The sequence below is a fragment of the Gopherus evgoodei genome, chromosome 1, assembly GCF_007399415.2.
Source record: "Gopherus evgoodei ecotype Sinaloan lineage chromosome 1, rGopEvg1_v1.p, whole genome shotgun sequence".
NCBI lineage: Eukaryota > Metazoa > Chordata > Testudines > Testudinidae > Gopherus > Gopherus evgoodei.
In genome coordinates, this window is record NC_044322.1 from 136,398,731 (window position 1) to 136,470,819 (window position 72,089).

Sequence of the window (72,089 nt, forward strand, 5' to 3'; positions counted from 1 at the left end):
AAACCTTGCCGCCAAAGAGAGAAGCACCTGCTGACGAAATACCGCTGAAGACCATTCGCGACTGAAGGATTCTCTGCCAAATTGCCACCAAAGACCAGGAAACAAAATATTGGGACAAATGGCGTCCTGACCATACTCTGGTTGGGACGCGGGACAAACTCCTCAAAATCGGGACAGTCCGGGATGTCTGGTCACCCTAGAAGGGAGAGATCTGTACATGGATCTGGAAGGAAAGATGCCCTTCCCTCAAAAAGCACAGCAGCCCTCTTCACCCACTTTGCACCTTACCAGATAGGCCGTGAGAGGGCCAAGGGTTCCTGTGAAGCCCTCATATAAACCCATATGCACTTTTCACAACATATCTAAATTAAAGCTGCACCAGGGTAAGGTGCAGCCTTCCCTAGCAAACAGAGAAAGCAAGGGAAGGTTTACCACCCTTGGGCATTGAATAAGTGTTGTACAGCTGGGGAAGGATGTAAAAAAAAAAGATTTTTATCACAGAGTTTATATGAGAAGATAAAAGTTTATTCTGTCAACCAAGAGAGATCCTAGCAAAAACACTAATTCCCAACATTTCATAGTCGATCGCTAACATACATACCATGACAAAATTAAAGTACACGAAATGCGGGATTACATTTCACAACCCCAGCTTATTTTTTTCCCTGTGTACAAGCTTGTTAGTTCAATTACATCGGTAATGAGTCTTGGAGTCTAGAAGCTTTTAATTTTAAGGAGTTCAATCTTACCACTTCATGTTATGCATGTTATATTCAGTTAGAATGAAAAATAAAATACTTTTGAAGCTGTAACACTAAGTGATAAGAACAAGGAAATTCAAAGTTAAATCTGAAATTTGCTCTGGTCTACCAGGATATAGCAAAGGGCAGAGAGATTAATGTGGTTTATTATATATCACACATGCTACAACGGCTAGACCAGTGGTCCCCAACCTTTTTGGCTGGCGGGTGGCAGCCGAAGGACCACTGAGGTGGTGGAGCACTCGCGAAAATGCTGCCGAATTTCGGCGGCATTTCGGCGGCGACACCTCTCGATGACGCCGCTTGCCATCGACAAGTGACGTCATCGAGAGGCGCCCCCGCCGAAATTCGGGGGCGACGCCTCTCGATGACATCACTTGTCGGCAACAAGTGTCGTCATCAAGAGGCGTCCCCGCCGAAATGCCGCTGAAATTTGGCAGCATTTCGGAGGGTGCCCGCCCAGGGGCCAGGGCACAGGTGCATTAAGATGCCCCTGCGGGTGCCATGGCACCCGCAGGCACCGCATTGCGGACCACTGGGCTAGACCATATAGGCAAGTACAGGACATAGCTAGAGCAAATTAAACGGTTGGAACTTCAGCCTCAGCCTTCTCTACCCCAAAAACGGGTCACCCATGTTTATGACAGTTAAGTCACTAATATGTTTCTTTGGAACCACTTATAATGTAGCATGGAAATACTGCATATTACAGAGAGGCCATTTAATCATCATATTCGTCACACAACTCTTTCTACAGAAAAATGTCTGAAGTCAGTATTACTTTGATTGGGTGAAGATTTGTTTTGGTGCAAACTAAGTATACGACAGTGACACACAGCTGCTTTACTGAAGGATTTTCACGATTACATATCCAGAGTACTCACTTTTCAACATTAAGGGCACAATTCTGTCTCCTTTATTCATAGTGAGTATTGCTTACTCATTGAGTTCACAAATCAATGAAATTATTAGTTGAGTAAGACACTACTCAGTGTGAGTGAAGGGTGACAGAACTGCAACCTAACCCTCTCCGCTGGTTTAATATTCCTTTTTTTAATGTATCAAATCAATTAGACATTTTTGCTACCATGCTAAACAACTGTATAATAAAAATGGCCAAAATTTCTTTTTTAATGTTTTCATATAAGTTTGCTTCTGGATTGAAATTCTGCCTGCCAAGTTTCAGAGTGGAATAAAAAATTCCTGCCTTATTATAAAGCTTTCAAAGAGCTTTCAAATGGCTGTGCTATAGTAATTTAGTATTTTGTAACTTTGCCAATTGACTGCAGGATCCCCAAATCAAGGATGAGGGTTCAGAATTCACAACACTTCAAGTTGTACTGTGTTAAAATGGATCTCAAGGCTACTACATTAAAAATAATAAATAAGTGGATCATCTGTAGAGATTTTTGTGTTGCTGAACAGTCTTCTGAGCTCACTAAGTGCAAACAAACGCTATTTCATTTCCTGCAAGCATGGTCAAGGCAGACCAACATTAAATTAATGAAAATATACATTTTAAAAAGAAGTAAAATTTCATTATCCCTACAGTACAAATCAATACTTCAGCACTTCCCTGTGGAGATGCTATAGATTCTGAAAACTCTGGTAGACAGATTAAAAAGAAGAGGGGGAGTGTGCTTGGCAGGAGGGGAAAGGAGAACAAATGATGACCCTTGATTCATTCATTGAGCTGTGTAGCCTGATTGGGCACCCACAGCTACAGCGCTCGACTGCTAGTACAGAAGATGATACAGCTCACAGTTTCAGGGGGATAACAGGCCAGTACTTGGGCTGCTTTTTATCACAGTTCCTATCAAAGGCAAGTTGCATGGCAGTCTCCATGGCTTGGATTTTGGCAGCACCCACACCATAGAGTTTCTTCATTTCAGCCACACGTCTCTCCCCGGGTCTTTCTGCAGGGGGTTGTACCGAACGTCGTGTTGTTAGGTGCAGGTCATGATCAGCTTCAACATACATGTCCTGGTGCTCGGCTTCTAGCTGCTGCTGCTTTCCTAGGCATAAAAGAACCGCGGGAGACTTAATATTTTATTAGGATACCACCAGTCATGCTTTAGCTCTGCTGAAATCTCATCAGTTTGTTATTTTGTAAGTGAATACAAAGTCAAATGCACGCAGGGCCCACGGTTAGACCTGAAGCACACGGTCACTCAAAGTGTGGCTTATTGTTATATTCACAAAGCAAATTTCACATTACATATCATGCTGCATAATGTAAGATCACCACCAAATAGCATAACTAAAAATTAAAAAGAGAACAAAGTAGTTGACTTGAATCTTGAAGTTGTTGAGAATCTTGCATTTATAAAAAACAAAACTGAATCAGCTTTGTCTCATCTCTCCCTTACACATTCACCGTCCTATCAAGGTGGAAAACCCAATGCTGGAAGTAATTACTTTGCTGCTGTGATGAGATGATACACAAAACAGTGTAACTTTAGTTGAACCATAGCCAATTGTATCCAGCTACATTTTCTACATGAAAGAAGGGACAAGCCAGTATGTCATGCAAGTGCCAGCCATCAAGTGTATTGTGGGAAATACAGCTGTCAGAGCCATGTTTACACTCTTGCACCAAGTTAATTCCTTACTTGAGTTTTACAAAGCACACACAGACAATATTCTCATTATTTTCTGTTTTAAAAATCCAGTAGCATATCAAAGTATTGAAGTGAAGTTACAGTAATTCAGACAGGTAAAACAGTTCTATTTGTCCTTGGAAATAAATTAAAACTCATCTGGCAGTAATATCTGGATGATTCCCCATCCCCAGCTCAGCTCCATACAGTTAACTATAGGCTAATTGAAAAACCATCACTGCAGCAAGAAGATTAATTATGTTGTTAAAACAACAGGTCCAACATTGTGGCACGACTCCTAGAAGATATACTCTGCTAGGTGCTGCATATTTCCAACAACCATTGCAAACAACACCACACAGGGGTGCTGGAACAATTTGTATAGTGGGGGTGCCGAGAGCCATTGAACCAAACTGTAAACTCTGTATATAATGGAAACCACTTCATGCCAGAGGGTGCTGCAGCACTCCCAGCACCATTAGTTCCAACACCTAAGATGTGAAAGATGTTGAGTACTCATCTCTCAACAGGGCTCCTAGTTAATAACTTATTTTGGTTTACTCATTATGGGAAGAAAAGACAAGAAATGTTTTTGTGTTTTGGTATTTAAAACAGCAAAAGTGCTTACAGGTCAAAATGTATTAAACACACACAAGACTCAGTCTGTGGAGTTATGGAGAATGCATTTTTATCAACACTAACCCTGAGATTTCTCTCTAGTGAAACACAGAACATCTGCAAACCTGAAACCAAAGCTAAGTATCTTGATATATCTGTCTTGGAACATCTGCAGTTTATTTTTATGCTGGAAAGTAGTGTGTATAGCAGCCAACTGACAGTCTGTCAGCCTCACTAAACACATCATTCCTCATACCCAGAAAACAGATATTTTAAACAGTATAATATGAAACTTCAACTCTGGCGTCTGTTTCTTTGCTGGAGAGACAGAAAGCTTTGCCTTGCCATTTTAAAGGTTACTGTATTTGTCCATATTTCTGTGGCAGATGTAAGGGGGAATTTGTGGGACTATGAGCACACCCGTTCTATCTAGATGCTCCCTTTACTATTATTTTGTTTTAAAAGGCATGTCTCCAAAGGGAAGAACATTCTTCTGCCAATACCCCTGAGGAAACACACAGATGAGGGTCTATATGGAAACCTATAAGGCAGGGGTCAGCAACCTTCGGCACGCGGCCCATCAGGGTAATTCGCTGGTGGGCCACGAGACATTTTGTTCATGTTGTGTCAAGTATCAGGAGGTAGCTGTGTTAGTCTGTATCCACAAAAACAACAAGGAGTCTGGTGGCACCTTAAAGACTAACAGATTTATTTGGGCATAAGCTTTTGTGGGTAAAAAAACTCACTTCTTCAGAAAGCTTATGCCCAAATTAATCTGTTAGTTTTTAAGGTGCCACCGTACTCCTTGTTGTTTTTGTTTACATTGACTGTCCACAGGCTGTTGCCTGCAGCCCACGCTGCTTTCCACAACTTCCACTGGCCGGGAACGGCAAACTGCGGTCACTGGGAGCTGTGGGGGGGGACATGCCTCTGGACAGTCAACATAAGCAAAATGTCTTGCAGCCACCAGCTGATTCCCTGATGGGCTCCGTGCTGAAGGTTGTTGACCCCTGCTATAAGGAATAATCTTTGATCCTAATCCCCAAATAAATCAATGCACTGCTACAGTATATGTTTTATTTTGTATTTATAAACGTACACTGCTACCTCGATACAACACGAATTTGGATAGAATGTGGTAAAACTGTGCTCCAGGGGGGTGGGGCTGTGCACTCTGGTTCATCAAAGCAAGTTCAATATAACATGGTTTCACCTATAATGCGGTAAGATTTTTTGGCTCCCAAGGACAGCGTTATATCGAGGTAGAGGTGTATGTCCCTTGATTTTTGAACGGAGGTTTACCAACCTATTTATCATCCCATAGCTCTGGTGAAGAGATTCCCAAAATCACTACATCATATAGTTTCAGATATTTAAAGCCCAGAGCCAATGCTGTTTAATACTCTGCAGAAGGAGGTCGGACTCAGAGGACATGCTAAGGGACACACAGCTTTTCACTTCTATGACACTTGTTCAACTTCAACCCAGGACACTAGTGCTAAAAGGTATTACTAGCAGAGGTGTTTTGGGGCCTATGTGAAGTGTGTTTGTGGTCTGAAACCAGTTATTTGTGGTCACAAAAGCTACCATCATAATGGCCACTAACTACTACAGTTGTTGGAAATCTTGGGAAAAAGGCCAAGGAAGGAATGGGTATATAAACTGAAACATCTATAGCAGTAGTCTCTCCAGCAGAGTGGGGAAGTCTGACCTGCATTGCTCAGACTGCACTTGCTCTGTGGAAAAATGGCAGACTTTGTTCTCAGTAGGTATCAGTCTGACTCTTTTCACAGGCACAAAAATAAAAAGAACCTGTGCAAGAAATGTGCAATTATCCTTAGATCAAAAGATTTGAAAATAAATAACTAGTAATGTACTGAATTTAAGAAAATGTTATAAACTGCATGCTCTTATAATGTATATAGGGCAAAGCAAAGAATCCAGCGCTCATCTGAAGCAAACACCAAAGTTAATCTATATATAAACTAGCACAGGGTTTCTCAAACAGGGGTTGCTGCTTGTGCAGGGAAAACCTTGGAGGGCCAGGCCGGTGTGTTTACCTGCCCCATCTGCAGGTCCGGCTGATCACGGCTCCCACTGGCCGCGGATCGCTGCTCTGGGTTAATGGGAGCTGCTAGAAGCAGCGCAGACCGAGGGATTTACTGGCCGCAGCTTCCAGCAGCTCCGATTGGCCCGGAGCAGCAATCTGCTGCCAGTGGGAGCCGTGATCGGTCGAACCCGTGGACGGAGCAGGTAAACACACTGGCCTGGCCCGCCAGGGGCTTTCCCTACACAAGTAGCGACCCCTGTTTGAAAAACCCTGAACTGGCAGGACTCAGTACGAAAGTTATCCTCAACCTAGAGTACTAGAATCCCCCCGCACTCCCAAATCAGAGCCTCATGGCTAAAGGAACTGGAGCAAGGAATTCCTTTGAAAAAACTATTTACACAATTCTGAGGGGACCCTCTTTCCACTCCCCATAGACTAAAATAAATATATCAAAGCTTCCTTTTAAAGCATGCAATTACTGGCAAGATTTTACTTTCTAATATAATTGTGGAACAATATTTTGCAAATGTTATAAGCCAGGCAACCACCTGTAGTGTAATCTGGTTACACTACAAAGAATAAACACTGCTGACATTTTTATAATGCAGTTTCCTGGAATTCCCCCTCCCCCACCCCTAGAGTTACTTTTGTCTTAAAACCCATCTCTAGAATCAATATATCACAACTGAATACATTTCTGCTGTGAGATGATCCTCATCTGGAAAACAAACAAACAAACAAACCTGTCAGACCATTTTCCAGACATAGTGAAGAGGAGATTCCTTTCCAACTTCCAGGGTCCCAAATACATTTATTTAACTCACTTTCATCTGTACTGGGATACTACCAAGGTTTTCAGGCCTTCATTAATGTTCCAATAAAGCTTGATTTTGATTAGAAACACGGAGTGCAAAAATAATAATTAAAAAAAACCCTATAATGATGTCACCCTGGTAATCAGGCACCAAAGCAATCTCTTTTTGCCTACACTGCCTGCTACAAATAATCATCTTTAATTTGGTAATGCATTAGATGAGACAAAATCTGCACAAATAAAGACAATTGCAATTCTACTGACTGTCACTGGCAGGATCAGAATAAGCTGCTGTTAGTTCAATAAGGATTAAGCCCTCCCCTACCCCCCCCACCAGGCCTGCAATTGGGGCTCCATGTGGACACAACAACCCTTCATGTGCTGGCCCTCCTCAAGACTTAAGCAATTTCCCCAGAGGCCCTTAGTAGCCCAGATGACTCTATTTATCCTCATTTTAAAAGAATAAATACTGTAATTTTGATCCATTTCACCCTTCATTATTTTGTAATATCTTCTAAGAAGCTTAAAGAGTAATCATCACAGAAGTTTACACTTTTTCCTCTTTTTAAAAAAAGATACACTTTTATTTGGAGAAAGCTCTGTAAGGAGAGACTTGTATCTTCTGAGCCTATGCAAAATGGCAACTCTTCTTATAAAGACTTCTCCATAACTCTTTGGGTGGAAACATTTTGCATTCTGCCATGTTTCTGGGTTATGAGCCATTCAAATGATATTCTGGTAACAGACCACGGTCCTGCTCTTCAAAAGTGGCAAATGGTTCTTCCTTTACTGTCTTCCATTTTCCATCTTAGATAGCAGATTATTCTTTACAAAAACATTTCACTTTCCTCAGTGTTTTTCTTATGTGATGTCTGACTAGTATTCCTGTTCAGTGTATTTGTCTGTTTATTACAAAGATAAATAATAGTCTCATTTCTGAGCTTCCTGATCCAATTCTAAATATAACCTAGACATGAGCAGCATGTCACAAATCTATCTGAAGAATTTAGGCATTCTCTTTTTCCACTAAGGTTTTTAGTTCCTAGTTCTGTTTCTGAAGGCTGTGCTAGAAGCAGTCCTCTGGTGTGCTAATCTTTTACCATATGCTGCTCCTCAGTTTGAGAGGCTGATTCTTCCACAGGTTTTGCTAGGGAGCAAAACTACAGCAAAGGTCCATGTGATCTTTCCTGAGCTGGCAGAAACAGGTTATTTTATCATAAAAAATATTAATCACTAACACCAGCTAAACCTTTGAGTAAAATAAATAAATACATTTGTATAAAAACACAAAATAAACTTTAAAAACTGAGGGTTCTGTAACTGGGATGTCCAAGGTATTTAGCTTTAGCTCTTTAGAAATCCCAAGGAGCTTAAGAGTTGCACACAAGGCTGAAGCCTCAAGCTCTGCTCCTGCAGCAATGCAGAGCTTTGCAGGAATGGCGCATCAGTCAGTGGGAGCCTAGGTAATGCAACCAATTTTTGGGTAAACCCAAACACAAACAAATTGGGATTATGCAAAGATACAGTCTTATTTACGGGATATGGTTTCTTTGACACAGGTGAGCACAAAACAACGAAAAGTCCTGCTGCACCTATGTACTAAATGAGAAAATATGATGCAGCGTGAGAAAGCCAGTTCTAGCTGTGAATTACCTTCAGTAGGCTGAATCCATACTTAAAATTGCCATTAAATTCAAACTGGCTTTTGCTTGCAGAATGACAATATTAGGGCTACAACTGAAAACGTAATGAAACCCCTCCCACTGAACCATGATCTCCGAGGGAGATCACATCACTCTTCAAACAGAAGAATTAGGACTTGTCTACACAGGGAAATTGACTGGCATAGCTATAGCAGAGTAACTATTCTGCTACAGCTCTCCTGGTATAACTCCCAGGTGTGGACACTATTTTGGAATAAAAATTACTTTTTTCTGGAATAATTCCCCGTGTAGGCAAGCGCTCAGTCACTGCCATGGCAGCCAACCACAAAATGGAACTAACAAAAAGATTATAAACCAGGCACCTTCATGCAGAATAGTTCTAACTCACCTTCATCCCTACTAACCATTAGAATAAATATCCAACATTTTACCATGAGCTCATCTTAAATCTATGAACAACACAACTCTTACGAAAAAAAGTTTCACTGGATTTCAACATAAGAAATAGGAGCAGATGTATTTCATTGTCAGTCTTGCTGTCATCTGAAATCTCACTGGAGAAACAAGTAGGAAAGAGTCCAAAGAGTGCACTCCTCAGAACAGACACGGTTATAAAAGGCAATTTATTCCAGCAGACACAAAACAGATTTCCCAAATGAAATGTATTCAATTCAGCTCATTTCCTTTTGTTATAACAGACACTTTCTCCGCTTTTCTAGAGCTTTAGGAGAGGGAAACTGACAATTGCAGAAATAAGATGAAATCGCTACCAAGACACTGAGCAAATGTAAACTTAAAAATTTAAATATATAACAGAAACAAGGAACTGAAGTCAGAACTCTTGGGTTCCATTTCCAGATTTGCTGTAGAATAGTTATAATGTTGGCAAGTTAGTTATCCACTCTGTGCCTCAGTCCATTGATCTATAAAATTAGTAGAATGTTTTCCTGCTTCACAGGGAATTTTAGAAGGATTAATGGTTACAAATTATTTTGAAATTTTTGGATTAAATGACTTGTAGAAGTGCAGAGTAACAGAAGATTAAAGAAATGAATTTCTCTTTTTACAAATGCCATTAGCAAGTAAGGACTCGGTTCTGATCTCACATACCTGCCCAAGGATCCAAGATCAGAAATGACTCAAGATTTATTGTTTAGATTGTTATCAATCAAACGTTCACACTAGCAACACTTTACATTTCTGCTGTCCAGGATCCGCAACTGAACTGCCAGTCAGCTGGATTATGTTTCCCCCTATTACCTTCTAGAGTTAACCATTCTTAAAGAATCTCACCTATAACATGAACTCAAACAAGCATTACTACATTAGAAATCAGCTTGGCTGGCAGTACTTTGAGTGAAAGTCTGTTCTAGAAATTACAGACAGCTCTAACAGAATCCATGATCATCTCTCTGCCACACATGGACCAGTCCATACTGCATACATACTGGACTAAAGCATCCAGAGTCACTGAGGCATAGCCCATTTTAAAATGTTAAAGTGACCAGATCCAGGTCACATTATGCTGCACTATTCACCCAGTAAGACACACACGCTATTGGAAGGGATAGCCAGAGTCTGTACGCTTAAGTCATGTGACAGAATTACAAAGTCAATGGGCTACTGGCCATTACTTTGAAATTAGCGCAGGATCAGGCTCTGGCAGCTGCTTCTAGTAAGGATCAAGTCTACAGCAATAAGATTAGATTCAGACCAGCTGATTGTGCACTCCTTCCCCTCCCCCAAAAACAATTCCAATCTGTCGCTGATGGCAACAATGCTGACAACAGACAAAGACACCAGGGCTACAATAAACAGAGAGATTACTTAAATCTATATATAAACTATACCTACATATATGCCCACATAACTTTACACACAACAGGAGAGAGAATGTACTTTATTATATGCTCCATTATAAAAACAACTTGTATCAGCCTTCTAAAGAAATTCAGAATGCCCAAATCCAAAGGTGTTTTATTTTTAAATCTGTTTTGCCATTGTCAAAGATTACCATCTATGTTCTGAGTAGAGTTGTGAATAGAGATTAAGTACATGTGCTATGAAATAAATGTTTCATACCTGTACAAAACACCACAGACAACTGAATAGTACTGAAATGTGAATTGTGAGTATAATCCAAACAGTATTTTGCCTGCATTACTTTCTAAAAAATTAATTCTCACAATAGCATATTAAATTGTTGAGCTATATTTCCCAACTCCAGCTACAGACAGGGATGCTGAAGTGAAGCTAGAATTATTGTATATTATATGAATGCAAATAAAATAATAAACAATGGAAAAATGGTTACTCTTTGCTTCAGCAAAAACTCTCTTTTTCAAGTGTTTTCGGATAACATTTTGTAGCTGTCATGTTTAAAAAAAAAAAGTTAAGAAACAGAGGAACTATGCACTGATCTTTCAGTTAACTAGCAGTGATCCAAGTAACTGTTACTGCAGACACACAGAATAAAACAAATTACACTGATCAGGATTAAGCTGGCCTCAGAAAGTTTATATTAAAAAAAAAAAAAAAAGTCCACGTCTCTAGGCAACCAGGGCAAGTTTCCTAACCTGGCTTGTCCATCATCTCATAAGAAGCCTTTTGAAAGAGGGGTCATCACACTTTCCAGAGTGGCTCAGTTGATCAGAACTTTGGTAGCAAGGGATTTGGGATTTTTCCTTAGACTGTCTTCTGAATGTTCTTCCTATTTCCCTCTGCTGTTATATTATGCTAGCTGACCACCCAGCAACTTCACTTGTAATTGGTCAACAAGTTTGGCACTCTAAGCTACTATAAAACCAAGAGAAAACACCTGCATGCCAGGAAGCGAAAGTCCAGACCAGAGCATAAACTAAAACATGGTCTCCTAGTTCTGAAACTGTCTTTCACCTATCAGGGCATCTTAGTAAATGAAACTAAGATTTACAATGTCTACTAAACGAAGGTCACTTCCCTCCCTTGTAATTCTGTACTGAAAGCAAAATTATCAGCTCACTCAATCCATGTGTACCTCAACTGAGCAATGAGAGGGAATAGAAGCAGCACATTCTTTGATGAAGAGGCAGGGTGACAAGGTTGAACACCATGCAGTTGAGAGTCCTTGGGGAGGAGGAAAAATTATCGAAGACACCTTATGGAATCTTTCTTAAAAAAAGAGGAAAGCTCAACTATTTCAGTTTCCACCCCCACGTCCCCATATCAAATTCCAGCAGTGCTCCTCGAACAAGGGATAAAACCTCATGGCCTCTGGTACAGAGTGCGGCTGACAGATGTATAAAATCAGCATGGATACCTTTCTGGCATACTTACTATAAATAGATCATGAATCAAAGGTATCAATACTGAGGGAAAAAAACCAACTGACAAGAATCGAGAAAATTTATGGATTCCAGATGTGACTGGAGCTGCCTCCATCATCATCTGCTCTGATACCAGGCAATCATTCAGAGCCTGTTTCTGGACAGAGAGCCCAACTATTGCCTGTTTTAACAGGGCAGCTGGCATCCTGCCCAGTGTTAAATTATTAACATTTCCTGCCAGGTGTGAGCTCAGTAGTGAGCTCAATACCACCCTGAACTGACTTCAAAGGGGCTACTCTATTAAGGGCCCAAAAGCAAGCTATTCCGATGGGTAGGAAAGATAGAAAATGTGGCAAAAGACCAACTTGGCTTAACCACGAGAACTTGCGTGACCTACAAAATAAAAAGGCGCCATATAAAAAATGGAAACTAAGTCAGATTACAAAGGACGAATATAGGCAAATAACACAGGAATGTAGGGGCAAGATTAGAAAGGCAAAGGCATAAAATGAGCTCAAACTAGCTATGGGACTAAAGGGAAACAAGAAGACTTTTTATCAATACATTAGAAGCAAGAGGATGACCAAGGACAGGGTAGGCCCACTGCTCAGTGAGGAGGGAGAAACAGTAACAGGAACCTTGGAAATGGCAGAGATGCTTAATGACGTCTTTGTTTCTGTCTTCACTGAGAAGTCTGAAGGAATGTCTAACATAGTGAATGCTTATGGAAAGGGGGTAGGTTTAGAAGATAAAATAAAAAAAGAGCAAGTTAAAAATCACTTAGAAAAGCTAGATGCCTGCAAGTCACCAGGGCCTGATGAAATGCATCCTAGAATACTCAAGGAGCTAATAGAGGAGGTATCTGAGCCTCTAGCTATTATCTTTGGAAAGTCATGGGAGACGAGAGAGATTCCAGAAGACTGGAAAAGGGCAGATATAGTGCCCATCTATAAAAAGGGAAACAAAAACAACCCAGGAAACTACAGACCAGTTAGTTTAACTTCTGTGCCAGGGAAGACAACAGAGCAAGTAATTAAAGAAATCATCTGCAAACACTTGGAAGTTGGTAAGGTGATAGGGAATAGCCGGCATTGATTTGTAAAGAACAAATCGTGTCAAACCAATCTGATAGCTTTCTTTGATAGGATAACAAGCCTTGTGGATAAGGGAGAAGTGGTGGATGTGGTATACCTAGACTTAAGCAAGGCATTTGATACGGTCTCGCTTGATATCCTTATCGATAAACTAGGCAAATACAATTTAGATAGGGCTACTATAAGGTGGGTGCATAACTGGCTGTATAACCATACTCAGAGAGTAGTTATTAATGGCTCCCAATCCTGCTGGAAAGGTATAACAAGTCGGGTTCCGCAGGGGTCTGTTTTGGGACCGGCTCTGTTCAGTATCTTCATCAACGACTTAGATGTTGGCATAGAAAGCACGCTTATTAAGTTTGCGGACGATACCAAACTAGGAGGGATTGCAACTGCTCTGGAGGACAGGGTCAAAATTCAAAATGAGCTGGACAAATTGGAGAAATGGTCTGAGGTAAACTGGATGAAGTTCAATAAAGACAAATGCAAAGTGCTCCACTTAGGAAGGAACAATCAGTTTCACACATACAGAATGGGAAGAGACTGTCTAGAAAGGAGTATGGCAGAAAGATCTAGGGGTCATAGTGGACCACAAGATAAATATGAGTCAATAGTGTGATACTGTTGCAAAAAAAGCAAACGTGATTCTGGGATGCATTAACAGGTGTGTTGTAAACAAGACACAAGAAGTTATTCTTCCGCTCTACTCTGCACTGGTTAGGCCTCAACTGGAGTATTGTGTCCAGTTCTGGGCACTGCATTTCAAGAAAGATGTGGAGAAATTGGAGAGGGTCCAGAGAAGAGCAACAAGAATGATTAAAGGTCTTGAGAACATGACCTATGAAGGAAGGCTGAAAGAACTGGGTTTATTTAGTTTGAAAGGAGAAGACTGAGAGGGGACATGATAGCAGTTTTCAGGTATCTAAGAGGGTGTCATCAGGAGGAGGGAGAAAACTTGTTCACCTTAGCCTCTAATGACAGAACAAGAAGCAATGGGCTTAAACTGCAGTAAGGGAGATTTAGGTTGGACATTAGGAAAAAGTTCCTAACTGTCAGGGTAGTTAAACACTGGAATAAATTGCCTAGGGAAGTTGTGGAATCTCCATCTCTGGAGATATTTAAGAGTAGATTAGATAAATGTCTCTCAGGGATGGTCTAGACAGTATTTGGTCCTGCCATGAGGGCAGAGAACTGGACTCGATGACCTCTCGAAGTCCCTTCCAGTCCTAGAGTCTATGAATCTATGAATCTACTCATATGATCACATTTAGGCATATTCTGAAGTGCCTTGGTGAATTAGGGCTTTTACCAACCAAGAAGCGCAACAGTCCACCCCAAGTGGGCAGATTCGACTCTCTTAGAAATCCATCTTAGGGTACATCTACACTACGGGATTATTCCGATTTTACATAAACCAGTTTTATAAAACAGATTGTATAAAGTCGAGTGCATGCAGCCACACTAAGCACATTAATTCGGCGGTGTGTGTCCATGGTCTGAGGTTAGTGTTGATTTCCGGAGCGTTGCACTGTGGGTAGCTATTCCATAGCTATCCCATAGTTCCCGCAGTCTCCCCCGCCCCTTAGAATTCTGGGTTGAGAGCCCAGCGGCTGATGGGGCAAAAATCATTGTCGCGGGTGGTTCTGGGTAAATGTCGTCAGTCATTCCTTCCTCTGGGAAAGCAACGGCAGACAATCATTTCGCGCCCTTTTTCCCTGGATTGCCCCGGCAGACACCATAGCACGGCAACCATGGAGCCTGTTCAGCTTTTTTTTTTTTTTTTTTTTTTTTTTACAGTCACCGTATGTGTACTGGATGCCGTGGACAGAGGCGATACTCCAGCACTACACAGCAGCATTCATTGCTTTTGCATGATAGCAGAGATGGTTACCAGTCGTTCTGTACTGTCTGCTGCCAGTGTAATTTGGCAATGAGAAGACGGTTATCTGTCCTTCTGTGCTATCTGCTGCTATCATGGGTGCCCCTGGCTGAGATCGGCTGGGGGCGCAAAAGCAAAACTGGGAATGACTCCCAGAGTCAATCCCTCTTTTATGGTTTCTAAAAATAGAGTCAGTCCTGCCTAGAATATGGGGCAAATGTACTAGAGAAGCAGTGTATCAGAGAGCACAGCTGCTGTGTCAGATCCTGCAGAAATGATGAGCTACATGCCATTCACAGCGGGTGCCCCTGCAACAACCCCACCCGTTGCTTCCCTTCTCCCCCAACCTTCCTGGGCTACCGTGGCAGTGTCCCCCCCATTTGTGTCATGAAGTAATAAAGAATGCAGGAATAAGAAACACTGAGTTTTTAGTGACATAAAATGAGGGGGAGGCAGCCTCCCGGTGCTATGATAGTCCAGGCAGGACATTAAGCAGTGTGGGGGAGAGGAGCCCAGCATCCCACTGCTATGATAGTCCAGGCAGTACAGAATCTTTTCTTTTCACATGAAAGGGAGGGGGCTGATTGAAGCTCAGCCTCCAGTTGCTACGATGAAGACGGTTACCAGCCGTTCTGTACCATCTACTGGGAATGACCAGGAGTCATTCCTATTTTCACCCAGGTGCCCCCGGCCAGCCTCACCTAAAGCCAGCCAGGAGCACTCACGGGTTGATAAAAAGGACGGTTACCAGTCGTACTGCACCGTCTGCCACCGGGGAGGGGAGAGGAGCGGATACTGCTCTTCACTGCTGCAGCATCGCGTCTACCAGCAGCATTCAGTAGACATAGGGTGACATTGAAAGAAGTCAAGAAAGGATTTCTTTCCCTTTTCTTTCACGTGGTGGTGGGGGAGTAAATTGGCAAGCTATTTTCTGAACCACGCTGGACAACGTGTTTGAACCTACAGGCACTGGGAGCTCAGCCAAGAATGCAAATACTTTTCGGAGACTGCTGGGGATTGTGGGATAGCTGAAGTCCTCAGTACCCCCTCCCTCCCTCCCTTCATGAGCGTCCATTTGAGTCTCTGGCTTCTCATTACACTTGTCACGCGGCACTGTGTAGCCTGTAGATTTTTTTTTCAAATGCTTTGGCATTTCGTCTTCTGTAACGGAGCTTTGATAGAACAGATTTGTCTCCCCATACAGCAATCAGATTCAGTATCTCCCATACGGTCCATGCTGGAGCTCTTTTTGGATTTGGGACTACATTGCCACCCGTGCTGATCAGAGCTCCACGCTGGGCAAACAGGAAATGAAAATCAAAATTTCGTGGGGCTTTTCCTGTTTACCTGCCACTGCAGCCGAGCTGAGACTGCTGTCCAGAGCGGTCACAGTGGTGCACTGTGGGATACCACCAGGAGGCCAATACCATCAATTTGCAGCCACACTAACCCTAATCCAATATGGTAATACCGATTTTAGCGCTACTCCTCTCTTCGAGGAGGAGTACAGAAACCGATTTAAAGAGCCCTTTATATCAATATAAAGGGCCTCGTGGTGTGGACGGGTACAGCGTTAAATCGGTTTAACGCTGCTAAAATCAGTTTAAACGCGTAGTGTAGACCCAGGCCTTAGCGAGAAAGTCCACAAAGGATGAGAAGGCACTTAACACCCACTGCCCTGATACTGTCTCCTCCAACGTGCTCTGGTTATAACAAATTTTCCTTCTTTGCAGTTAAAAAAAAAAAAAAGTCCTTCACAATGAAAACCCCCACTGAACAGATCCACAGGTGTAGACTTCACCGACGCTGTGGCAAGAGAAGAAAATGATTTCTTAACTACACTGCACCACAGCTCTGGCATAGGAATGTGAAAACAATCATAACTGATGAGGCGTCGAGCAAATCTTCTACCACTGGTGCTCTAATCTCCTCCACATCTTTGTCTCCAGCTGCTGAAAAGGAAGGCAATCTGCAAGAACTATGCAGTGGGAAAAAATATCAGGCGGTTGGTGTACTGATACTTGGGGACAACAGTGTTAAAATTAGGGTCCCAAACACACTTTGAGAACCTCAATTCTGTAGTTGACTCTCCTGATTTCACTGTCAAAGTAGTGGAAAGAATTTTCTGGTGCTGTGACATTTCTGCAGTAGCTCCAAGGAGGTTTTTACTGAATTAAATATGAGCAATCACAGAATCAGTAGAGTGCTCACTGTGTTATTTACTCTAATATTAATTTCAATACAAATCTCAGTTCAAAATTTATTTTTCATTTTATGCTTCTGCTGTATTTTCAACATGTTGCAGAATTTTATATCGACAACAAATACTTTAAAAAATCAGGGGAGACTTTGGCAGTGGTGCAAGCGATTTTTGGCACTTAGGAGCCAAATGAGAATTGTGGAACTGAGGAGGGGATGCACCAATCTATTTTCGGTACTTTATATAGCCCCCATCTCTGTAGTATTTGAATACTTCACAGTCACTAATATACGTATCTTCAGAACAACCCAATGAAGCAGAGGAGTGCTATTATCTCCATTTTGCAGGCACAGAAAGACTAAGGGTATGTCTACATCTACAATTTTGCAGCGCTGGTTGTTACGGCTGTATTAGTACAGCTGTATAGGGCCAGCGCTGCAGAGTGGCCACACTTACAGCAACCAGCGCTGCAGGTGGTGTTAGATGCGGCCACACTGCAGCGCTGTTGGGCGGCTTCAAGGGGAGTTCGGGAACGCGAGAGCAAACCGGGGAAGGAGACCAGCTTCGCCGCGGTTTGCTCTCGCGTTCCCCGAACCCCCCTGCAAACCGCAGGGAAGGAGACCTGCTTGCTCGGGGATTCGGGGAACGCGAGAGCAAACCGGGGAAGGAGACCAGCTTCGCCGCGGTTTGCTCTCGCGTTCCCCGAACCCCCCTGCAAACCGCAGGGAAGGAGACCTGCTTGCACGGGGGTTCGGGGAACGCGAGAGCAAACCGGGGAAGGAGACCAGCTTCGCCGCGGTTTGCTCTCGCGTTCCCCGAACCCCCCTGCAAACCGCAGGGAAGGAGACCTGCTTGCTCGGGGATTCGGGGAACGCGAGAGCAAACCGGGGAAGGAGACCAGCTTCGCCGCGGTTTGCTCTCGCGTTCCCCGAACCCCCCAGCAAACCGCAGGGAAGGAGACCTGCTTGCACGGGGGTTCGGGGAACGCGAGAGCAAACCGGGGAAGGAGACCAGCTTCGCCGCGGTTTGCTCTCGCGTTCCCCGAACCCCCCTGCAAACCGCAGGGAAGGAGACCTGCTTGCTCGGGGATTCGGGGAACGCGAGAGCAAACCGGGGAAGGAGACCTGCTTGATTACCAGAGGCTTCCTTAGGTATGCTGGGATACCTGCTTATTCCACGGAGGTCAAGAAAAGCGCTGGTAAGTGTCTACACTTGATTACCAGCGCTGGATCCTCTACACCCGAGACAAAACGGGAGTACGGCCAGCGCTGCAAACAGGGAGTTGCAGCGCTGGTGATGCCCCCTCCTAAGTTGCAGCGCTGTAACCCCCTCACCAGCGCTGCAACTTTGTGATGTAGACAAGCCCTAAGGCTATGGCTACAGGAGAGAGCTTGCAGCTTCGCAGCTGCACTGATGCACACGCACGACTGTAAGCTCTCTAGTGTAGCTGCTCTAAGCCAATGGGAGAGAGCTCTTCTGGTAGCTTACTTATGCCAGCCCACGCGAGCAGCACTAGTTATGTCGGCAGAACTCACTAGGTTGGCGGGAGAGCACTGTCCACACCAGTGCTTTAGTTGGCATAAGTTATGTCACTCACGGGTGTGTCCGTAGCGTAGCCATTGCCTAAGTGACTTTCGCAAAGTCACCCTGAATGTGCGTAGCAAAGCAGAGAATTGAACCCAGTCTTTCAAATCTGAGGCAAGCAGCACCTTAACCATCAGACCATCCTTACTCTCTGCCCTTCTCTTTCACTCTCTCTTTCGAACAGATCAGAAGATGACAATTTCGGAAGCGGGTGGGAGCAGAAGCCCTTGACCTCTCAGCTCCTTTCCCTGGACTGCCTCTAACAACAATGCATAAGAGCATTGTTATCTGGATTGGGATGCTTTGCTAACATGTTCAGAGAAATAATGTAAGATGCTGACATTTAAATGGCCATTATTAAGTTTGGGCATTAACACATATTAAAGTGAATGGAAGCACTTCACACCTCTCAGAGCTAGGCATTTGGAAGGGTTTCTTTGGAACTATAAGGACCATAAAATTAATCTTTTAAAAATAGCAAAGAGTCCTGTGGCACCTTATAGACTAACAGACGTTTTGGAGCATGAGCTTTCGTGGGTGAATACCCACTTCACCAGATGCATGTAGTGGAAATTTCCAGGGGCAGGTATACATATGCAAGCAAGAAGCAGGCTAGAGATAACAAGATTAGTTCAATCAGGGACGATGAGGCCCTCTTCTAGCAGCTGAGGTGTGAAAACTAAGGGAGGAGAAACTGGTTTTGTAGTTGGCAAGCCATTTACAGTCTTCATTTAAACCTGAGCTGATGGTGTCAAATTTGCAGATGAACTGAAGCTCGGTGCAAATAAGTGATGGTCACATTAACACCACCCTATACCGAAAACCTACCGACCGCTATGCCTACCTTCATGCCTCCAGTTTCCATCCAGGCACACCACACAATCCATTGTCTACAGCCAAGAACCAAGGTACAACCACATCTGCTCTAACCCTCAGACAGAGACCAACACCTACAATATCTCCACCAAGCATTCTCAAAACTACAATACCCGCACGAGGAAATAAGAAAACAGATCAATAGAGCCAGACGTGTACCCAGAAGTCTCCTACTGCAAGACAAACCCAAGAAAGAAACCAACAGGACTCCACTGGCCATCACATACAGTCCCCAGCTAAAACCGCTCCAATGCATCATCAGGGATCTACAACCCATCCTGGACAACGATCCCACACTTTCACAGGCCCTGTGTGGCAGGCCAGTCCTCGCCCACAGACAACCTGCCAACCTGAAGCATATTCTCACCAGTAACTGCACACCGCACCATCGTAACTCTAACTCAGGAACCAATCCATGCAAAAAACCTCGATGCCAACTCTGCCCACATATCTACACCAGCGATACCATCACAGGACCTAACCAGATCAGCCACACCATCACTGGTTCATTCACCTGCACGTTCACCAATGTAATATATGCCAGCAATGGCCCTCTGCTATGTACATTGGCCAACCTGGACAGTCTCTACGGAAAAGGATAAATGGACACAAATCAGATATTAGGAATGGCAATATACAAAAACCTGTAGGAGAACACTTCAACCTCCCTGGCCACACTATAGCAGATCTTAAGGTGGCCATCCTGCAGCAAAAAAACTTCAGAACCAGACTTCAAAGAGAAACTGCTGAGCTTCAGTTCATCTGCAAATTTGACACCATCAGCTCAGGATTAAACAAAGACTGTGAATGGCTTGCCAACTACAAAACCAGTTTCTCCTCCCTTGGTTTTCACACCTCAGCTGCTAGAAGAGGGCCTCATCGTCCCTGATTGAACAATCTTGTTATCTCTAGCCTGCTTCCTGCTTGCATATATATACCTGCCTCTGGAAATTTCCACTACATGCATCCAACGAAGTGGGTATTCACCCATGAAAGCTCATGCTCCAAAACGTCTGTTAGTCTATAAGGTGCCACAGGACTCTTCGCTGCTTTTACAGATCCAGACTAACATGGCTACCCCTCTGATATCTTTAAAAAATGAAACTTTAGATATTGTGCAGTCATATTCTGGGGCAGGTGGCCAATTCTGTGGCCAGGCAATTGCAGAAACTATGGACCCTGTTTATGCTGGTCCTTTACCCTGCTTTATTTATCCCAATATTTTATAGCACAACCACACTTTTAAAAATTCTTATAGAAATAGCTACTGTAACAGTTTCCTCCCTCATCTCCCATGCACAAGGGGTTATAGAAAATATTTCTTATTTTAATAGCTTATTAGAATGTGTTCATTGTTTCCAGGTCCCTGCTTCTACTTCCCAGTAGGAGACAGTGGCTGGGGCTGTGCCAAGGTACATTCCTGCAGGACTCATCGGGGCAAGAGCAAGGAACTGACCATTAGAATTCGGGCTGAAGTGCACTGATTTTGGAGACCAGAAATGACAGATGTTTCTCCTGCAAAAGGAGCCCAGTAACGGCATCCAACCACAGCAGGTTACGGGGCAGGCAGCAAACACATAGTCTGGGGAGAGGAGCACAGAGACAGCTGAATAGACACTTGAGGCAATGTGGAGGCTACTTCTGAAGAGCCACCAGAGGACCAGGAGACACTGCTTTCCTCTAGAGCTGCTCTCGTCAGCAGGGTCTCACCAGTTCTTTCCCCAGCAGCTGCAGCTGCTCTTCCAGGCTCCCCTGGAGGGGAAAAGCATGTAAAGGAGAGTACAGGAGCCAGTAAGAGCAGCTGCAGATGCCAGCAGAATAAGCAAATAAGCAGGACTAACTTCAGAAACTTCAGCGCCAGGAGTAGCTCTAGAGGAAAACAGAATCCTAGGCTCCCAACTGGGCTATTCAGATACAATCCCCTAGTATCCATAGCCCAACACAGAGCACTCCCTCCCTCCCCCAGCTGGAAGTACTCAGGGTTTGTCACTCTCCCCATTCCTGGGAAGTGTTTTTCACATCCCCAGGCTCTTGGGGTTTGGCAAGACTATGAGGGATTTCTTGTCCCATAGGCAGTCTCTAGACATGGGATTGTATCCCTCAGTTTTCTGGCACTGGTATGATGAGTCCAAATACAGAGCAATGCCCTCAACCCCCTAACTCCTAGAAGGAAGCAGAGGCAGGAGCCGACACGCAATTCTATCTAAAACTGAATTATGAAAATAAATGATTCAAAAAAGAGCAAGGAGTCACAGTAGCTAATGCATCAAAATTGTAAGAGTGGGTTTGTATATTAGAGCAACTTGCTAAGCCCTCACCAGAGTGGTATGATAGCTGAGTATCACAGTTCCTCATAGCAGTCTGGTTGTACATCCATCTACAATTGAGAGGAGGCCAGGGAGACAGGCCTATGTTGTAGAGTGAAGTGAGACTGACCCTGGTAGCGAGCTGAAAAAGAGGCAATGAACTGCAGATGGAAAACTGAGACACAGAAAGATTAAGGCCAACATTTTCAAATGCAGGTTCCTAAAGATAGATACCTATCTCCATAGTAAAGCACGGACAGATTTTCAGATACGCTGAACATCCTCAATTTCGACTGGACTCAATAGGATCTGCAGATGCACAGCACCTCAGCATTAGATTAAGTGTCTCAGCCAAGGCTGCACAGCAACCCTAAGGCAGAGAAAGTAATAGAGATCACATCTCCTGACTCTGGGTTTTAACCACCAAACCACACTTCCTACATGCTAGCCACTGAAAAGTCAACAAGTGATGTGAAGCTCAGGCTGTATTTGAAACCCAGGGATGAAAGCCAAGTTCCATTATTAATATCCTAAGCCAGGGGTCGGCAACCTTTCAGCAGCGGTGTGCCGAGTCTTCATGTATATACTCTAATTTAAGGCTTAGAGTGCCAGTAATACATTTGAATGTTTTTTAGAAGGTCTCTCTATAAGTCTATAATATATAACCAAACTACCATTATATGTAAAGTAAACAAGGTTTTCAACATGTTTCAGAAGCTTTATTTAAAATTAAATTAAAATGCAGATCTTATTAGTTTAGTGTGATCCTTGCTTTTCCTTGCTGAGTTTTCCAGTGTCTGGTGGCACCTATTTAGATACTTTAAGCTGCACACAGGCTTCTGAGTGATCAGTTGATAACCAGCTGGCAGAAGGTCAGCGGCTGGAACCCCAGATCGGCAGCTGAGGTGAGTGGAGCTGGCGGCGGGTAGGGCTGAGCAGGGCCGGAAGCCTGGACCCTATCTGGCAGGGGGCCTGCGCTGGAACTCCAACTGGAAGCAAGGTGAGTAGGGCTGCAGAGACCCCGGCAGGCAAGGGGCCAGAACCCCAGAGCAGCAGCGGGCTGTCTGCCACCGCTCTGGGGTTTCCACCACCAGCTCCTGCCAGTTGGGCTCTCAGCCTGCTGCCAGCCTGGGGTTCCTTCCCCCAGCCCAGCAGCGAGTGCTGAGTGGGCCCCGGCTGGTAAGGGGCCAGCAGCGGGAACCCCAGAGTGGCGGCGGGCTGAGCTGCTCAGCCCGCCGCCAATCTGGGGATTCCACCACCGGCTCCTGCCAGCTGGGGTCTCAGCCTGCTGCCAGCAGCGGGAACCCCAGAGCGGCGGGCTGAACAGTTCCACCCGCCCCGCGTGCCATGAAAAATCGGCTTGCATGCCACCTTTGGCATGCGTGCCGTAGGTTGCCGACCCCTGTCCTAAGCCTTCCAGTGCCTCCTTTAAATTAGCTATTATTCTTATAGCAGCAGCAGCTAAACAGTGCAGTCTTCAGGGTTTGCAAGCTGTGTTGCATCATTATGAAATTCACATCCCCATGCAGAAAAGCAATATATTTTTATATGCTTAAACTATCTCTGAAGAATACAAGACTGAAGGGCTTTTCCAAAGGATAACTGCATGCTATTTTTTTTTTTAATTTACCATCTAGTCTTCAAGGATCATCCGTGTTCCCACATACTCTAAGAACTAAAGACTAACTGTCCTTTGTGAAATTACTGATACGAGGGCATGTCCATCCATCTGCCTCTATCACCCCTCAAATGAACCTAACTCTAGATTCTGGAAGTGCACAATTATAGCTATATTTCAAGACAAAAGTACATGTTGGGGAGGTGAAAATTCTGCCACTGCCTCCCTGCATGGGGAAGGGAATTCTTCTGTTGTCTGCCTCCTCATGCAGGGTCCTGAACGCTGTACCAAAGAATTTTATCAGCAAAGGTAAGGCAGGTGAAGATTCTACTGCTATAGGAAACATCATCATAATCAAATTCCTAGAGCCTATGGAGAGCCTCCATTGCTACAGGGCTGCTGCTGCTGGGAAATGTAGTGCCTCAAGACCTGGGATACAGCAATGAACGACAGCTGCTTCCCCACCTCTCCATGCAGCTCACAAAGGGGTGTGTATACTAGAGTCATTTCCTTGGTCTTCAGGAGACAGTCCGATCTCAGAGGTGCTATCTCCAACGGAAGAATCTGCAGTGATTCAAGTACTGGGAAGAGGATGCTGACGATTCAAGTGGCAGCAGTGCTGGCAGAGCCACTGAAATCAAGAGGACATGTATGAAGGGAGTGCATGTGGGATGACGATTCTGCCACCAGCCACCCTGTTCTGACACTGTGAGCAGTGGGAGAGAAGAGGAAAAGATACTGGCAACCAAAACCAAGAAACTGCTAGGACCTCTGGTGGGAAAGAGTGCAGCTGAAGAATGGGGAGGAAAAATTACTGTACTTTGGGGAGAAATAATGGTAGCAAACAAACCTATCTTAGTGATCTGTTTGATACTTAGTCCTGTCATGAGTGCAGGGGATTGGACTACAAGACCTCCTGAGGTCCCTTACAGTCTTACGATTCTATTTGGAAGATTATATGGTTCCAAAGAAACACACACTAACCTGTTTAAATTTAAAAAAAAAATTATAAACTTGGTGATATTTACATAAATTAAAAATAGCATACTGAAAAATTCCCAATTTAATCCACCAATCTTTACAAAACAGCCAAAGGCAGTAATCTTCACTGAGACGAAACAAAGAAACAAACTGATTTTTTCAAGATGAAGGGGAGGGGGAAGAGAGTATGAATTTGCAAACCTCTTAAGTTTCAAATTCTCATGTGTAACAACCATCTAATTTGATCACTCCAAAACTTTTCCTTTAAAGGCTTCCTCTGGCTAGAAACCATGTCTGAAACATTGTATTTGGACGAGTTTTGGTAAATTGGAGAGAGGACGTGTACATGTAGCCATTCAAAACTGGAGTTCTAATGGAAAAAGCTAGGCATAGCAATAACAATGCACAGACTGCGATGCTTCAATAATTAACTGGCATGACTGTAATTTCCTCTGCTTTTCTTTGTTTTTAAATACAGGAAACTACCCCATTGCCATTTTATTATTGTGGTACAGCAGTCTGTGCATTGTTAATTCCATTATTAGCCTTGCATTATAGCACTACAATATTTTCCCTTTTATTTAAAAAAAAAAAAAAAAGCGAAGAGAAAAATGGTACGTAAGAAAAATCTAAAAGGTGAGTAATGTTTTAAAGACTAGGTTTAAAAGTGTGAAATGGAAAATATGTGCACCGAGAAAATTTGCTGAAATGCAAGTCCTGACAAACTACTTTTATGTTATTGTATGCTTTTATGTTATTTTAATTCTTAAAACATGTTCTTTGAAAACTTAAAAAGGCCAGTGTAATGTATTTTGTCCTTTACATCCAGTATTCTTGACAATTTGGTATTAGTACACTACACATCTGACATGTGCAATAATCCGGAAAAATGACTTCATGTTTTTCTCTCAGTAGCCTGAGGGAAGACATGCAACCACAAAACGTCACCTGCAGGTTAGATTAATGCAGTGGTCTCCAATCTTTTTACGCCTAAGATCACTTTTTTAATTTAAGAGCAACCCAGGATCTACCCACTCCTTCCCCAAGGCCCTGCCTCTTGCCCAAAGCCCCACCTCGCTCACTCCATACCCCCCGTCATTCCCTCTCCCCCACCTTCACTCACTTTCACTGGGCTGGGGTAAGGGGTTGAGGTTTGGGAGATGGTGCAGGATCCGGGCTGGGGCCAACGGGTTCACAGTGTGGGAGAGGGCTCTAGGCTGAGCCTGGGGCAGAGTGTTGGAATTCAGGAAGGAGTGAAAGGTGCAGGTTCTGGGAGGGAGTTTAGGTGCAGGAAGGGGCTCTGGGCTGAGGCAGAGTGTTGGGGTGCAGGATGGGGTACAGGGTGCTGGCTCCAGGAGGGAGGTCTGGGCTGGGGAAGGGTGCAGGAGGGGATATGGGGTGCTGGCTCCAGGAGGGAACTCAGGGCTGGGGGTTGGGATGCAGGAGATGTTTTGGGGTGCAGGAAGAGATTCGGGGTGCTGGCTCTGGGAGGGGGCTCAGGACTGGGGGTTGGGGTGGGGCCTCCCGCCAGGCAGCACTTACCTCTGATGGCTCCTGGTGGGTGGCACAGCATGGCTGCCACTAATTCAGGCACCCTGCCTACCTTGGCCCCACGCTGCTCCCAGAAGGGGCCAGAGCACCTCTGCGGTCCTTGGAAGGGAGCGGGGGGCATGTGGCTCTGCGTGCAGTCTCTCTCTGCAAGCACCGCCCCCGCAGCTCCCATTGGCCACAGCTCCTCATCCCCAGCCAATGGGAGCTGTGGGGGCAATGCTTGCAGAAAAGAGCAGCACGCAGAGGGAGACCCCCCTCCCCCCCGTCCTGGGGCTGTGTTGACTGCTTCCGGGAGCGGTGTGGGGCCAGGGCAGGCAGGGAGCCTGCCTTAGAGGCAGTCACGATACACCATTGGCGATGGCGATCGACTGGAAGATCCTCTAGGATTGACCAGTCAATCACAATCGACTGGTTGGTGACCACTGAATTAATGGAATTACCAGGTCCACAGGGAACCAAACACAACAGTCAGCATAGTCCAATAAAATAATAATCATTTAATCATCATAATAATTTAAAAAGTAAAATAATTAAATCACTACAAAAATTCTGAATGTATTGAAAGGAAGTTTTCTTATAACTCATTGCTGGATAGAGATGAGTGGGCAAGTAATGGGTATAGCGAAGGACAGTGTGAAGTAGGTTAACAGCACAGCTGTGTTAATACTGTAAATACAGTATGTGATTAGTGTGATAATGTAACTGATTTGTGAAATTATGTCAGTTAAATTTTGCTCACAGAATTAGTTCGGCGTAGTCTAGGAACATACACCTCAGCTGTAACATACATATTGATTATGTGATCACAAAGAGAATATGAAGAGCTGCAGAGCACTCAAGCAGAACTCAAGGAAAGAAAAGGAGGTGTTTTAAAAGAGAGGCCTTTGCAAAGAAAAAACTCTGTCCCTCCTGAAGTGTTCAATCAGGCAGTGAGATTCAGTTTGCCAGTTTCAAAGGCTTTAGTGTCAAAGTTAAGAGCCACTGCAATGCACACTGCCAGAACACAAAAAGACTTTAGTAGCCTATAGGTTCTTGAAATTGGCAGTGATTCCTGGGAGGAGAAAAAAAGCATAACATCTTAAAAACAAGCTCTGTTATTTTCTTTTTTTCCTTTCATGGACATATGGCTATAAAGAATAGTATTGTGGCTAACTAGTCTTGACATATATGAGTGTATTGGGATATAAGTAGATTTAGGAGCCTTCATTGATTAAAGCGACAAAGAGTCCTGTGGTACCTTATAGACTAACAGAAGTATTGGATCAAACATAGCCTATCTACTTTAACTGCCACTTTTTCTTCTCCCACCTTGTTATTATTCACTTTCCCTGTCTTTCCAAAATACTGCACCTCCAGTCATCATCCTCTCCCATCATTCTGACATTTCATCCCCCATCCCTTGAATTTTTATCCCTCTGTTCATATAATATTCAAACACCCTGTCCTCACCTTCACCCTGTCCTCACTGCACATCTCCATCCTTGCCTACATTTCAGCTCTTCTTACATTCCTCCCACACCCTGTGGTCTACAAGATCCTCTCTACTGAAGTCGGTGAGAACCTTTCTGTTAACTTCAAAGGTCTGTAGATCAGCCATTAAAGAAGGATGCTTTTAAAATAAAATGGGTTTAAGTTTAACTCATTCTTTGCACTAAATGAGGCAGGATCCTGGTGAAAAACAGTATGTGATCACAGAATAAAGATCGCCATAATGCATACACACAAAGAGGTGGAGTTACCGTTGTACAGTAGTTAGTAACTTTTGAGTACTTGAAACTGTAATAAATAACATTCTTGTAATGTGTTTTTGTATGTAACTATAATAACAATCAATGAGATAGCAGCAGCTATCTGGATGGAGGATGGAGATAAATTTGTCTATTCACCTTTCTCACCAGCATTATCCCATGTTCCTTAATCTCCACCCAGTGGCCTCTCCTCACTGCCCCATTTGTCTTCTTTGCCTACTCCTGACTCCATGACTTTCTGTGTCCCATCCAATATCGTATGTCTGGAATAAAATCCCAATTAACATACATCAAGTTCTTGCACTATAATCATTCAAAAGAAAAGTCTAAATCCCTAACTTCTCTGTAAAGCATGCTTCCCTCAACACCCATAAAAGACCATGTCTGTTTATTCTGATTTATATTATATCAGTTTATTTTCACTTGTATTATTGGATTGTTAATTTCTTGGGGTGTAGATTAGTTAATTGTTCAGCACACATTGTTGTGTGTAGCACTATGGACTCTTATGGCAGATACAAATAATTAATGACAAGATATTGAACTTGAGCCCCCTCCATGGTCACTGGGCTACCAGGCCAGAACCAAGTCTGGCTGTGATGTATTACAAAGAGAAAAATACCTGACAGAAGATACATACAAGGCAGATAATGTGATCACTTTTATCTGCCTCATCTACCTTTCCTTGAGGATCAATACAGCTTCAAGTATGAAAGAGAGAACAAGATAGTGTCATGACAGAGTTCAGCTTCATGAACCCTCTATAAATTTCATTTGGCTTAAAAACAGTACTCAGGAAAATCTATAGCTCTATCTAATTAAACATAGCAGCACTGTATCTTTCACTGTCCACAGGGTCTCAACAGAGCTCACCACTACTCTTTTACAGCACACAGTAGAGAACATAGTATTTTCCCCTCCTTCTGCTTAGCTACGTCCTTTTTTTGAGCAACTCCAACAGAATGTATAAAAATCTATTTTATTTATTTATTTATTGGTCAGAAGCAGAGTTATTCCTGAACGTGCAGATGGTGTATTTTGTGAATTAATAATAAAAGTTTGCACTTAAATAACATCTTTCCTCTGAGGCTGTGGGGGCAATTTATAAACATATAGTACTTTATTAATTTAGCCTCAATATTTCTACGAAGCAAGTAATCATCATTATCTGCGATTTACAGATGAGGAAGCTGAGGCACACAGAAGAGCCTGATTCTGCTTTCACTTTCCCCATGGTAAATCAAGAATAACTCCACTGAACTGAACTGAATGGAATTACACCTGTCAAAACTAGTGTGAGAGCACAATCAAGACCTCAGTGTCTCACCAAGGTGTCCCAATAAATCTGTGCTACAGCCAGGAACAGAAGCCCTAGTGTCCCAACTCAGAGCTATGGGCCTTCACTAAGAGGCCTTCCTCCCTCTTATAACTGAGGCACAGAGATGTTAAATAACTTGCTCAAGGTCACACAGCAAAGTCTGTGGCAGAGCCAATAACTGACCCCAGATCTCCTGAGCACCAGGCCTTTGTCTTAATCATGACAATCCTCAAATACCCACCATGGAGGGAAAAAAAAACAAAAAACGAAAACATCCTTCATTTCTAAATTGTCTTAACTGTAGTTCTCGAAGTGTATTCTCTATCTTCAGATTAAGATTTCCAGCAGTGGACAGAGGCCTGTCTCTGCCACAGAACTCCTCACACGAGTACAGGTTGCACATTGTGTGCTAAGCTGAGTTTCTTTATGTTGCTTTTATGCTATTTTCCTTGAGCAGTGTATTACACAGAATCACAAAAACATAGGACTGGAAGTGAAGTTTTTCCTAATGTCCAACCTAAACTGCCCTCGCTGCTATTTAAGCCCATTGCTTCTTGTTCTATCCTCAGACATTAAGGAGAACAATTTTTCTCCCTCCACTTGTAACAACCTTTTATGTCCCCTCTCAGTCTTTTCTTCTCCAGAATAAACAAACACATTTTTTTCAATCTTCCCTCATAAATTATGTTTTCTAGACCTTTATAATCATTTTTGTTGCTCTTCTCTGGATTTTCTCCAATTTGTCCACATATTTCCTGAAATGTTGCGTCCAGAACTGGACACAATATTCCAATTGAGGCCTAATCAGCAGAGTAGAGCAGAAGAATTACTTCTGTGTCTTGCTTACAACAATGTGCTAATAAATCTGGGAATGACGCTTGCTTTATTTTGCAACAGTGTAACATCGTTGACTCATATTACTCATGTAATCCCCACTATGACTCCAATATCACTTCCTGCAGTACTCCTTCCAATTTTGTATGTGTGCAACTGGTTGCTCTTTCCTCAGTGGAGCAGTTTGCATTTGTCCTTACTGAATTTATTCCTATTTATTTCAGACCATTTCTCCAGTTTGTCCAGATCATTTTAATTTTAATCCTATCATCCAAAGCACTTGCAACCCCTCCAAGCTTGGTATCATCCGCAAACTTTGTAAGTGTATTCTCTATGCCATTATCTATACCATTGACAACGATATTGAACAGAACTGGATCCAGAACTGATCCCAGCAGGACCCTACTTTCCCTTCCAGCTTGACTGTGAACCACTGATAACTACTCTCTGGGAACAGTTTTCCAACGAGTTATGCACTCACCTTATAGTAGCTCCATCTCTGTATTTCCCTAATTTGTTTATGAGGTCATGTGAGACAGTAGCAAAAGTCTTACTAAAGTCAAAATATATCACATCTACTGCTTCCCTCCTTATTCACAAGGTTTGTTACCTGGAGAACAATTGATCACTGTCCTCTTATCAGGTACCCTGCCCACTCCCCAAGTCTTCTTTTCTCAAAACTAATCATCCCCAATTTTTTGAAACTTTTCCTCATAGGTTGTATTTCTCATTTTTCTGGCTCTCTTCTGGACTCTATCCGATTTGTCCAGGTTTCCTAAAGTATGGTGCCCAGAATTGGACACAGTACTCTGCTGAAGCCTCACCAGTGACAAGCAGAGCAGCACATTTACCTCCTGTGCCGTACACGACACTCCTGTTAATACATCCCAGAATAATATTAGCCTTTTTCGCAACTGCATTACACTATTGACTCATATTCAATTTGTGAAACAATATAATCCCCAAATTCTTTTCAGCAGTACTACTAGCCAGTTATTCCCCATTTTGTAGTTGTCCATTTGATTTTGCTTTCCTAAATGTAGTATAGGTTGCATTTGTCTTTACTGAATTTCATCTTGTTGATTTCAGACCAATTCTCTTATTTGTCAAAGTTCTTTTGAATTCTAATTTTGTCCTTCAAAGTGCTTTCAGCCCCTCCCAGTTTGGCATCATTCACAAATTTTATAAGCATACTCACTCCATTAGCTAAGTCATTAATGAAAATATGTAATAGTACTGAACCCAGGTCTGACCCCCTACAGAACTCCAGTAGATACACCCTCCCAGTTTGACAGTGCACCACTATCTCCTCTTTGAGTACAGTCTTTCAGCCAGTTGTGCACCCACCTCAGCCATTTCATTTAGATTTACATTTCCCTAATTTTCTTATGAGAATGTCATGATTGTGTTAAAAGCCTTTCTAAGATCAAGATTAACCCCTTTACTTAACTTACACATCTACTGCTCCCCCACCACCTCCATCCACTATGCCAGTAACCCTGTCAAAGAAGGAAATTAGGTTGGCTTGGCATGCTTTGTTTCTCCCAAATCCATGCTGGCTACTGATTGTTTAATAATTTGTTCTTGAATCTTTCCAGGTACTGAAGTTAGACTAACTGCTATATAACTCCCCAGGTCCTCTTTGTTTCACTTTTTTAAAATAGGTAATATGCTTCCCATCCTTAATGGTTCTGAGACTGCTTCAGCTAGTTCCTTAAGTATCCTAGGATAAATTTTTATCAGGCCCTGCCAACTTGAAAACATCTAACTTACATAAACATTTTTTAACCTCCTCTTTATCTAATGTAGCTTGCGTTCCTTCTCTCTTGTTGTTAATGTGAATTGTGTTGAGTATTTTGTCACTAATAACCTTTTTAATGAAGACTGAAGTAAAATAGGCATTAAACACCTCAGTCTTCCTGATGTCATCAGTTATTAGCTCGCTTTCCCTGGCTAAGTAGAGGACCTACATTTTCCTTTGTCTTTCTCTTGCTCCTAATATCTTTAAAGAACCGCTTCTTATTGTGATTTATATTCCTTGCTAGGCATAACTCACCGTGTTCTTAGCCTTTCTGATTTTGCTATTGATTGAATGTGTACACTTAAGCCTGTGTGTTTCAGCATTCCAGATATTCTCGACTTTAAGGATTTAAACAGCAGAATGTAATTTACAAAAAATTCCTACTTGCTTGATTAGATTTTTTTTTAAATTCTTTCCCTCCTCTCTCCCTCCTTAATGCCCAGAAAGGATAGCAGAATTACAATGAAAGCTCATTCTATTAAGCATTTATGCTGAATATTTCCCATGCAAATAACATGGGGAAAATGATTTTCTTCACATTGTTTCCTCAAAACAGATTGTAAACTTGCCTGTAAAGTTTATTTGTCTATGCAATAAACTATAAATCAGCATAACAAGACACTTTGTTTTCTTTAAAGGATTTCACAGAGATAAAGATGACTTGGATATCTCTAAGGACTGAGACTTGCAAGAAGTCCCCTACTGATTTTTTTGGCTAATATGCCCCCTTCTATTTTCCCAGAGCTGCACTTGAAGCTTTGAATGTGAAAGAAAAAAATATTTCCTGCACAACACTGAAGGGTAGCAAGGGGGAAGAGAGGTCTTGGAATTTTTACTGTTGGGTGAGCCAAAGAAAAATAAAGCAAATGGCTACTCCATCTTAAAAGAGTACATTGCAGCTTCCTCCAGCATTAAACAACATAGCTAGGAATTTCCTTTGGGCTGGACCTCTCAGGAATCTAGGATTTTACTAAATTTAACCTTAAGAAGCCCAAATTTTTGAAAATATTGACATATTCTTTTTTTTTAAACTCAACTGACTTTACCTTTAGTTTAAAATATGAGCATCAGTTGATTCAGTATTTTGAAATGTTAAAAAAATCTTTTTGTTTTTAAAGGAAGTATTGGTTGTCAATGTAAAAATTTTTCAGCACTTGGGTATTTTGCAGGATAAACCAGAGCATAGTAGGGACAGAGTAATGGAAAGTTGGAAACAACCCAAAGGATCATCTTTATAGAAAAAAGTTTATAATTAAAATATGAGAATTACCTGTTCTGCTGAGGAAAAAGATGGAGATTTTCACTACCTACCTTAATGCTACAGATTCCTTAATTTCCCCCAGAATTGCTCTAAACAAATCATTTTCTCCTGAACAAATACATGCTACTTCTACTCTCCAAACCATTCATACTCATTCTCTGTATGTAGAAAAACCACAAGTATTTTCACTGGTTCATTTACTTCTAGTGCCGATTACTCCTGTGTATTATATTGCAACATCATAATGTTTAATTAAAAACATAGTCATTACAGCCCGAAATTGAAAGTATATCATATAAATAATGCCTGAACTTACGTAACTCCTGCCTGTGAGCCTCTGTCTGTGCAAAATACTGGCGGAGCTCCTCTGTGATCTCCATGTTGGTCAGGTCACATTCTATCTCCTCTTCAGACTCAGAATCCTTCTCTATTTCAGAATCCCTACCCATATCCTTGCTCACTCCGGAACTGCAATGGGCACCTGGGTATTGCTGGGGCCAGGAAGGGTATCGCGCTCTGCTGTTTGGAGTGTAGGTAGAATAGTTGTCAGCATCTGATGGGTTGCCTCCATCCCAATCCGAATACCGGCTTGTAGGAAAGGTTTCGGATGGATACCATGACAGATGATAAAAGGACTCCATGGCTTTCCGGTAGGCGTTTTTGTGCTTGTACATCCAGTGCATGGCTTGGTTGTAATGCTTCCAGTACCTTGCATATACTTGTTGACTATACCATGGCTGAGAGTCTTCATGCAGTGAGTCCTCCTGAAAAAAGTGAGAGCAGAGTGGAGGCACAGTGTTGAGACAACTCCTAGAATTGAAAAGCTTTTCCATTCCAAATGCTTTACTTCCTATGGTAACAAAACCCATGTATTTTGGAGGAAAAATGACAAGTGCTTGAAGCGTGAACATACTATACATACAAAAATAGATCATGTTGCTCACGCTACTAGTCACCGAGGAAGAAAGTAATGAGAATGACTGCATCAAAGCTTTTCCCCAAAGCTCTGTTATTACAGTGGAAGCCACTCCTTTGGGGCAAAATGTTGAAATGTACTAATTCAAACCAAGCCTGTGTGGATATAAATACTCAGCACTTACAAATACAAATGAATTAAAGTGAATTGATATACTACATAGGTGAAAGGCGAGCTGAATGAGAGTTGATTACTTCAAAGTGTGTGTGCAATAAGCCACATACTACAAATACGCAAGCTTCATGTTAACAGGCAGAGGGTAATGCATCTGAAATTCCTCTATATTAAATAAAGGCACCTACTTCATTTAGTAATGCATTTACCTCATCTTCTTGCAATAATGATTTCAAAATGGTAGAGGTCAGATGGCAACTTAGTCACATCTCAATCAAACCTTAGTCAAGGTCTCAATTAACTCTCCCCGCCCACCACGCTTAGCAAAGTGCTGTGCTGCTTGTACATCTCACCTCTTTACTCATCAGCAGCTACAATCTGAAAACGGCTAATAAAGTACATTGACTGAAGTAAACTAAAATATCTCTTTCCAGTTATAAAACGTAACAACTTGTAAAATAGCAACAACTCTTTTTAAAAATGTTTGTTTGCCTGACAGAACTCTTTACCCCGGCTCTGTTCTAGCAATATAACTCTATAAGAGTGCAGCAGACCCTATATAGTACAGTAAGTTCTGTACAGAAAAAGATTGCAATAGGTTCCCCTCCCCTACTAATTGGGCTACACATGGGTAGTGTTGGAGAAAGGTCAGGGATAATGGAAAGCTAAATCATTCTTGGGGTGGTGTTCGCCCACTGTCTGCCCTTGTGGTAGAGCTTCTAAGCAAGGGCTCTGGATGCATGGAAAGTGATGTTGGATTTAAAAACAAGTTGGTCTCACTTCATTCATTTAGATACCCATGATGCAACAACACGTGTCTGTCTTAAACGGACAAAAGCCAAGAAAGTCTGATGTTCCTCCCATAACGCATCTCCTTGGTCTAGATATTGTGTGTGTCTCAGGGGACGGAGAGTTTTACTTGATCTATTTTTTTTTGCCACACATTTGGACTATTTTAGACTTAAATGTGGAAGGTCATCTTTTCTTTTTCAGGGATACTGTCAAGATAAAAAATCGTACTTTAAAGGTGTTTTCCTTACCTGTATTATTAATACCCTATATCACTAAGAACGATTTAAAAAAAAAATAAATGAATTTGGTTTAGTGACGCTTCATAGCTACAGTCTTACCACCCCTGCCCCAAAACCAACCTCTCTTCTTGCCCGCCCCATCCTCTCCCCCAAAAGGGGCTTAAAAACATTGAAAACATAATTTTAAGGTTATGTTTAAGTAGTTGCAAGAACAAAAAGTCTCAAGCTAATAAACTTTATTGTTCTTATTTCACTTAAACACTGGGTCAGGGACTGTGTCTCACTGTTTATGCAAATCTATGGCACCATTTAAAAAACAGCCACTAAATTAATTTTTATGGAAATGCATAACAAAATGTGTGTCTTTTTGGCTAAGACTTTATGGGCCAGATGCTCCTCATGCACTTCTATTGTGCTGGTGAAACTCCACTGACTTCAGAGGATTTATTTCCAATTTACGCTGGTGTAAGAGGAGACTCTGACCCTGTTGTTAGGATGTATTTATTTATTTATAACTGTTATGAACTCCTAAAAACCAGGATATTCAATGTTTCTACTTTGCTTTCATTAAATGAGAATATCACCCTGACTCTAGTTCTTCAATGTATAGTCAAGACCAGAAAATTCTGTGGTCAAGTCTGAGAAATTGCAACTCCCATTTCACAGAGTTAGTTCTGGAACACTTTGTTTAATTTTTCCCACTGAAATAATTAAAAATCAAGTTTGGGAACATCAGCAGAGCAGTATATACAGCTCAGCAAAAAAAGAAAGTTTCATATATTCTAAGTATTCTCCAAGATAACAACATATCTTTTTAAAATAAAAAGAACTGAAGGTATTTTTTGTAACTAAAATGTTTCTAAAATGGGCCTTGGTAATGATCTCATTGAAAACTTTGGAATACAGCTGGGTGATTTGTCTATCTGACTAGCCCTAGTTGTTAATTTAGGGGGAGAGGAACACAAAGGGTCACTTCATGTAGACACAATTGTGATTTTGGTGCTTATCCAAATACTTCTGTGTTTGGGAGAGGGAAAAAAGTGACCGTAGAAAACCTCATCTTTCACTGAATTTTAAAAATCCATCTGTTGAAAAAGAAAATTAAGGGGATGTTTTAGATTGGGATGAAGAAGGAAAAGGAACACATTAAAGTGTAACTATGGAATACAGCTGTATGTCTGTGTTTTTTCAGCTGCTGTCTAAATGGAAATATAGAGGAGTTTTTCTCAACCGTATAAAAGCTATAAATCTAAGAGGAGTGATCAGCAGATTTCTCTGTTATTTTCCTGTCATATGTCTCTAGATTCTTCTCTGAGGAGGCCAATCAAACGATACTTTTAATAAATGAATTTTACTTTGAATGTAATTTAACTAATTTAAAATACAATTCTTTTAAACATATGCTGACGGTTCAATACAATTTGCTTGTATATGCAGTTAACACACAAAGTGTGCATTGCTCATACTCTCAGATACACCGTGGAAGTAAAGAATGCTTACCATCACCTGCGGAGTTTTCTCCAATGATCAACGTAAACTAGAAAAGAAAATAATGTTTTTTAATTTATAAAAAGATAGTTAAAAACACAGAAAGCATCTCTAGTGAACCCTGGTAGCTACAGACAAGAGTCAAGTCAACAGATGAGGGATTTTGAGTAATCAGCGAATACTTGAAACCTCTTATTCATTTATTCTAATTAGTTTCAGTAAGGAACTTTTAAATATTGAGATTAATATTGAAGGCTCAAGAAGATCAAAGGGCACCCCACTACCCGCAGCTTAGAATGCAGGAAGATATAAATAAACTTGGTCTCACTACCCCGTTGTTTTTTTTTAATCTTCCGCACAATAGTGGCTTCCTCTACTTCTAGGTATCTTCAAAATTAATGACATTAAGGAATGACCTTAAATGAGAAACACTTGACTTTATCCCTCAGTAGTGTTTGTGGAAGAAATCCTATAAACATGTTTATTTTAAGCATTTTTAAAACCATTTTGATTTCACTCAGGTAGTAAGGTTTTTGTTTATTTTTAATCCTATGTTGCAATTGTTTGCATAACCATTTCCTCTTCTCCCACTTTATGCTTCTCTGATTGCAACACTGCTTCACCTAAAGGAAGAACAGACAAATTCAGAGGGTGATCACGTACTTGAATGGAAAGAGGAGGGGAGGTTAACTACAGAAGTGGAAACGGGAAAGAACCAGATCATCAAAAGATCTGCAATTACAAGATGCAGTTTAAAATTACTATCACCTAGCATGTACATTGCACTTTTAATCTTCAAAGTTATTTACCAACATGAACCACTTAAGGGAATTTTGAAAAATACCCTTACTATTGGACAGCTATTTTATTATACCAAGATTTTAAAAGAGCAAACCACCCATTCCACATAGTGTCATCACCCAGAAACTCTCATTTGAAGGGACACCAGGGGCAGCAGAGGAGAATGATACAAAGATTAACCCCCCCACACACCATTTTTAAAAAATGGCTGTTGGCCAAAGAATCCACTAACTGACACTCCTAAACTTAGGCCTGGTCTATTCTACGTGTTTAAACCTAATTTAGCAGCGTTAAACTGATTTAACCCTGCACCCATCCACACAACGAGGCCCTTTATATCGATATAAAGGGCTCTTTAAACCGATTTCTGTACTTCTCCCCGACGAGAGGAGTAGCGCTGAAATCGGTATTGCCATGTCGGTTTAGGGTAAGTATGGCCGCAAATCGACGGTATTGGCCTCCGGGCGGTATCCCACAGTGTACCATTGTGACAGCTCTGGAAAGCAATCTGAACTTGGATGCAATGGCCAGGTAGACAGGAAAAGCCCGGCAAACTTTTGAATTTCATTTCCTGTTTGCCCAGCGTGGAACTCTGATCAGTATGGGTAGCAATGCAGTTCCAAATCCAAAAAGAGCTCCAGCATGGACCGTACGGGAGATACTGGATCTGATTGCTGTGTGGGGAGACAAATCTATTCTATCAGAGCTCCATTACAGAAGACAAAATGACAAAGCATTTGAAAAAATCTCTAGGCTATGATAGACAGAGGCCACACCACAGTGCTGTGTGACAAGCGTAACGGAAAGCCAAAGAATCAAATGGACGCTCATGGAGGGAGGGAGGGGATACTAGGACTCCAGCTATCCCAAAGTCCCACAGTCTCTGAAAAGCATTTGCATTCTTGGCTGAGCTCCCAATGCCTGAAGGGTCAAAAACATCTTCCCGGGTGTTTCAGGGTATATGTCGTCAATTTACACCCTTTCCTCCCCGAAAAAAAAGGGAAAAAAAAAGTTTCTCGCCTTTTTTCAATGTCACCCTATGTCTACTGCATGCTGCTGGTAGATGGGGCGCTGCAGCACTGAACATCAGCATCCCCTTCCCGGTGGCAGACGGTACAATATGACTGCTAACCATTGTCATCATCAGACCTTGAGTGCTCCTGGCTGGCCTCGGTGAGGTCGGCCGGGGGCGCCTGGGTAAAAATAGGAATGACTCCCAGTCATGCCCGGCAGATGGTACAGAACGGCTGGTAACCGTCTTCATCATAGCAACTGGAGGCTGAGCTCCATCAGCCCCTCCCCCTTTCATGTGCAAAGAAAAGATTCTGTACTGCCTGGACTATCATAGCAGCAGGATGCTGGGCTCCTCTCCCCTCCACCATTTAATGTCCTGCCTGGACTATCATAGCAGCTGGAGGCTTCCTCCCTCTCATTTTATCTCACTAAAAAGTTAGTGTTTCTTATTCCTGCATTCCTTATTACTTCATCACACAAATGGGGGGACACTGCCATGGTAGCCCAGGAGGGTTGGGGGAGGAGGGAAGCAACGGGTGGAGTTGTTGCAGGGGCGACCCCTAGAATGGCATGCAGCTTATCATTTCTGCGGGATCTCTGGGGCTCTGACACAGAGCAACTGTGCTCTCTGGTTCTCTAGTACACTTGCCCCATATTCTAGGCAGGGCTGACTCTATTTTTAGACAAAACATAAAGAAGGGAATGACCAGGGGAGTCATTCCCATTTTTGTCCATGCGCTCCGGGTCGACCTCAGCGAGGCCAGCCAGGAGCACCCATGACAGCAGCAGACGGTACAGAACGACTGATAACCATCATCTCATTGCCAATTTACAATGGAATGGCAGACGATGCAATAGGGATGGTAACAGTCTCTGCTACCTTGCAAAGGCAAATGAATGCTGCTGTGTAGCACTGCAATATCCCGTCTGTCAGCAGCATCCAGTACACATACAGTGACAGTGACAAAAGGCAAAACAGGCTCCATGGTTGCCATGCTATGGCGTCTGCCAGGGCAATCCAGGGAAAAAGGGCGTGAAATGATTGTCTGCCATTGCTTTCTGCCAGAGGAAGGACTGAGTGATGACATTTACCCAGAATCACCCGCAACACTGTTTTTGCATTGGGATCTCAACCCAGAATTCCAATGGGCAGGGGAGACTGCGGGAACTATGGGATAGCTATGGGATAGCTACCCACAGTGCAACACTCTGAAATCGATGCTAGCCTCGGTACATGGACGCACACCGCCGAATTAATGTGCTTAGTGTGGCTGTGTGCACTCGACTTCATACAATCTGTTTTACAAAACTGGTTTATGTAAAATCGGAATAATCCCGTAGTGTAGACATACCCCAAGTAGTGGTCATATTATACTTTCAGTTACACTGATGTAAAACAGGAGTAACTCCACTGTCTTCTCTGGGGTTATCCCAGATTACACCAGTATAACTGAGTAGAATTCTTCCCACTGGGGCTGCCCAGGGTGTCAGTTGGAGCAGCATTTGGCCTCCTATTTATGACTTTCTTGATCAAGCAGCAACTTTTCACCTCTTTAAGACAGCAATGCTAAGTGAAGTGATTTGAATGCAGTCCATCCTGACATCATCAAAAAAATGCAAATCATGAAGCTACCACAAGTCAGCACAAAGGCTGAACTGTCACCCTTTGTATAGTGGAGACAGAGCTCAAACATGCAAATCCTCACTCATCAACCCTTCTGCAAACAGTCCTTACATACATGAGTAGTCCCAATGCAGTCAATGGGCCTACTCATCTGAGTAAAGGTTAGCAGAATCAGGTTCAAAACTGTCAAAGAGACTGAACTGATTGTCTTACTTCCCACCTGCCAAGACAGGCAGGAGAAAAAAAAAAAGCTGAGGTCACTAATGAAACATTGCAGTGACGTGCTATCGTGTGTGTGTGTGTGTGTGTGTAGTTTTCATTTCTTTCATGTGCACATCTGGGTACTGTCAAGGTCACTGGAATAAATATAAAGGGCTCTTTCTCACATTTAAAATGTAAACTGTATTGTATCTGCCTCTCTCATTTTCTGCCTGTAGTTTAGAAAAACTACATACATTAGAATTCTGTGTCTGCCTATGACTTTTTCATACCAAAACATTCTCTGAACTGCCTTAAGGATAAACAAAAATCAGGTTCACAACTTAACATAAAGAGACTTTGTTTTTCCTAAACAAATTGACTAAAAATACACACCATATTCAGAAGGACATACAGAGAGCTTTCTGAGAGGTGAAAAAGCCCTAGCAAATCCATTAAAATGTATCAGTTTACTGAACATGAAATAAACATACACTTAAGAAAACAGAAAAAAATAATTTTCATAAATTATTTATGAACTCTTATAGAAATATAACACCTAACACAGGAAAGTCCTTATACTGGCTACCACTACAATACAAACAACGAAGAAATAATTAATAAGAAATCAAAAAGCAAAATGGCTCTTCAAAAGTAAATTCAATAGGTTATGAAAATCACACAAGAAGCAGAAAATAAAATCATTCTAGCTCTACTTTTTTCAGTTCCTAAAAATGAAAATACAGAGGTTGCTACACAATCCAAAAGTATCTAATGTCACTGGGAATACCACTTAACTTTTGAATGAAGAAAATTACTAAAAGGTATGAATCACCATTGTAAAATTACCAATGAAATATATTAGTCAGGCAAAAAATCTACTTGTCCGCACTTACCATAATGATGATGAAAAAATTTACTTCTTCATACAAAAATTACTATCCCCAGGCAATTGGATGGGGAGAATTTTGCAATACTGGCATTAAAGGTAAGACTCCGATCTTGCAAACACTTACACATGTGCTTAACACTATGGTGAACAGTCCAATCTATGGGACTACTCATGGTAGTAAAAAAGGCCCCAATCTTGCCAAATGATCTGTGTTGGCAAACCCTGGTTCCCATGTGGAGTATCACTGAATGTGGCTCATTGCAGGGACATAGGGGTGGGGAGAGCGGTTGCTGGCAGAGACCATCTGGCAGGATTGGAGCCTAAAGTAAAAGATTTTGAGGCTGCAGGGCAGCAATAATAAAATGCATGGACAAAGAATACTTTGGTCCCTTTTTGTGTATTAAAATGTTCTGTTGCTTGGAGGGCTTTGGCACACAAAGTTCCCATCCCATCACTTTTGTTATTACAGCCACATAATTATCGGTTTGTATTACCACAGCATCTAGGAATCCAGCCACGGATAAGGACCCCATTGTCTAGGCACTGTACACAGGACAAACAGTCCATTTCGGATACATTGTATTATCTCCTTTCCTAGCCTTTCAAATCATAAAATAATTCCCCATTTATATTAAATACTTTTGTATTGCAATTCATCAAAACATGCTCATCTACATATAAACTTGAAGTGAGCAAGCAGCAGTGAGAAGAAAGATATAATTGACTATGGGTCTGATCCCACAAAGCGTTGTACATCACTCAGTCCCACTGAAGTTAAGTTGAGATGGATCACCATCCTGTAGGATTGGATCCAGGAATGCTGTATTTTGAAAATGTGATGAGAGTACAGCCCCCTGGTGGAGTATTGTACACAGTTTTGGTAGCCACACTTGAAATATATTGCACAGCTTGAAAAGGCCTACAAACAGTCGACAAAAGTATTAGTGCTCAGTATGGCAAGACCTGAAGAAACAGGACTGTTTAGCCAATCTATCAATCAATCAATAAAAGGGATGGAGGGAACTTTTAGTTATTCAAAATTAGGCAGAGCATAGCAAGAGCTAGCCAGTCACTTCTTTTCACACAGTTGCATAGTAATAGAACATAGAACATGATATAATTAAGAGGGGGAGGAATTAGAACAAATTAAAATGCTTCTTCACAGATCCCACAGTCAATCTGTGGAATTTACTGTCAAAGAAAGTCATTGAAGTCAATAAAATTAGAGAGGACTGGAGAATCTTATCAACATTAACTTCTGTAGCTCTGCAAAATAAGACAACTATTGAATAGGTCATCACAACTTTTATTTCAGGGAATACATCATTCATTTGTTTGGGTCAGGAATGATTTCCACCCCCCTTTTTTCAGGAAATCTTTAAGTATTTGGTAATGCTGACAGCCAGATAAAGGAACAGATGGACCAATGACTTGAACCAATACTGAAATTGTTGTAAGTGTTTTGTACATATTCCAAGAACTTGGTGAGAACAAAAAGCCATGCTGTAGCACCAACAGCTTATATTTTTCAAATCATCATTTTAGCTTTCTAGTTCTAGAAAATCTGGGGGCAGGAGGATGTTTAAATAAAATCCATTCTGCCTTTTCTGTCATTCAGCTACTGATTAATTACCACTGTGCATTGCTACCTATCTTAATTTTAATATAAAACATGGACCAGTTATAATTCTTGTAGAAATGTAGATGTGCAACACAGAACCAATTAATTGCACCAATATATCCCTTTAACAAAAACGCCTGTAGACTACATTCCTGTTTGTGAATATTGGCAAATATTAAAGATGTTCTCTGGTTGACTTTCCAGACTCAGGGTACGCCTACACTACTTGTCGGATCAGCAGGTAGTGATCGATCTATCAGGGATCGATTTATCACATCTAGAGTAGACACGATAAAATCAATCCCCGATCGCTCTGCCATCAACTCTGGAACTCCACGGTGGCGAGAGGCAGAAGCGCATAGCTAAAGTTGTGTATCTTAGGTCAACACCCTCCCCCTCAGTGTAGACCTAGCCTCAGTTAGGACCTGGCTGTTATCCAGCCAGCATAGTTAGTGTGATACAGACCCAACTAATATGCATGCAGTTATACTGGTATACTGGTGCTTATGCAGGTACAGCTTACTGCTGTAAGGAAAAGGGAATAAGTTATAATAGTATAGCTGTGACCAGGCTACAGCCTGTACTCATTTAACTTTTTTGGTAGAAAATCAACCCCTTGCCTCACAAACACATACTGAAATAGTTAAATCAGTACAAAACTTCATGAAGAGTAGATCATGCAGCAGCATGTAAAGTCACAGTTCACCAGGTCCCAAGAGCCTAGGGCCCTACTCCTGTAACAGTGGTCCCTGATCCCTCCCTGCCCCCCCAGGAGGCATGGTCAGGGGGCCAAATGTGGGGCCAGTGCTGCAGCTGGGGCCTCTGGTGAGAGCGGGGCAGTGTTGTGAGCAGGGGGCCACAGTCGGGAGTGGAGCTGTGGCCAGGAGCGGGGCTGCAGGTGGGGCAGTGGCTGGGAACGGGGCTGGGTAGCACTCTCTCTCCCTCCCTCCATTGGGGATGGCCTGGGCCCCACGTGCCCTCCCTGAATGTTTCTCCATGCCCCCTGGAAGGGTGACCTCACAGTTTGGGGACCTCTGTCCTATATAGATTTTAGAATACAGGCTGTTGCTTTGAAATGCAGGATACCTGGTGCATTTGAGTGGCTGACAGGACAAATGCTTTGGATTTGGAAAAACTGAAAGGTCAATTTCAACTACATTTAAAAAAACACCTACAATAGTAAACAATAAATTATCTGGTATGCCTTATTTTGGGTCTTTGTCTTACCTTGGGGCATTGGCAGGTCAGTGGTAGGAAGCAGTGTGCATGTGAGAAGGAAATGTGTCATGTTTTAGAGTTTAAACTCTTTGGAGCAAGGCCTGTCTCTATTGTGTGTTTGTGTACAGTGCCTAGCACCGGAGGGCATGGATCAGCGTTCATGTCGTGCTGCCCCTCGGTACCCAACTCTGGCCAGGGAAGCTAATGATCCAACCAGTGAACCAAATTCAGTGATGAATCCTGGTCCCGTGCCACCAACTACAAGCAGTTCTAAGCTTACTAAGTATGGCTGTTTGGTGCTCTATGTTTGCACAGCACCTAACACCCCAAAGCCCTGGTGTATGACTAGTGCTCCTAAGTGCCTCAGTCATAAAAATAATTGCAGAACAATGCTGAGACAGCCACCCTGCGACTGGGAGCCCGGCATGGGGCCACGGTTATCAGCTGGGGGTGAGAATGGGTCTTTTTCTTCCTCCCCAAACACCCCTTGCTTAGGGAGAGGAGCTTGCGGAGGGGAGTCCTTCCCCCCCTCCCTCATTTCACACGGAGGCGGGCGGTCTCCCCACGCCATCGGTTCACCCCAGGTCACAGGATGGTTTTGGAGAGGGGGGTGTCTCCCCCGTATTCCAGGGTATCCCTAGCCCCTTTCACCAGCTGAATTCCCAGGAGGGGGGGAGGGGGGATTTCTGTGTTTTCTCCCCACTGCCTCACCACCCCGGGGCGGGTCCGGGGAATCCCCTCTTCCAGGGGCTCAGGTACATGGGCTGCCACGGCTGGGAACAGGGGCTCTCCCCCCCACCCGGCTCAGGTGTCTGGATCCTCGCCCTGGGGCCAGCCCCCCTTTCCCCGCGCGGGCTTTCACCCGGGGGCTCCCCAGCCCGCACCCCACGTGGAGCGGGGCCCGCGGCACGTACTGTGGGTCCGCGCGGGCAGCACCAGCGCCGAGGCCCCGCTCGTCCTTCCTTCCTGGCGCGGCGGGAAGCGGGGCCCGGGGGCGGGGCTTGCCGGCTCCTGATCGCCGGGGCTGGGGCGCTCTCTGGCGGGGCAGAGCGGGCGCCGCAAGCAGCGTCCTCCGTCCCTCGCCCCTGCCCGCCTGGCCTCCGCCGCTCTGCCTGGGCGGGGCTCGGCCTGAGAGAGGCCGGCAGGGGGCGTCCAGGGCTTTTCCGCTGGGGGTGAAAGACGCCAGGCGGCCTCCCCAAGTGACTGCCCCAGCCTCTGTCTGCAGCAGCCAGGAGATCGGGGGCACCCCCCTCCCCCGCGGGAGCGGAGCCCGCCAGCCAGCCCCCCTTTCTGCACGAGGCTGCTTTCCAGTGGGCGGTGCTGGTGCCTTCCAGCTGCCCCCGTCTGGTGACGGGACGGGTGACCAGACAGCAAGCGTGAAAAATCAGGATGGGGTGGGGGGGTAATAGGAACCTATGTAAAAAAGAGACCCCAAAATCAGGACTGTCCCTATAAAATCAGGACATCTGGTCACCCTAGACAGAACAAGCGCCAGAGAGGCCCTGGGCGCCTCACAAGGCTGAGACTGCCCCCTGCCCGCCCCGTTCTCCCAGTCAGGGAGTGGAGTTGGAAGGCCCCACCCCCATCTTCCAGGGTTGTAATTCACCCATACCCAGTTTGTTCTGGGTGCTTGAAATATACTCAGATTGGGGTCTCTCGGTTTCGCCTCGCTGGTGCTGCTGAATGCTCTTCCAAGCAACTTTGCAAACGATGAAGGCTGGGATTTTTGAAGGAGCCTAAAAGTATTAGACAATCAAATCTCATTGGCATTCAGAGGGATTTGGGTACTAAGCTCCCGTAGGCTCCTTTGAAAGCCATAACATACATCTGTACTCAGCAGCAAAGAGTCCTGTGGCACCTTGTAGACTAACAGATGTTTTGGAGCATGAGCTTTCGTGGGTGATTACCCACTTCGTTGGATGCTTCAAAACTTGTTAGTCTATAAAGTGCCGCAGGACTCTTTGCTGCTTTTACAGATCCAGACTAACATGGCTACCCCTCTGATAACTGTACTAAGAGTTTGTGGTGTCAGAACGTTTGTAACAAACATTTGTTTTCGTCCCATAACATATGAAACTACATCAAGTGAAAATCTACACACAGGTTTACCTACAGAGCTGCTGATAATGCCTCCATACTACAACCAATGTGCAGGGAAATATTTGCTTATTGACCAATCCTGGGTGGCTTTATAGAGTTTATTAACAAGCTATTTGATTATTATTCTTTAAGACAGGCAGAATATTTTCATGGCTGTCTTTTGCTTACATATAAACATTTCATGCTTTGATCAGAAAACATTCCCTTAGCCTGAATTTGACATTAAGGCCCAGATCCTCAAAAGTAAAGCTCCTAACTTTCACTGATTTCAAAGGAAATTAGGAGTTTAAAGGCCTTTTTTGGATCCAGACCTAACTCAGTTTAGCTTGTTGCTAGGTAACGCATCCTCTGTAGGACTTATCTCTGTTCCCTGCTTGCATCTATATATATGTTTGTGGTTAGCTCATGAAAGGAACATTGAATAAGCTCATTTAATTTAACATTGTGTATTTAGGAATGTGATGTGAAGACATATTTACAATTAAAAAACAAAAATAACCAAGTTAGTTGCTTTACTTCACTGTTAAAGTTTTAATAGATTTATTATTAGTAGTAGTATACACCTCTACCCCAATATAACATGACCCGATAGAATACGAATTCAGATATAATGCAGTAAAGCAGCACTCTGACAGTGAGGAGCTGTGCACTCCGGCGGATCAAAGCAAGTTCGATATAACATGGTTTCACCTATAATGCGGTAAGTTTTTTTGGCTCCCAAGGACTGTTATATGGAGGTAGAGGTGAATTTAATAGTGTTTTATATCAGAACACTGGTAATCTCACTGACTGGAATGTGATAGCTCAGTGGTTTGAGCATTGGTCTGCTAAACCCAGGATTGTGAGTTCAATCCTTAAGGCACTACTTAGGGATCTGGGGCAAAAATCAGTACTTGGCCTAGTGAAGGCAGGGGATTGGACTCAATGACCTATCAAGGTCCCTTCCAGTTCTAGGAGATAGGTATATCTCCTATTATAAACTGTTTCAGTTTTAATATAGGAGTTGTAATTGTCAGCTACTCACATCTAGCACGAACCATAGGTAGTATATAATTTATAGTCTTCTTAGAGTGTAAATTACTTTTGAAGTTATTTCCATATAGATTATAGCATCCAGATTTGGAAATTTCACTCCCAGATATAGCAGATGCTTTACAAACATCTCCTAATCGTTTGTCACCAGAATAAAGCTCTTAATTTGATTAAATACTTTCTGAAATAGAGATGTGCTTAAAGTTAAGCCCGCACTAAGTGCCTTGCTGAATTATTGTTTAGGTGATCACATTAATGCTTACTGGACATCATAGGGAATGGTATATGATTAATTTCTCCTGCTTTATCAGCATCAGAAATTTCCTTGGGTAAGAAGATTTTTACATGAAAGGTAGCGCAGATGCTAGCGAGAATAAGAAGGGTTTCTTTTCAATATAAATTGTGATAACAGAAAGTGGTAAGAAATATGGTTGATCTCCAAAATAAAATGAATATCTATTCAGGTAATAGTGGAACAGGTGTGTGGGAGGGACACATGATCCCATAATTGTTGTTTTATTACCACCAGGAAGCTTTGGATCTGAAATGTTGACTTAAGGAGCTGATTTCATTACCCACAAAGTGAAGCAATGGATACTTTAAAGAAGAGAATTTTGATTTCTGTAGTGATATTTGTACTTTAACTGCAAACATTACAGGAATAATAGCCACTTGCTAAAAATGCAACAGATCATACACTAGAAATGCAATGATGAAGGGGAAAAAACATCATTTGTCTAATACTTGTACAGTGGCTAATACAGCCTAGTCCTGTTCCATGACTAGGGCTCCTAGGTGCTATTATTATTATTATTGTTGTATTATTTATTATTTTATTTTATTTTCAGAATAATACTATTCTTGAATATTGCAATTATAAACAAGAAATTACTTTAAAAAATATTCTGGGTGTGATTTTCAGAGTGCTCAACATCGTTCTAGCTTTGCTCTGTTTTTTGATCTCCCAAAGTTGGGACTGTTTGGGTCTGCCTTCATAGAGAATTTTGGATAAAATTCTAGAGTTCTGGGCCCTGATTCTACAAACACACAAATGCTTTAAAACTTGTGAATAGTTCCACTGAATTCAAGTGTCTGTTAGCAGACAAATGCAGTAACAGAGGTCATCGTCTGAAAGTGAGAAGCTGTCTTTTGGAGAATATTAAAACTTAAAAGTGTTTTGTTTACACATATTTTTGCACAAATGTAGCATTGCCATTTGGCCACAAGGTAAGCGGTCCCATCTTGACTAATCTCTTGGTACTCTTCTGCCTTCATAGTTATACTAGGTTTTTACTCTGTGACTAGATACTACGTTGATCTGTGTTTTCTTTCTTAGTTAGAAGCTAAAGTTTTGTGTGTGTTTTTTTTATTTCAGAGACACTAATTTACTCTATTAACAAATAATAGAGCAGGCTTTTCTACTCAGTGCTGAATGTCCACACTCCTTTATGCTCTCTGCCAACCCTCACTTTGTTTGGGCCGCTCTCATTTTAAGTAAAAAGGCTCTGTGTAACAGAGTGGCTTGCTCCTTTAAGGGCTAGAAGGCCTTGGGCCAGTCAGCCCCTGTTGAGTTAGTCTACTCCAGTAGTTCTCAAACTACTGTACTGGTGACCCCTTTCACACAGCAAGCCTCTGAGTGCAACCCCCTCCCTTATAAATTAAAAACACTTGTTTATATATTTAACACCATTATAAATGCTGGAGGCAAAGTGGGGTTTGGGGTGGGGGCTGACAGCTCATGACCCCTCATATAATAACCTTGTGATCCCCTGAAGGGTCCTGACCCCCAGTTTGAGAACCTCTAGTCTACTCAATTCCACTGGTGCAGGGTATGGAACTTAAAAGGAGGAAGAAGAGTTTCCTGGGCAAGACTGCTAGAATCCTCAACAGGTAAGCCAGCCTGCCTCTCTTTCTCCAGGGAATTCTGGCTTGGTTGGAGGGCCAAGTCATCTTTAGGGTGGGAGTGGTTCAAAGATTCTTGTAGCAAAACTGAGGTAAAAGTGCTGCAATGCCAGGTCTTGCTGTGAGGGGGTGGACTGAGATGGTGAGCCTCACAACACTCATAGGAATGGCAATATACAAAAATATGTAGGAGAACACTTTAACCCCCCCAGGCCACACAATAGCAGATGTAAAGGTAGCCATCTTACAGCAAAAAAACTTCAGGACCAGACTTCAAAGAGAAACTGCTGAGCTTCAGTTCATTTGCAAATTTGACACAATCGGCTCAGGATTAAACAAAGACTGTGAATGGCTAGCCAACTAGAAAAGCAGTTTCTCCTCCCTTGGTGTTCACATCTCAACTGCTAGAAGAGGGCCTCATCCTCCCTGATTGAACTAACCTCGTTATCTCCAGACTGATTCTTGCCTGCATATTTATACTTGCCTCTGGAAATTTCCATTATATGCGTCTGACCAAGTGGGTATTCACCCCCAAAAGCTTACGCTCCAATACATCTGTTAGTCTTCAAAGGTGCCACTGGACTCTTTGTTGCTTTTTACAGATCCAGACTAACACAGCTACCCCTCTGATACGTAACACTCATATGTTTCTTTTTCTATAAACATACACTCTGGTGAAATTAAAAAATAAAACAAAATATAAATCTCTTGATTTACACTCAGCAGAATGACTATGATGCTAGGACTGTGATATCAGTTCTTAAGCCTCTTTCCCCTGCCCCCCACCCTGGCTGTCACTCATGGGGATGGGGCATTCTCTGTTGCTGCTCAATGAGGATTCCTCTTTTCCTTTCCTGAATAATGACTCCTCTGTCTCTCTCTCTCTCTCTCTCTCTCTCTCTCTCTCTCTCTCTCTCTCCCTCCCCCTCCTTTTAATAACAAAATGTGAAAACATAAAGCTGTAACAAAGGGGGAGGAAGCTTTAAAGGAAATTACTATCTGAAGAAAGAACAGAACTGATGTTCCTAGTACTCTCTGCACTCCATCAGTATGTACCAGAGAACTTTTTGGAAAGCTTTTCTATTCAAGCAGCTCTCTGCTACTGTGGAGCCCATCCAAATGAAAAGCTGTAGTGCCGCACTCATGGTAGCTAGTGCAAACCGCTCTCCCTGCTGGCGGCATGGAACTACTGTCATAAACAGATAGCTAAGGGTTAATGTCTCTTTCACCTGAAACACCTGACCAGAGAACCAATCAGGAAACCGGATTTTTTCAACTTTGGGTGGAGGGAATTGTGTGTCTGAGTCTTTTGTCTGTCTGCCTGCTTCCTCTGAGCTGTGGAGAAGTAGTTCTATTTTCTAGTCTTCTGTTTCTAAGTGTAAGGACAAAGAGATCAGATAGTAAGTTCTATGGTTTCTTTTCTTTGGTATTTGCATGAATATAAGTGCTGGAGTGCTTTGATTTGTATTCTTTTTGAATAAGGCTGTTTATTCAATATTCTTTTAAGCAATTGACCCTGTGTTGTATCATCTTAATACAGAGAGAACATTTGTATTTTTTCTTTCTTTTTATATAAAGCTTTCTTTTAAGACCTGTTGGAGTTTTTCTTTACTTCAGGGAAATTGAGTCTGTACTCACCAGGGAATTGGTGGGAGGAAGAAATCAGGGGAGGTCTGTGTGTGTTGAATTGGCTAGCCTGATTTTGCATTCCCTCTGGGGGGAATAGAAAAGTACTTTTTGTTTCCAGGATTGGGAACGAAGAGGGGGAATCACTCTGTGTAGTTTCACAGAGCTTGTGTCTGGGTATCTCTCCAGGAGCATCTGAAGGGGGGAAGGGAAACAGGATTATTTCCCTTTGTTGTGAGACTCAAGGGATTTGGGTCTTGGGGTCCCCAGGGAAGGTTTTTCAAGGGGACCAGAGTGCCCCAAAACACTCTAAATTTTTGGGTGGTGGCAGCAGGTACCAGGTCCAAGCTGGTGACTAAGCTTGGAGGTTTTCATGCTAACCCCCATATTTTGGACGCTAAGGTCCAGATCTGGGAATAAGGTTATAACATGGTGGCAGTAGGCGGGATATAGACAGAATCCAGAAGCCAGTAGGAATATTATATTTTTCTTTTCTCTGCTAAGGGCTTTTTAGCAGAGAGAAACAGTTTGGTTTTAAAAGGGAACCAGAGAGAATTTTTTTTTTCTCTGCTCTCTCTAGCAGTTTGTGGTTTGCATGATAAGCGAGAAGCCATTACCAAACTGTTAAGAGTCTTTTGTCATGCAATAGCCCTCCCATTAGGAGGCAAGTACCAGCACTTATATGCATGCAAATAAAGTGGTTTTTCTGGTTTCCCTTCATTGAACATTAGCTAGAGAGAGAAAGGGAAAAAAGCACTGTTGCTAGGGAGACTTCAGGAGGCAACAGAGCCTGCAGTTCAAAAGAGAAACACCGGAGGGCACCCCAACACAAGAAAACAGGAACCATGTCTACCAGGACAAAAATGGAGGCCGAAGACCAATTAAAAGAAGCTGAACACAGGCGACAACTGGAAATAAAACAAAAAGAGATGGAGATAAAAGAAAAGGAAGAAAGCATCAAACTGGCAGCCTTCCAAAGAGAACAGGCAGCCCAAGAGGCAGCACACAAAAGAAAACTAGAAGAAGAAGAGGTGGCCTACCGAAGGAAACAAGCAGAAGATGAGGCGGCCCACCGCCGAGACATGGAAAAACACCAAAAAGAAATGGAAAAACAACAAAAACAAATGGAAAAAGAAAATGAAGAGAAGGAAAAACAGAGAAAACATGAACTGGAGTTGGCAAAAGCTGGGCTGCATGTGCCAGCCACCCCTAACAACCCGGCGCCAATTATTGCTCCACAGCACAGGAAATTTCCCACCTACAAGGCAGGTGATGACACCGAGGCCTTCTTGGAAAATTTTGAAAGAGCCTGTCTTGGGTACAGCATCCCCGAAGACCAGTACATGGTGGAATTAAGGCCACACCTCAGTGGACCTTTAGCAGAGGTGGCAGCTGAAATGCCCAAGCCGCAAATGAATGACTATAAACTTTTTCAAACCAATGCCAGATACAGGATGGGGATAACCCCAGATCATGCCCGTCGGCGCTTCAGAACCCAAAAGTGGAAACCAGAGATGTCATTTCCCAAACACGCCTACTACATTGCAAAAAACTATGAGGCCTGGTTAACAGGAAACAACATTCAAACCTTGGAAGAACTGAACCTCCTCATACAAATGGAGCAGTTCTTGGACGGTGTTCCTGAAGACATCACACGGTACATACAAGATAGAAATCCCAAAAATATCGCTGAGGCGGGGGAGATTGGAGCCAAATGGATGGAACTGGCAGAAAGCAAGAAAGCTACTGTCAAGGGGAATGATTACCACAGGGGGCACACAGACCATAAACCCTACAACCGAGGACAGCCAAAGACCCCACATACCACCCAAGTAAAGCCACAGATACCCTACCCTTCAACCTCACCAGTCTCCAGTAACTCACCTCGGCCCAGTGACCCATCAGATGGAAGATGCTTTAAGTGTAATGAACTGGGACATATCAAGGCCAACTGTCCCAAGAACACCATGCGAGTGCAATTCATTACACCACCATCCCCCCAAAGATCCCCAGGCCCAAATGCCTCTCAAATACCCTTAGAGCGAAGGGAAAATTTGAGAGTGGGCGGAAAGAAGGTTACTGCGTGGAGAGACACGGGGGCACAAGTGTCAGCTATCCACCAATCCTTCGTTGACCCCAAATTCATCAACCCAAAGGCCAAAGTTACAATTTACCCCTTCATGTCACAAGCTGTAGACTTGCCTACAGCTGAACTGCCTGTCCAGTACAAAGGCTGGTCAGGAATGTGGACTTTTGCAGTCTATGACAATTATCCTATCCCCATGCTACTAGGGGAAGACTTGGCCAACCAGGTGAGGCGGGCCAAGAGAGTGGGAATGGTTACCCGTAGCCAAACCAGGCAAGCTTCCAGACCCATTCCTGTTCTTGAGCCGTCCACAGAAGCCCTGTCTGTGTTACCAGAGACCCAGACAGAGGCAGTGGACCCGGATTCCATGCCTACCACTGAAACAGCCACAGCATCTCCAGTCCCAGGCCCGGAACTGGAACAGCAACCAGCACCAGCAAGTGCAACCACATCTTCAAACTCAACGCCAGAGGGCGCCAGCAAGCCAAAACTGGCAGAAGCAAAAGACAGCCATACCCAAAAGGCTCAGCCAGAGCCTGAAATACCCTCAGGTGCACCAGCGGAGAGCGGTTCACCAGCAACGGAAACAACCCCATCACCTACATCGCTTCCAGAGGGACCAAGCCCAAGTCCACAGTCTGAGGAAGAACTGGTGACCCCAGCCTCAAGGGAACAGTTCCAGGCTGAGCAGGAAGCAGATGACAGCCTTCAGAAAGCTTGGGCGGCGGCACGGAGCACCCCACCGCCTCTCGGCTCTTCTAATCGATCCCGGTTTGTTATAGACCAAAGACTTTTATACAAGGAAATTCTTTCTGGTGGACACCGGGAAGAATGGCAGCCGCAAAAACAGTTGGTGGTTCCAACTAAGTACCGGGAGAAGCTCTTAAGCTTAGCCCATGATCATTCCAGTGGCCATGCTGGGGTGAACAGAACCAAGGACCGGTTGGGGAAGTCCTTCCACTGGGAGGGGATGGGCAAGGACGTTGCCAAGTATGTCCGATCTTGTGAGGTATGCCAAAGAGTGGGAAAGCCTCAAGACCAGGTCAAGGCCCCTCTCCAGCCACTCCCCATAATTGAGGTCCCATTTCAGCGAGTAGCTGTGGATATTCTGGGCCCTTTCCCAAAAAAGACGCCCAGAGGAAAGCAGTATGTACTGACTTTAGTGGACTTTGCTACCTGATGGCCAGAAGCAGTAGCTCTAGGCAACACCAGGGCTAACACTGTGTGCCTGGCCCTAACAGACATCTTTGCCAGGGTAGGTTGGCCCTCTGACATCCTTACAGATTCAGGGTCTAATTTCCTGGCAGGGACCATGGAAAAACTGTGGGAAACTCATGGGGTGAACCACTTGGTTGCCACCCCATACCACCATCAAACCAATGGCCTGGTAGAAAGGTTCAATGGAACTTTGGGGGCCATGATACGAAAATTCATCAACGAATTCTCCAATAATTGGGACCTAGTGTTGCAGCAGTTGCTGTTTGCCTACAGGGCTGTACCACATCCCAGTTTAGGGTTTTCACCATTTGAACTTGTGTATGGTCACGAGGTTAAGGGGCCATTACAGTTGGTGAAGCAGCAATGGGAGGGGTTTACGCCTTCTCCAGGAACTAACATTCTGGACTTTGTAAGCAACCTACAAAGCACCCTCCGACACTCTTTAGCCCTTGCTAGAGAGAACCTAAAGGATGCTCAAGAAGAGCAAAAGGCCTGGTATGACAGACATGCCAGAGAACGTTCCTTCAAGGTAGGAGACCAGGTTATGGTCTTGAAGGCGCAACAGGCCCATAAGATGGAAGCATCATGGGAAGGGCCATTCACGGTCCAAGAGCGCCTGGGAGCTGTGAACTACCTCATAGCATTTCCCAATTCCTCACTAAAGCCTAAAGTGTACCATGTTAATTCTCTCAAGCCTTTCTATTCCAGAGACTTACAGGTTTGTCAGTTTACAGTCCAGGGAGATGATGCTGAGTGGCCTGACGGTGTCTACTACGACGGGAAAAAAGACGGTGGCGTGGAAGAGGTGAACCTCTCAACCACCCTGGAACGTCTGCAGCGGCAACAAATCAAGGAGCTGTGCACTAGCTTCGCCCCATTGTTCTCAGCCACCCCAGGACGGACTGAACGGGCATACCACTCCATTGATACAGGTAATGCTCACCCAATCAGAACCCCACCCTACCGGGTGTCTCCTCATGCCCAAGCTGCTATAAAACGGGAGATCCAGAACATGCTACAGATGGGTATAATCCGCCCATCTACCAGTGCATGGGCATCTCCAGTGGTTCTGGTACCCAAACCAGATGGGGAAATACGCTTTTGCGTGGACTACCGTAAGTTAAATGCGGTAACTCGTCCGGACAACTATCCAATGCCACGCACTGATGAGCTATTGGAAAAGTTGGGACGTGCCCAGTTCATCTCTACCATAGACTTAACCAAAGGGTACTGGCAAGTACCGCTAGATGAACCTGCCAAGGAGAGGTCAGCATTCGTCACCCATGCGGGGGTGTATGACTTCAATGTCCTTCCTTTCGGCCTTCGAAATGCACCCGCCACCTTCCAGAGGCTGGTAGATGGTCTACTAGCTGGACTGGGAGAATTTGCAGTTGCCTACCTCGATGATGTGGCCATTTTTTCAGACTCCTGGCCCGAACACCTACTACACCTGGAAAAGGTCTTTGAGCGCATCAGGCAGGCAGGACTAACTGTTAAGGCCAAAAAGTGTCAAATAGGCCAAAACAGAGTGACTTACCTGGGGCACCAGGTGGGTCGAGGAACCATAAACCCCCTACAGGCCAAAGTGGATGCTATCCAAAAGTGGCCTGTCCCAAGGTCAAAGAAACAGGTCCAATCCTTCTTAGGCTTGGCCGGATACTACAGGCGATTTGTACCACACTACAGCCAAATCGCTGCCCCATTGACCGACCTAACCAAAAAGACCCAGCCAAATGCCGTTAAGTGGACTGATGAGTGTCAAAAAGCCTTTACCCAGCTTAAGGCAACGCTCATGTCGGACCCTGTGCTCAGGGCCCCGGACTTTGACAAGCCATTCCTAGTAACCACAGATGCATCTGAGCGTGGTATAGGAGCAGTGCTCATGCAGGAAGCAACAGATCACAACTTCCATCCTGTCGTGTTCCTCAGCAAGAAACTGTCTGAGAGGGAAAGTCACTGGTCAGTCAGTGAAAAGGAATGCTATGCCATTGTGTACGCCCTGGAAAAGCTACGCCCATATGTTTGGGGACGGCGGTTCCAACTACAAACTGACCATGCTGCACTAAAGTGGCTTCATACTGCCAAGGGGAACAACAAGAAACTTCTTCGTTGGAGTTTAGCTCTCCAAGATTTTGATTTTGAAATTCAACACATCACAGGAGCTTCTAACAAAGTTGCTGATGCACTCTCCCGTGAGAGTTTCCCAGAATCCAGTAGTTAAAAAGTGTTCTTAACATGTAAAAGTCTGTTAGTTATATACTTAGTGGTATATGTAAAGGTGCATGTGTTGTATTAATCTGTTTATTTTCAAGTTCTAGAAGGAAATTGCCGCCAGTGAGCTTCCCCACTGTCTGCAATTTGGGGGGTGTGTCATAAACAGATAGCTAAGGGTTAATGTCTCTTTCACCTGAAACACCTGACCAGAGAACCAATCAGGAAACCGGATTTTTTCAACTTTGGGTGGAGGGAATTGTGTGTCTGAGTCTTTTGTCTGTCTGCCTGCTTCCTCTGAGCTGTGGAGAAGTAGTTCTATTTTCTAGTCTTCTGTTTCTAAGTGTAAGGACAAAGAGATCAGATAGTAAGTTCTATGGTTTCTTTTCTTTGGTATTTGCATGAATATAAGTGCTGGAGTGCTTTGATTTGTATTCTTTTTGAATAAGGCTGTTTATTCAATATTCTTTTAAGCAATTGACCCTGTGTTGTATCATCTTAATACAGAGAGAACATTTGTATTTTTTCTTTCTTTTTTATATAAAGCTTTCTTTTAAGACCTGTTGGAGTTTTTCTTTACTTCAGGGAAATTGAATCTGTACTCACCAGGGAATTGGTGGGAGGAAGAAATCAGGGGAGGTCTGTGTGTGTTGAATTGGCTAGCCTGATTTTGCATTCCCTCTGGGGGGAATAGAAAAGTACTTTTTGTTTCCAGGATTGGGAACGAAGAGGGGGAATCACTCTGTGTAGTTTCACAGAGCTTGTGTCTGGGTATCTCTCCAGGAGCATCTGAAGGGGGGAAGGGAAACAGGATTATTTCCCTTTGTTGTGAGACTCAAGGGATTTGGGTCTTGGGGTCCCCAGGGAAGGTTTTTCAAGGGGACCAGAGTGCCCCAAAACACTCTAAATTTTTGGGTGGTGGCAGCAGGTACCAGGTCCAAGCTGGTGACTAAGCTTGGAGGTTTTCATGCTAACCCCCATATTTTGGACGCTAAGGTCCAGATCTGGGAATAAGGTTATAACAACTACCATGGCTATAGTCACTTCCTAATAGAATAATTGCATGTTAAATAAACACCTTTGTTTTGTTAAAATATTAAGTCTAGCAACTATAATGCATATCATTATGTACAATGGATTATGAATTACACCTCAATAAATAGTTGGTATTTATAATTCAAGAATTGTTGCAACAAGCTGTATCTGTTTAAATACAGAGAGATGCTTATTATGTAGTAAAAGCCAACCAAATATTAAAAATATACATTGAGTGTAATTGGAGACAGAGGACATTCTAACAAAGTCATTAGAGCACTAAGTACTCAAGAGCAATTAGGTCAGCCTTCCTTAGGTAACGATTTAGGAGCCTAACTTTAAATATCTAAGTTGGAAAATTTTAGCCTGAACATCTTAATGATTATACTTGTTAAATATGAATTTAAGTTACATATATAAATATATACTGTATGCTAAAGTGCAGCACAGGAAGTTTGGAGCTTTTAGGTAAGATGTGAGCCCCAACAACTTTAATCTGCTGGAACTATATTCTATTGTGAAATGTCCATCTATGTTTTGTCTTTTTTTTTAATTTCCAGTTTTATTATAAAATAGTGACTCTACTTCTTTTGCTTAAACTACAAAAGCTGCCACTCCAGACTACAGTCAACATAAATATTTCCTCAACTATATAATGAAGGGATGAATCACATTGCGGCAAGTTTTTACAGCACAACCTCACTGCTTCAACATAAATGTTAAAAGATTGTTATGGGAGGGCATTGGCAATGATGGTGGTGCAGTAAAAGTATCAGAACTCTGTCATTATCAGAGAGAAATTTATTAGATAGGATCTGTGCATTGGAAAGTTGTAACTCACCCCCTCTTAAATTGCACCTTTCTTCAAAATCTAAATGTACAGTAGTTGTAATGGCTTTCTATCCGGCGGGCCTCTAAAGCAGGGCCTGTTGCCATTAAAAGTGAACATAAATAGAGCCATATATCTCTTTTTCCCCATTCTGTAGGGAGTATGGTTGTGGTGTGTGTCAGGGTTCCTTCCTCACTCTGACTCTAGGGTATATATGTGGGGACCCGCATGAAAGCCCCCTAAGCTTATTCCTACCAGCTTAGGTTAAAACCTGGTACTCTGCCACCACCAAGTGATTTAACGAGAAACAGGGAAAGGACCACTTAGAGTTCCTCTTTCCCCAAAATATCCCCCCAAGACATTACACCTGCTTTCCTGGGGAGGTTTGAGAATAATATCCTAACCAACTGGTTACAAAGTGATCAAAGATCCAAACCCCTGGATCTTTGGACAATGGAAAAATCAGTCAGTTCTTAAAAGAAGGGTTTTATTAAAAAGAAAAGGTAAAAATCATCTCTGTAAAATCAGGATGGAAAATAACTTTACATGGTAATAAGATTCAAAGAGCCCAGAGGAACCCTGTCTAGCCTTAGTTTCAACGTTATAGCAAAACAGGGTTAAACCTCCCTCTAGCAAAGGAACATTCACAAGTTGAGAAAAACAAAGATAAACTAATACGCCTTGCCTGGCTATTACTTACAAGTTTGAAATAAGAGAGACTGGTTCAGAAAGATTTGGAGAACATGGATTGATGTCTGGTCCCGCTTAGTCTCAAGAGCGAACAACCTTAAAACAAAGAACACAAACAAAAGCCTTTCCCCCTGCCCCCAAAATTTGAAAGTATCTTGTCCCCTTATTGGTCCTTTGGGTCAGGTGTCAGCCAGGTTACCTGAGCTTCTTAACCTTTTACAGGTAAAAGGATTTTGGTGCCTCTGGCCAGGAGGGATTTTATAGCATTGTATACAGGAGGGTTGTTACCCTTCCCTTTATAGTTATGACAGTGTGATTTTGGTGGGGTTACTGAGGGAAGATGTGGTAGGAAGAAGATTACTGCATGCTGGAGCCTGGTGCTTCATGCATCAGTTTCCCCTCCTGGCATGCCAATTAACGTCTTCGTCCCCAGAGGTGCTCTATTAAGTCATCCTGGTTCCATTACATAAGCAGGTTGTTTGGGTCTCACATAATCTAGCAAAGCTTCATAAATAATCCCTTCTACCCTTTTGGGTTTAGGCCTTTTCAACTCCTTGGGTCACATGTTAATTCTAATGTTCTTGTTCTTCCTCCCCTCTCCCCCTGGCTTTAGCTAAGAAGTACACAGACAGACAGACAACTTCCTCCCAGAGGAGATAGGTTGCAGGTTCCTTACCTCCTTCCTGCACCAACCTGGATCTTCCCAAGACCAGATCCCACATTTGGAGAGCCTCCCAGCACTTCCTGCTCCCTGCAAGTCTCTGTCCAGCTCCCTCTTCACTGGGAATTGCCTGAATCCCATATGTATCCTGGGTTATATCTGGACAACATGCTCCACTGCATAGGTCAATGCTAGCACTCCCATGGGATGAGCCTATGCCTGAGAGGTGCAGACAAACCTCTATATTAAAACAAAGCCACTTGTAGTTATAGACTACAGCTGAAATGCCACTATTGTGTCTTTGTACTGTGAAAAAGCAAATCTTAAGACAAACTTCACAAAAGTATGGCACATGTGGTGGTTTTGTTAAAGACATCACCATCAGTCACAGACAAAGTAAAAGTGATCACCAAATCTGATGTGTAGAGTTTTTAATGGTTTTTTTTTACAGAAAATGACATTCTGGGTTTTCATTCTTCCCCCTTTCCTTCCTTCGTCTCTGAGCCCAGGAACTAGGAGGCAGTGCAAGTACAAACAATCTGGCATTTCTCTTTAACGGGCTTCAGTTGACCCTGCCAATGCAGTTCTGTGAAAATCACCCTCTCTAGCTTGGTGTCTTAGGTTGATGTTAGGAGATGGTGTCTTGGAACCCTCCAATACCAATTTTTTCCTGACTTTTCCAGAAATGGAACTGTGAAATTTTTATGTTAGTCTATATAAGGGACACACAGGGCAATGGGCAGTGAATAGGGGTGTGTCTGTTTATACCACTCTTAAAAATGAGTATTTCAAGTATCAGTGTTCACAGATTTTAAAGCCAAAAAGGACCATTATGACAAACTAGTCTGGCCTCCTGAATAACCCAAGGTGTAGTAAGGTGGACTGGCCCTCCCCAGACACAGAGGAGGAGGGTGGCTCCACCCCCTTGTGAGCGGAGCCTACCCCCTAACTCTGCCCCTGGAAGCCAAGGGGCAGGGCCGGAAGTATAAAGGCAGGACCTGTCAGCTCAGTAGGACCCAGCCTCTGGAGGGGACAGATGTGTCCCCTGAGCATTTGTGCTGGGAGGTGGCAGCAGGACCGCAGAGTACAGACAACTGGCCTGGGCCCTCGACTGACCTGAGCCTGGGGGAAGCAGATGACTGGTCCAGACCACCTGGATCCCTGGATGATCCGGCTCCACAGGAAGCAGATGACTGGCCTGGACCCCAAGACAATCCGACCCTGCAGGAGACAGATGTCTGGCCCGGCATGCCAGCTGGCCCAACCCCAGCAGAGCTTCTGCTGGCAACTGAAGCCCCTGCCGATCACCTTACCTCACCGGACCAGCAGGTAACCTTGGAATGGGGAGTGTGGAAGTGGCCCAGGGATAGCAGACCCCTGTCTGGCTGCAACGCTGGCAGAGGGTGTGTCAGTGTGTTGTGGCTTGGATCCCTGCTGATGTGGTGCCAGACTCCTGCCATCCTTAGGACCCTGGGCTGGGATGCAGTGGAGTGGGAAGGCCTGTTTCCCCTGCCACCCAAGCAGTGAGTGGCAGTCTCCCCTTCCCTCAGACTAGCAGAAGGAAAGCCTGAGTTAACCAACTTTATTTGTAGCCCCACTTGAGTTGGAACTGAGACTTTGTTTACTGGCCTGCTCTGAATCAGAGCCGGCTGATTGATTGCAGCCCAGCCTGAGAACAGGTCTGAGCCCCCTGACTCTCCACTGTCCCACTCTGATCTAGGGTCTGGGCTAATTGATTGTCTGCAGCCCAGCCTGAGTACAGGCCTGAGCCCGACACTTTTTGCTGCCCTGCCCCGACCAGGGGCTGGGGCTTTGTAACTGTGTTTATTGTTTGGCCCTGATCGCAGGCCCGAGCTCACATCTCCCATCGCCTTGCTGATTCCTCAAGTGAGGAGACCCTCGGAAACATAGTGGGGCAGATTGGCTGCTCACAGACCCAGAGGGAAATGAGCATCACCCCCCCAACGGACTACCCGAGGTCACAGACTTTCACTAAGAAATTTCTGCATCAATCTCATAACTTCTGATAGAGCTAAAGCATATCCTTTAGAAAGACATCAAATCTAAGGCCTTTCTGTGATAGAGAATCTACAACATCCCTAAGAAAGTGGGTTACTTACCCTCATTGTTAAAAAAATTACACCTTATTTCTAGTCTATAATTTTTAACTCCCCTTGCTTCAGCTTCCAGCCATTGGATCTTGTTATGCCTTTGTCAGCTAATTAAAGAGCCCCTCTACTATCAGAAATCTTCCCATATAGATTGTGATCATGTCACCTCTTAATCTTCTTTTGAATAAACTAAATAGACTGATCCTATTTAGTCTTTCATTATAAAGAAGGTTTCTCAGACCTCGAATCATTCTGTTTTCTGAATCACTGCCTTACAAAATACAATCCTCAATCCTAGATTCTTGGTTCCTAGGTGTATGCCATTGCATTTTGCTTGATTGAAATACATGTTGTTCAAGAGAGTCCCAGGCTTACCATGCAACCCTGATCAATGTGTGGAATTGACATGTCCGTATCATTATTTACCACTCCACCAATTTTTGTGTTATCTGCAAACTTTACTAGATCGATTTTATGTTTTCTTCCAGGTCATTGAGAAAGATATTGAGTAGTGTTAGGCCAAAAACAGATCCCCCTGAGACCCAACTGGAAACACGGAGATAATGATTCTCCATTTAGATTTACTTTGAATTCCATAAGTTAGCCATTTAATACGTGCTGTATTGATTTTGTACAGTGCTAATTTTTTAATCAAAATATCATTTGGTACTAAGCCTTATAGAAGTCGAAGTATATCATTAACCAAATTTCTAAACTCAAAATATCAAGTTTATTTGACAAGACCTATTTTCCATAAAACCATATTGATTGGCATTAATTAAGCTGCCATCACTGAATTCTTTACTGTTTGCATCCTTCATCAGCCTTTCCAAGATTTTGTCCAAGTTCCATATCAAACCACAGCACTGGAACATAGCATTTGGATTTCATTTTAATATCCTTCTTCTCAGACAGCAGAGAGGTAGTCTGAAGAAAATACAGCAAAACAATTGTCTATTCTTAGTGTGCCTATCACTGTACTACAGAAGAACTAAAAGAATATAATTGCTGACTGACTATGAACCACTATCACAGCTCCTCCTTAGTTAGATTTTTCTACAGAGCATTCTTGGAAGAAAATATGTAGAAGAAGAAAAAGTGACACTGCCCATTTCATCATCTTTGTTGAAGGAAAACATGTGTTTTGCATTATGCTTTAAAAGAGGTGAGATATAAACTCAGCCTGATCATTACAAGTACCCAGATCCCTCACTAAAACTGCCCTGCTCCTTTTAACAAACTTAGTTACCAATGACTTTCAATGATGCTTAGGGCCCAGATCTAAATCAAAGGAAGTTAGGTGTCTAAATACCTCTTGAGGATCCTAAGGTCCTAAGTCACTTCTGAAAATAGGACTTGGGCTCCAAGGGTCAGATCTTCAAGTGCTTAAGTGAATTAAGCATCTAGCTCTCATTGAAAAGTCAATGTGACATTGTGAATCCTATTTAGCTCCAGTTATAATGTAACCTAATGAAAAGACTGCTGCCTCATTTTGGCAAACTTTAGCAGTAATATATTACCTTACATTTCTATAGTGTCTGCCACTCAAGTACATGGATGTGATTTACAAAACATTAATTCAGTAAGCTTCACAGCATCCCTGTGCTGAAGGTCTCTTCCTCATTTACTGATTGGGGCATGGGAGTGAATTACACAGAGCTTAAAGGTTATTAAAAAGTGTAAAGTTTTTTTTTTTAAAAGTCTCAATGCTCTGGTTGTAATACAATACAACTTCTACATCAATAGGTGGCAGTATTGTAAGTACACATGCATCAATTCTTTGGAACAGTAATAGTTGTGAATCTAAAATAGTTTTGAATAGATAAATCATCTGCCAACTAAAAATGACATGTGCAGCTAATACTCAGTAAAATGTTGTGTTCTGTATGATTTCTTGGAAAACAGAACCCCTGTGTCATCTGAATTTTCAGAGCTAGAAACTCAATTCTCAAATTCCCATTCCTGAAGGTTTAGCACTGGGACATCTGGCACAACAGTCTGATATAGATCAGAGTTTTCTGTACTTTATGCAGTATGTATGCATAATCAAATATGATAATGATGCAGTTTAATTCTTGTCTTTGAATTTCTTTACCCCCTTGGGTTTGTCTGCTTTTTAGTTTGTCTTAATGTACCTCTTTGAATGTTGTCATTTTTGGCATTCCTAGGAATTGTATCTAGTTTTTATAATTAGGCATTATGGCTGATAATGTGATCCAGTCACATTTCTTATTTTTTTCCTTGAATACAAAACAACCGAGTTATTTCAATGACAAAAAAAGCTTCAGTTATTTTTTATTTAGAACCCTCATTAAAAATGTCAAGAGTTCTAAATACATGAAGGCGGTAGTGGATAGGTGAGGCAATTGCAGGAGGACTGTAGATTGTAAAGGCAAAGAATATGGATCAGATTCTGATACCTTTACTTTACATCTTACTCCATGAGTAGTGCTAATAATTTCAGTGGGACTACAAGTGAAGTAGAGACTACTATTTAAAATGAGTAAATCATTTCAAGATCTGGCCCTATTTGAGCATGTTGGACCAAATTCCATGTGAGTTACTCCAGCAGTGAATTTGCCCCCCCCCTTTTTTTTTAAGGTCCCATGAATCTTTGGGCCCAGCCTCAATGGGAGATTTCTTTTAACTTTCTGTTCAGTTCTTGAAATATTACTAAAAACAGAAATTCAAAGGCATGTAAATCATACACAGATATGTTAAATATCTGCATTAATGAGCTAAAATCTACAAAAATAAATCAGATTTAATGCTAAAATATAGCATTTAAATTGCATCCTAGTGTTGTAGGGCTTGTCAGACAGTTTGACCTGCAATAATAAAGAATATACAGTAACATAACATAAGCATTAGTACTTTGGAATAGCAGGGCATATTAGGGATGGGACTGACTTCCCTAAGAGAATTTTCTGTCTTTAACCATTTAACTTTTACATGTGGGCTGAGCTAAGCTGCCTAACGGTTTTGGACACAGGAGTACTCTGAAATTAACAGGAACTGGGCATCCAAATCCAGTAGGCAGTTTTGCAAATGCCGCTCTTAAGGCTTAATCATGCCCTTAGTCATGCAAATGTGTATTGCTGCATATCTTTAAAAAGCAAACCTGGAAATAGGCAAAGACTTAGGGTACGTCTACACTACGGGATAATTTCGATTTAACATAAATCGGTTTTATAAAACAGATACTATAAAGTCGATTGTGCGCGGCCACACTAGGTACATGGTCCGAGGCTAGTGTCGATTTCTGGAGCGTTGCACTGTGGGTAGCTATCCCGTAGCTATCCCATAGTTCCCGCAGTCTCCCCCACCCCCTGGAATTCTGCGTTGAGACCCCAGTGCCTGATGGGCAAAAATCATTGTCGCGGGTGGTTCTGGGTACAGCCTCACCCCTCCCTAAGTGAAAGCAGCAGACAAACGTTTCACGCCTTTTTTCCTGGGTGAACTGTGCAGACGCCATAGCACTGCAAGCATGGACCCCGCTCAGATCAACACTGTGATCGTGAACGTTGTAAACACCTCACGCATTCTCGTGCAGTCTGTGGTGAACCATGAACTGCAAAGCCAGGCGAGGAGGAGGCGGCGGCTATGGCAGCACGGCGACAAGAGTGACGAGGACATGGAAACTGAATTCTCCTTAACCGTGGGCCCCTCCGCTTTGGAGCTCCTGCTGGTAATGGGGCAGGTTCTACCCATTGAACGCCGATTTTGGGCCCGGGAAACAAGCACAGACTGGTGGGAACACATAGTTTTGCAGGTGTGGGATGATTTGCAGTGGCTGTGAAACTTTCACATGCATAAGAGCACTTTCATGGAACTTTGACTTGCTTTCTCCTGCCTTGAAACGCCATACCAAGATGAGAGCAGCCCTCACAGTGGAGAAGCGAGTGGCAATAGCCCTCTGGAAGCTTGCAACGCCAGACAGCTACTGGTCAGTTGGGAATCAATTTGGAGTGGGAAAATCTACTGTGGGGGTTGCTGTGATGCAAGTAGCCAAAGCAATCACTAAGCTGCTGCTACAAAAGGCTGTGACTCTAGGAAACGTGCAGGCCATAGTGGATGGCTTTGCTGCAATGGGATTCCCTAACTGTGGGGGGGCAATAGATGGAACCCATATCCCTATCTTGGCACCGACGCACCAGGCCACCCAGTACATAAACCGCAAGGGGTACTTTTCAATGGTGCTGCAAGCAATGGTGGATCACAAGGGGACGTTTCACCAACATCCACGTAGGATGGCCAGGAAGGGTTCATGACGCGCACGTCTTCAGAAGCACTGTTCTGTTTAAACGGCTGCAGCAAGGGACTTACTTCCCGGACCAGAAAATAACAGTTGGGGATGTTGAAATGCCTGTCATTATCCTGGGTGACCCAGCCTACCCCCTGATGCCATGGCTCATGAAGCCATACACAGGCAGCCTGGACAGTGGTCAGGAGCTGTTCAACTACAGGCTGAGCAAGTGCAGAATGGTGGTAGAATGTGCATTTGGCAATTTAAAGGCACGCTGCACCACATTACTGACTCGCTCAGACCTCAGCCAAGCCAATGTCCACTTTGTTATTGCTGCTTGCTGCGTGCTCCACAATCTCTGTGAGAGTAAGGGGGAGACCTTTATGGCGGGGTGGGAGGCTGAGGCAAATCACCTGGCCGCTGATTACGTGCAGCCAGACACCAGAGTGATTAGAAGAGAACACCGGGAAGCGGTGCGCATCAGAGAAGCTTTGAAAACGAGTTTCATCACGGGCCAGGGTACGGTGTGACTGCTGTGTTTGTTTCCCCTTGATGAACCCCACCCCTTTAATTGACTCATTCACTGTAAGCAACCTACCCTCCCCCTTCGATTACAGCTTGCTTAAGGAAATAAAGTCACTATCGTTTAAAAATCATGTATTCTTTATTAAAAAGCTCATTATAAAAAGAGGGAGAGAACTGACAAGGTAGCCCGGGTGCGGTTTGGGAGGAGGACAGGAGGGAAGGAAAAGGCCACTAAAATCATTTCAATGTAATGACAGCCTTTTGGTTGGGCTGTCCACGGGGGTGGAGTGGGTGGGTGCACAAAGCCTTACCCCACGTGTTCTTACACGTCTGGGTGAGGAAGATATGGAACATGGTGAGTACTGGAGGGTGGTGACACAGGGGCTGCAGCGGCACTCTATGACCTTGCTGCTCTTCCTGAAGCTCCACCAGACGTCGGAGGATGTCAGTTTGATCACGCAGAAGCCCCAGTGTTTCATTGCGCCACTGCTGATCTTCCTGCCTACACCTCTCATCTCGAGCGTCTCTCCTCTCCTCAGGTTCACTGGCATCTTTCCTGTAATTTGATACTACGTTCTTCCACTGATTCAGATGAGCTCTTTCATTGCGGGTTACTTCCATGATTTCCGAGAACATTTCATCTCGTGTCCTCTTCTTCCTCTGCCTTATCTGAGCTAGCCTTCAGGATGGAGTAGGGAGGCTTGAAAAATGTGCAGCTGCATGAGGGAGGGAAAAAAGGGAGAGAAGTGTTTAAAAAGATACATTTTACAGAACAATGGATATACTCTTTCACAGTGAACAACACTATTCACCTTACACAGCACATGTGATTTCACTACAAGGTCGCATTTTGCATCTTAATTTTGAGTGCTTGGGCTCTGGTGTTACAGATCTCACAGATGCAGGTCCGGGCATCAGAATTCAGCGTGCATGCGGCCATGGTAAGCCATTGTCTTTCGGCTTCAGCAGACTTCACTTCCATTCGCAGAAGCCACCCCCACCACCCTCCAATCCTCTAGGATAATCGCTTTACCCCCTCCCTCCACTGCATGGCTGGTATCATGGAAGATCACTGCTAATCACCCTCCTTCCCCCCCACCGCGTGGCTGGTAGCTGGGAAGATTCCTGCTAGCCAAACAGGAGAAAGCTCAGCGCTATCCTTCCTCTCCTCCCCCTGCTTGGTTACATGCAAGGAAGGATTTCTTGTAAGCAACAGGCAAACACCCCTGTAGGAAAAAGGCTCTCTCTGTCCCCTTAATTAAATTCCTGAATTTCAACCAGGTTACCATGAATGATATCACTCTGCTGAGGATAACAGAGCGAGATAAAGAATGGATGTTTCTTGAATGCCAGCAATCACCGGGACCATACACAGCTAGGCTTTGTCATGCAATGATACCCGATTACTTGCTACATGCATGGTGTGGTAAAGTGTCCTACCATGGTGGATGGAACAAGGCTGCCCTGCCCAGAAACCTTCTGCAAAGGCTTTTGGAGTACTTCCAGGAGCGCTTCATGGAGATGTCCCTGGAGGATTTCCGCTCCATCCCCAGACATGTTAACAAACTTTTCCAGTAACTTTACTGGCCGCGAATGCATCCCAAGCCCTCATGGCAAATCAATCATTAAAAAACGCTTGCTTTTAAACCATGTTTTATATTTACAAAGGTACACTCACCAGAGGTCGCTTCCATGGCTTCACTGTCTGGGCTAGTGGCTTGGGAGGGCTGGGACGGTAATTCCGTCTGGGTCAGAAAAAGATCCTGGCTGTTGGGGCTGACGGAGTGCTGTGTGCTCTCTGCAAGCTAGTCCTCCTCTTCCTCCTCACCTTTCCCGTCCGCATAATCCTCAGGCATGGCTGAGATTACAACCCCCACCACGGAATCTAAGGACAGGGGTGGGGTAGTGGTGGCACAGCCCCCTAAAATTGCATGCAGCTCAGCGTAGAAGCGGCATGTTTTCAGCCCTGCCCCAGACCTTCCGTTTGCCTCTTTGGTTTTTTGGTACGCTTGTCTGAGATCCTTCACTTTCACTCTGCACTGCACTGAGTCCCTGGTGTGGCCTCTCTCCATCATGGTCTTGGAAATTTTTTCAAAAGTCTTTTCATTTCGTCTTTTTGAATGGAGTTCTGTTAGCAGTGAATCCTCTCCCCATATAGCGATCAGATCCAGTACCTCCCGTGTGGTCCATGCTGGAGCTCTTTTTCTATTCTCAGGAGACTGCATTGCTACCTGTGTTGATGAGCTCTGCGTGGTCACCTGTGCTGATCAGAGCTCCACGCTGGCCAAACAGGAAATGAAATTCAAAAGTTCGTGGGGCTTTTCCTGTTTACCTGGCCAGTGCATCCCAGTTCAGATAGCTGTCCAGAGCGGTCAGTGGTGCACTGTGAGATACGGCCTGGAGGCCAATACCATCGATTTGTGGCCACACTAACCCTAATCCGATATAATAATACCGATTTTAGCGCTACTCCTCTCGTTGAGGAGGAGTACAGAAACCGATTTAAAGAGCCCTTTATATCGATATAAAGGGCATCGTAGTGTGGACAGGTGTGGCGTTAAATCGGTTTAACGCTGCTAAAATCGGTATAAACACGTAGTGTAGAACAGGCCTTAAAAACTGTGACAACTTATACCACTTAAGGTCTGGGGTGGGGCTGTATTCAGGTTGGCTAGTCCCTCTTCCTGAGGCTCTCTCTATTTTTAGCATGCCAACTGCAAGTGTAAAGATACTGTTTGAATGGGAAGCATCAAATTATGGAAATTGTTAGCCTCTGTAACTTTGTGATTTTATTAGTTTCCCCCATCTTCCTCCCCCCCGCCCTTCCTGTTGTTTCTTACAGCCACTAGTTGTGTCTTGCCTTTAATTAGATTATAAACTCTTCAGGACAGGGGCTGTCCCCCACAATGTGCTTGTACGGTACTTACCATAGCAGGACCACACGATTCTCAAGGTGATATGAAATAAATAGTAATGGACTCTAATACTGGATGCACATACCTGAGCAGTAGACCGTGCACTGGGAAGCCTTCCTTCACTGGTTGCCTCAGTGATGTCTCCATGATTTCTTGCATTCATACTATTGTCCTACACTATTGTGTAGCTTTTCTTTCTTCATTAAAATTCATAAACCTGCCTACCCAGTGCTGTAGATGCCGAATAAATTTACATATCCTGAGTCAGACAAGACCATGCTGATTAATCCAACTGCTACAACTGGTTTTACAGAGAAAAGCATTCAGAGACAATCATGTCCCAGACAATATAAGGTGTTTCTTTTGAGATAATCACTGACACCTTGCAACCAGAAGCAAACCGAGAGCCAGAACAGAGCACCTGATTCATGTGCTCACGTTGCTCTGTCCCAACTAAAAAGTAGGCAGATATACACTAGCTGACACATCTGTGGTCTTCAAGGAGAGCCATATGTAGGGCACACTCCATTGGTCAGATTTTGAACTCAAAGGCACACAACTGTAAAGTCAACAGCAGACTTCAAGAGACAAAACCTCCAGGCCAGCCAATATGGTAAAAGGCATTATATGGGCCATTGATGTCAGTTGAGATTCCAGCAGCATCAATGGATTTTAAAAAAGTAAAAGACATAGATGGCAAATCACAGGGACAAGACGACATGACCGCTCTATAAAGGGATCAGTCAGAGGCTCTGTCTATCTACAAAAATTATTTCATTTACCCATTAGCAAGATCTTTGTCTCGTTTGGCTTGACTTTAGTCTAAATTTCGTCCAAAGGTTTTATCTTTCCTAAACACTGGGAAAGCAATAGGACTGCAGGATTTATATGCAATTCTATCCCCTTTTAAACACATTCAGGGTTCCCTTTAGAAAGGGAAGATTATGGCATTTTCCCCCTATATAAAGCTTACAAGAGGAAAGGTTGAAATAATTATACACCTGATTCTCAGAGGATGTTTCTTGTGCTATTATGCCATGTTCTTAATCCAGTTATACAGTAGCATCTGTGAGAAAGAAAAAATAAAAAGTTCTCAGGCTTCCACCACAAATCTTGAAGCAGGATAAAATAGCCAGCTAAATCAGAGTTCAATCCAGCTACAGATTGTTTTCATTTTTCAGTTTAAACTAATCCCTTTTGAGATAGAGTAAATGCTGGCATTATCTTCCTGATAAAACTGTATAACCCTGAAAGCAAGACTCCAGTTTATAGGCCAGTATCAACATTTTATTCTTCACCCCAAGCATTGTATGTGTCCACTGGCATCATTTGGCAAGTCATTCTGTTGGATTTGCCAGAGCTGTCGTAATGAACCATGGCCATATACATAGAGGCCAAATATAAAGCAGTCTGTAGATATGCCAGAAAACCAATAGGCAAAGCAGTTGAAATGTATAGACATAAATGTGTTTATTTCAGGGGGAGTGAAATATTTGTGTTTATGAATTTCGATTACTTTGCCTATTTTGAGTGTCAATGGACTGTTTTGTTTTGTTTTGTTTGCGGATTACTGATTGAACTCATTTGTAACTATATAAGGCATCTATTGAATTTATGTCCACAGTTTTCATCAGAACACTTGCTATAGGTCATTTTGTGGCTGGTTTGTGAACAGCAGCATGGTAGCAAGTCACAATTGGGATCACTGAAGAGGTGGGGTTACAGAAAAAAAAATACAGAGTAGTATTTCTTCTCAGGAAAGCTCCTATGAAGGCTGGAGAAGGGACAATGTGTCACACCAGCTTTGCCCTTGTTCTGCTCTTTATCCCTATGCCAACTTCAGAGCCACAGAACGCCCTTTGCAGGGCCCAGGAAGTTGGTGTTCTAGAGGTGGCGGACTCCTGCTTCCATGCAGGAGGGGCAAAATCCACATGCAAACTGCCCTCTCCCTTCATGGATCTGGGAGACATGATGCCACATCTTGCACTAAAAACTTGAGGCCTTCACTTCATTTTTCTCTCCTGAGTAAGGACTGGATATAAACAGCATGGACTTCAGGATCTGGCACAAGACTGAATTTAAAGATAGCCTGTGCCTCAACATTCAGCCCTAGCTAAATTTAGATAAAGTAACAATAGCCCATATTAATGTAACTAGAATGGATCTATATTAATGTTGAACAAACCTCAAAGGGTTTGGAAACAAATGTGGAAGTGAATTTGAATTAATCTAAATCTCTTGTTTGCAGTGTTGTTGTAGCCGTGTTGGTCCCAGGATATTAGAGAGAAGAGAGTGAGGCAATATTTTTTACTGGACCAACTTCTGTTAGTGAAAGAGACAAGCTTCTGAGCTACACAGAGCTCTTTTCTATAAAGAAGCTCTTTTATATATGCTCCAATATATCCACCTTGTCTCTAAATATCCTTGGCATAGAAACAGCATGAGTAGATATTCTTATGAAGTTTCATTAATTACAGTGGAGTCACATCTTACACGGGGGGTTAGGTTTGTAAGGCGAAAAATCATGTACAGTCAAAATTACCCTTGAAAATCCCTTAAATCACCCATAAAGTACATGTATCAGAGGGGTAGCCGTGTTAGTCTGGATCTGTAAAAGCAGCAAAGGGTCCTGTGGCACCTTATAGACTAACAGACGTTTTGGAGCATGAGCTCCAAAGTACAGTATACTGTATAGGGTTGTGTATACATTGTATACAGTATATAATTTTACAGTAGTGTATTAATTACAGGGGGGTTGTCAGGGCTTGATGTCAATCCAGGAGATGGAGGTGATGGAGAGTGAGTTGTAGATGAAGTGGTTGGCTCTGGTTCAGCTTGAAGTTGATTGTGCAGGCTCATCTGCTGCTGATTGTTTTTCAAGGAAAAACATGGTGATTGGCAACTGTCGCTGTTGTCTCTTGGGCTGCTCAAACATTTGATACGGTCTCAGATAGTATTACGGACTATGTGTGATTTTGAGGCTTCGTTCCATAGAGAGATTGTATTCAGAAATTAAATCATTCAAGTATTTCGCTGCTTGCAACATTTCAGCAAATCTATGA

The 72,089-nt window shown here is 43.3% G+C and overlaps 1 protein-coding gene across 1 annotated transcript; it reads right to left on the reverse strand.

The window, feature by feature from the left end:
- Positions 1-1,146: 1,146 nt before the first annotated feature.
- On the reverse strand, positions 1,147-44,841 carry GEMIN8 (gem nuclear organelle associated protein 8). The gene is made up of 4 exons (XM_030573213.1): positions 44,755-44,841; positions 36,485-36,521; positions 33,180-33,627; positions 1,147-2,776 (listed from the first exon to the last, which is right to left on the reverse strand). Exons 2-4 carry the CDS (start codon positions 36,485-36,487, stop codon positions 2,520-2,522), a joined length of 708 nt encoding a protein of 235 aa, XP_030429073.1. The 5' UTR covers positions 36,488-36,521; positions 44,755-44,841; the 3' UTR covers positions 1,147-2,519.
- Between the last annotated feature and the right edge of the window lie 27,248 nt (positions 44,842-72,089).

What these genes read in the sequence shown, in the direction of transcription:
- GEMIN8 (XM_030573213.1), bottom strand. An exon ending in GGCTCACAGGCAGGAGTTAC is followed by an intron (nt 2,777 to 33,179) that starts GTAAGTTCAGGC and finishes TTTTATGCCTAG; the next exon opens with GAAAGCAGCAGCAGCTAGAA.